The sequence below is a fragment of the Pituophis catenifer genome, unplaced genomic scaffold (genome assembly GCF_029215685.1).
Source record: "Pituophis catenifer annectens isolate HBS135680 unplaced genomic scaffold, rPitCat1.0.hap2 SCAF_9, whole genome shotgun sequence".
In the NCBI taxonomy this organism is placed as follows: Eukaryota; Metazoa; Chordata; class Lepidosauria; order Squamata; family Colubridae; genus Pituophis; species Pituophis catenifer.
Genome location: NW_027256889.1, coordinates 6546690 through 6616902, shown reverse-complemented (window position 1 = coordinate 6616902; position 70213 = coordinate 6546690). Strand labels below are relative to the sequence as shown.

At 43.5% G+C, this 70213-nt stretch overlaps 4 protein-coding genes across 6 annotated transcripts; all 4 read right to left on the bottom strand.

Moving 5' to 3' along the window:
* Positions 1-522: 522 nt before the first annotated feature.
* On the bottom strand, positions 523-14860 carry LOC139321163 (uncharacterized). 3 transcript variants are annotated; one of them, XM_070949801.1, is made up of 5 exons: positions 14715-14860; positions 11254-11499; positions 7411-7511; positions 2343-2459; positions 523-1211 (listed from the first exon to the last, which is right to left on the bottom strand). In XM_070949801.1, exons 3-5 carry the CDS (start codon positions 7457-7459, stop codon positions 745-747), a joined length of 633 nt encoding a protein of 210 aa, XP_070805902.1. In that variant the 5' UTR covers positions 7460-7511; positions 11254-11499; positions 14715-14860; the 3' UTR covers positions 523-744. The 3 variants fall into 3 exon arrangements, with proteins under 3 accessions (XP_070805902.1, XP_070805904.1, XP_070805903.1); XM_070949803.1 differs by lacking the exon at positions 11254-11499; XM_070949802.1 differs by lacking the exons at positions 11254-11499; positions 14715-14860 and adding an exon at positions 8509-8567.
* Positions 14861-35817: 20957 nt separating this feature from the next.
* On the bottom strand, positions 35818-43149 carry LOC139321237 (phospholipase A2 inhibitor gamma subunit A). Its single transcript, XM_070949894.1, has 5 exons — positions 43023-43149; positions 41976-42095; positions 39690-39842; positions 37808-37948; positions 35818-36132 (listed from the first exon to the last, which is right to left on the bottom strand). The coding sequence occupies exons 1-5, from the start codon at positions 43069-43071 to the stop codon at positions 35987-35989; spliced, it is 609 nt and encodes a 202-aa protein (XP_070805995.1). The 5' UTR covers positions 43072-43149; the 3' UTR covers positions 35818-35986.
* A 5636-nt stretch (positions 43150-48785) lies between these two features.
* LOC139321192 (phospholipase A2 inhibitor gamma subunit B-like) lies at positions 48786-53969 on the bottom strand. The gene is made up of 6 exons (XM_070949843.1): positions 53829-53969; positions 52466-52562; positions 52232-52351; positions 51691-51843; positions 50460-50600; positions 48786-49113 (listed from the first exon to the last, which is right to left on the bottom strand). The coding sequence occupies exons 2-6, from the start codon at positions 52512-52514 to the stop codon at positions 48971-48973; spliced, it is 606 nt and encodes a 201-aa protein (XP_070805944.1). The 5' UTR covers positions 52515-52562; positions 53829-53969; the 3' UTR covers positions 48786-48970.
* A 3899-nt stretch (positions 53970-57868) lies between these two features.
* Positions 57869-66009, bottom strand: LOC139321238 (phospholipase A2 inhibitor gamma subunit A-like). Its single transcript, XM_070949896.1, has 5 exons — positions 65746-66009; positions 63031-63150; positions 61159-61311; positions 59655-59795; positions 57869-58307 (listed from the first exon to the last, which is right to left on the bottom strand). Exons 1-5 carry the CDS (start codon positions 65792-65794, stop codon positions 58162-58164), a joined length of 609 nt encoding a protein of 202 aa, XP_070805997.1. The 5' UTR covers positions 65795-66009; the 3' UTR covers positions 57869-58161.
* Positions 66010-70213: the final 4204 nt, after the last annotated feature.

Sequence of the window (70213 nt, the reverse complement as noted above, 5' to 3'; positions counted from 1 at the left end):
GTTGGAGGGAGAGGGTGGAGGGGGGAGTGGGTGGAGGAGGGAGTGGGGAGGAGGGATGGGGAGAAAAATTGTTGTAATATTTGATAAAACTTTTTAATTAAAAAAATATATATATAAGACAGAGTCTTATTTTTGGGGAAACACGGTAATTCTAATTCTAATTCTAATTCTAATTCTAATTCTAATTCTAATTCTAATTCTAATTCTAATTCTAATTCTAATTCTAATTCTAATTCTAAATCTAATTCTAGTCTAGTCTAGTCTAGTCTAGTCTAGTCTAGTCTAGTCTAGTCTAGTCTACACCAAAGGAAGCTGTGTGAAGGTGCTCTTAGCTATAATGGCCACTCGTGTTTCCTGTTCTCTCCTAATTTTCTATGAAGATAGTCTCAATTTTAGCTATGGGTTTTTATTTTGATTATCTTAGAAATTGTTTCCTGCTTTTCCCCTTTGCTTTGAAATTTAAAGCTAAAGTTAGAAATTATTATTTTTTCTTTCCGCTGGTTACAAATCCAGAAATGGAAGGAGAAGAAAAGCATTCCTTGTTTATTATGATTGACTTATTACTTGCTGTTTAAATGAACACTGTGAGCTTACACACCAAAGACCCATTCCTTGTTTATCCAATCATGCTTGGCCAATAAAGAATTCTATGATCCTCAGAGTAATGGTTCTCTTTAGAAAAGTTTGGGCTGAAATGAGAAATTTGCTTCCACGTGGGCTCAGATCGCGCAAGGGACTGTTGCTTTAAAGAACGATGTTCATTAGCAGAAGGGAAGAGAGAGCCAGGAGAAAGGATGCGACGGTTTGATGGGCATCCCCTGTTGTGGGTTTTGGAGTGGAAGTCTTGGGCTTGTCAGTGGTAGGCTCGGGCTTGTCAGTGGTAGGCTCGGGCTTGTCAGTGGTAGGCTCGGGCTTGTCAGTGGCAGACTCGGGCTTGTCAGTGGCAGACTCGGGCTTGTCAGTGGCAGACTCGGGAGGCTCAGCAGCCCTGGATTTGGGTCGATTGAAGAGTTTAACTAGGAGTTGATTGTCGGGCAATTCATTGCTCCCAGGGACCAGTGCTTTGCCACCTTCACTTTCTATCTTTCCAGCTGGTGAAGAACTGCATTCAATGTTCACATTGACTTTTATAAAGGAATTTCCATTGTTGCTCCCGTGACACTTGGAGGCCTGATAGCAGGATTTTATGATGGTAAAGCTGCTCACTTTTCCTAGATAAAAACATTCAAGAGAAGCAGTCATGGAAATGCTGGCAGAGAGGGATGGTCAACCCCATCTTGGGCAACTTTGAGACTTGTGGATTTCAGCTGTGCAAATGCCTCATTAGGTCTTTATATAGGAGCTGGTTTGGACTTCGGGACTGAATTCATTCATTTTCTAGGTTTTCATTCTCCATTGAGCAAAAAGGGAATTAGTCCTGCCTTAGGCATGAAAGCTAGCTGGGCCAATCACCAGGAGACTGTGAGTTCTAGTCCTGCCTTAGACAGGAAAGCTGGCTCGGTGGCTTTGGGCCAATCACCAGGAGACTGTGAGTTCTAGTCCTGCCTTAGACAGGAAAGCTGGATGGGTGGCTTTGGGCCAATCACTAGGATACGGTGAGTTCTAATTCTGCCTTAGACAGGAAAGCTGTCTGGGTGGCTTTGGGCCAATCACCAGGAGACTGTGAGTTCTAGTCTCGCCTTAGACAGGAAGCTGTCTGAGTGGCTTTGGGCCAATCACTAGGATATGGTGAGTTCTAGTCCCATTTTAGTCATGAAAGCTGGGTGGGTGGCTTAAGGCCAATTACCAGGAGATGGTGAGTTCTAGTCCCGCCTTAGTCAGGAAAGCTGGGTTGGTGGCTTAGGGCCAATCACCAGGAGACTGTGAGTTCTAGTCTTGCCTTAGACAGGAAGCTGGCTGGGTGCCTTTGGGCTAATCACTAGTAGACAGTGAGTTCTAGTCCCACCTTAGGTATGAAAGTCAGCTGGGTGACTTTAAATCAACCAACAGATTTCACAAACGAATGCTAAAATCTTAGGTGATGCTGGCTGGGGAATTCTAGGAGTTGAAGTCCATAAGTCTCAAAGTTGCCCAAGATTGGACATCCCTCTGATTGAAAGCTTGTAATATCTCTGTTATCATCCATAGTCACCAAGGAAAGCTTCACCTCATTAAATTCATCCATCCTTTCTCGGGAAAAGAGTCATAATAACTCCGGAAGAAAACAGATGTTTGGGCCTGGGGTGGGTGGGGGAAGTCTTTTTGCAATTTGGAGCGAAGAAAATTGGTTTATTGATTAAAAACAGATAAAAGGGGGAGGGCAGGTACTTGCTGGCCAAAAAAAAAAAAAAAAAAAACCTCACCTATTATGGTTTCCGTTAGGATGGTAGCACAGGTATCTTGGCCTTCGCTACACAGCTTTAATTTGCCAGTACAGTCTTTCTGCAAGCCAGAACAATGTTCACATTCTAGAGAGGTTCCTAGAAAAAGAAATTGAGGGAGAAAAAAGGTTCATAATCAATTAGGGGGTGTTCAGCAGAATAGATCAAACACGCTAAGGACCCAAAAGTACGGTTCAGATTAAATCTGTGGGCTTTCTGAAACTAGAAAGAGCACTTAAACTTTTTTTTAAAAAAATAAAATTTTTATTCAACATTTTTCGCCTTTAAAATCACACTTGCACTTTTACAGCTTTCCGTTATCGGAATTTTTTCTTAATTTCAACTTATCCTTCGGTTAATTGTGTACATGTACATTCTGATTTCTTAAGTACTTATTTATATAGTATATACAATAAATACATATCTACTGCACACTAAAAATATATTTTTTCATCATATTATCTTCTCTTAACGTTCACTATACATTGATTTTAGACTTCTTTTCCAGCCAGTCATACTACCTATTCCATGTCTCATAGTATACTGTTTCCTCTCTGTCCCTTAATCCCATCATTAATTTGTGCAGAAATGGACAAGAGCACTTAAATTTATATACCGCTTCATAACCTGTTTTCCCAAAAATAGGACCCAACCAGAAAATAAGCCCTAGCATGATTTTTCAGGATGCTCGTAATATAAGACCTATCCCCAAAATAAGCCCTAGTTAACATCGTCAGCAGACGGAGGCGTTTAGTTCTGTATTTCCCCCAAAATAAGACCTAACCAGAAAATAAGCCATAATGCGTCTTTTGGAGCAAAAATTAATATAAGACCTGGTCTTATTTTGGGGGAAACCCGGTAGGTCTTTACAACCCTCTCTAAGCAGTTTGCAGAGTCAGCCTATTGCTCCCAACAATCTGGGTCCTCATTTTACCGACCTTGGAAGGATGGAAAGCTGAGTCAACTTTCAGCCGGTTAGGATCGAACTGCCGAATTCGTGGCAATTGTCAGTCAGCAGAATTAGCCTGCAATACTGCATTCTAACCACTGTGCCATCACCAAACAAAGGAACTCCAAAGAAAATCTTTGTGTGTGTATAGAGGATGTTTTTGGGTCTGTTTCTGATACCTCACAACTGCCTGGTCTGGTCTCTGCAGTGTTTTTTTGGGTGAGATTTTGGCAGTGGTTTGTTATTGATTGAGAGAAAATGATTGTTCCATTATTTTTGCCATTGGTTTTGTGCCTAAGGCAGCACTAGAACTCACGGTCTCCCAGTTTCTAACCAGGGGTTGCCACAAAGAAGAGGTGTCAAGCTATTTTCCAAAGCACCTGAGGGCAGGACAAGAAGCAATGGATGGAAACTAATCAAGGAGAGAAACAACTTAGAACTAAGGAGAAATTTCCTGACAGTTAGAACAATTAATCAGTGGAACAACTTGCCTCCAGAAGTTGTAAATGCTCCAACACTGGAAATTTTTAAGAAGATGTTGGATAACCATTTGTCTGAAGTGGTGTAGGGTTTCCTGCCTGGGCAGGGGGTTGGACTAAAAGACCTCCAAGGTCCCTTCCAACTCTATTATTCTATTTCTAACTTTAAGCCTGGCAGACTTCAACTCCCAGAATTCCCCAGCCTGTTGGAGACCCCTGTTCTAGAATTCCCACTTCTCCAAACTTTTTGCCTCAAACTGAATATATGACGCCTTTCTGAATTGTCTTTCTTTCTAGACAAAGAAGTGTCTGAACCAGGCTTTTTCTATGCCTGTTTATGATTTATTCATTTATTACCTAAATTTTATATAACACGTTTATAGACACCTTAAAGCGAGAATGTGAATATTTGATCAAATCAGATTGCACATCAAACCAATGTGCTCTGCTTCGGTTGAACTCGGTGTCGGGTATTTTTGAAAATATCAAGGCATGCCCCAAATCAAAGCCTTGGTAGTACAGTGGTCTAAGGCACTCTGTTATTAAGCTGGTTATTAAGACCAGCTGCCTGCAATTACTGCAGGTTCGAATCTCGCCAAGGCTCAAGATTGACTCAGCCTTCCATCCTTTCTAAGGTAGGTAAAATGAGGACCCAGTTTGTGGGGGCAATAAGCTGACTTTGTATAAAAATATACAAAAGGATGAAGGCTATTGCTGAGCACATTGTAAGCTGCCCTGAGTCTCCGGAGAAGGGCGGCATATAAATCAAATTAAAAAAAAAAAAAAGCAATTTTTACTATTAAAAGTGTACAAATGCATACCATTTCTCAGGGAAATAGTTTCCCTGTTTTAGATAGATTGTTGCCTAGACATCAGGAAACAAAAGACAATCAATTCCAAGGGTCCTTTATGCTTAATCTAATAGCTGATTAAGAAAAAATTACAAAGGCCAATAAACCATTAATATCTATTTAATCAAAACTTAGAAGGCAAGAGTTTAAAGACTGGGTTTTGTTTGAGCCCTATCTCAGCTGTGGACCATTAGTGAGATATAAAAAAGTGCTTATTTCACCTTTTGATAAATCACTCACGCAAACAATGCACACACCTCCCAGAGTTTAGATTAGCCTGACGCTGCTGGCTTTCCATAAATCCTAAAGATATGGTCATGTCACTGGCTTGAGGATCCAGAGGTTTGGCTGACCTCTGCAACGGTTTGGATGGATGATCTGTTGCTGACTATTCAGTTTCATACATATAAACCAGTTAAAGCTGCCTGCAATTTCTGCTGGTTCGAATCTCTCCAAGGCTCAAGGTTGACTCAGCCTTCCATCCTTTCTAAGGTAGGTGAAATGAGGACCCAGTTTGTGGGGGCAATAAGCTGACTTTGTATAAATATACAAAAGTATGAAGGCTATTACTTAACGCATTGTAAGCCGCCCTGAGTCTTCGGAGAAGGGTGGCATATAAATCAAATTTAAAAAAAAAAAAAAGTTAGAAATGTGGGACGGTTGGAGTGGGTAAATGGAATCATAAATAAATAAAACACGCAGCCTTGAGTTTGTTCTTCAGGATATCAATGAATATCCAGGGCGATGGTTTATTAGTGGCTCAATATTAGCCAAGAAGAAGCCTTTTGCATCTTGAAAACAGGAAGAAAACAGAAGGCCCCTCCGAAAAGGCATGGAACCTTCTCTCACTTCTGGGTTCCAAGAAGCAACTCACTAGGAAGTTTTCCTAGTGAGCAGACTTTGCAAAAGGCTCACATCTGGCCCGTATCATCAGGCAGAATCAGGAGGCTCTGGGTCCCATTCATTAAGCCAGGGGTGTCAAACTCAATTTCATTGAGGGTGGCACCAGGGTTGTGTTTGACTTCAGGGGGGCAAGGATTGTGGTTTATTGGTTCAATTTTATATGCCGCCCTTTCTCCGGAGACTCAGGGTGGCTTACAATGCGTTAAGCAATAGCTTTCATACTTTTGTATATACCTGCTTAGTAGGGCTTTCGCCCCCCCCCAAGCGGTGTTCTTTTTTATACAAAGTCAGCTTATTGCCCCCACAATCCGGGTCCTCATTTTACCTACCTCGGAAGGATGGAAGGCTGAGTCAACCTTGATCCTGGTGAGATTTGAACTTGCAGGCAGCTGGTGCTACTTAACAGCACTTTTGTTTGCTGTGCCACCAAGGCTGGGCATAGCTAGCTCAATGTCACTCATGTTGGCGGTGCTTGTGGTAGCCTGAGCAGTCTGCCAGCAAAAATGGACTCCCGAGCACTGTTTTCGGCTGTGATTGCCTCCTGCAACCCTCTGCCAGTGAAAACAGAGTTCGGGGATCCACCTGCAGCCCTCGCGAGCTCTATTTCTGGTGGTGACGGCCTCCTGCAACCCCCTACCAGTGAAAATGGAGCTCTATTTTCACTGGCAGAAGCACTGCGGGCCAGTCCTTTGCTGTTACCAGGGCGACCCCATGGGTCAAATCTAAGCACCCTGCGGGTTGGATCTAGCCCCTTGAGTTTGACACCCCTGCATTAAGCAGGGTCACCTGATGGGACCTAGAAAGCAGCTAGGATCTTCTTTGTTGCAGATCCTGCTTTCTGGAACACCCCTTCTTTTGATATATACAAATAATACAAAAGTGCCAAATGCAATCTAAACAACTGGCCGACTGTGCGCGTGTCCATAATATAACAACACCAACAACAGCGAAGAGGTGGAGGGGAAGGGGAAGGGGAAGGGGAAGGGGAAGGGGAAGGGAAGGGGAGGGAAGGGGAGGAAGGAAGGAAGGAAGGAAGGAAGGAAGGAAGGAAGGAAGGAAGGAAGGAAGGAGGGAGGGAGGGAGGGAGGGAGGGAGAGAGGGAGAGGGGAAGGAAGGAAGGAAGGAAGGAAGGAAGGAAGGAAGGAAGGAAGGAAGGAAGGAAGAAAGAAAAAGAAAAAGAAAGGGAGGGAGGAAGGAAGGAAGACAGAAAGAAAGAAAGTAAGAAAGAAAGAGAAAGAAAGAAAGAAAGAAAGAAAGAAAGAAGAAAGAAAGAAAGAAAGAAAGAAAGAAAGAAAGAAAGAAAGAAAGAAAGAAAGAAAGAAAGAAAGAGCTGCCATTCCTGTTTTTGACCCCAACTCTAAAAAACTGGGTCTTTCTCCAGGCATTAGATTAATTTGGGCAGTAGGTCTAACAAGCTGATCATCTTTTATTTGATGTTTTCCTTCCAGCATTTCAGTGAGTTTTTCAAATGAGATTATTGTTTTTATTCTATGCTACTCAGAATCCTTATGAAGTTGGACAGCCTTATAAATTTCTAAAATAAATAACTCAGTTCCTATCTGAATGGGTTGGATGGTGCCACTCAACACTTAATGCCTTTTTTTTTTCTTGGAGTAAAACCATCGATAGAAGCCCAATATTGGGGGATGATGATTGGCAGAATAGACCTATTATTTCATTAATAAACACCCAAACCTGAATCCCTTCTAGTTCGAGCTTTCTTTCTGCATCCACCTGCCTGGTTTTCACCTTAGGGCACTTATAGCTTTTTCCCACCAAAAAGGCAGGCAATTACAATGTGGCTTCATCCCATTCATTTCAATGGAACCAACCTTTCTACATGGGCATCCATGCACATCTGTTCTTACCTGTAGCAAGAACCAACGCGAAACAGAAGAGTCCCACGAGAGCCTGCATACTGATGGAGTTGCCTAGTCCCCCAGCTGAAAAAATGTTCTAGCAGAAACTTCTGCAAAGAAAAATTTAAAAAAATAAATAAAACGTGTATGAATAAGTATAAGGTAGGTGATTTTTTCACAGCTGCATTTTTTTTTAAGGACGGGAGGCAGGAGATGGGAGGTACTGGAGGTCCCAATCGCTAGATTCTTCTTCCCATTTCCATTACTTTATTTATTTATTTATTTATTTATTTATTTATTTATTTATTTATTTATTTATTTATTATTCAAATTTCTATACCGCCCTTCTCCTTTCGGACTCAGGGCGGTGAACAGCCAAGATAAAAACATCTATACATAACATCACAGTTAAAAATAAAGTTAAAATAATTTATAAATTTGCCCCATAATTTAAAACTAGTCAATTAAAATCAATATTAAAATTTTAAAACTAACCCTAAAATCAAGACAGACCGGCTAACTGAAAAAAATAAGTTTTTAGGGCCCGACGAAAAATCCAGAGGTCGGAGATCACTCGTATCTCTGGGGGTAGATTGTTCCATAGGGTAGGTGCCACCACAGAGAAGGCTCTCCTCCTCAACTTTGTTGAGAATCAAGAGATAACCTTTGGAAAAGGAGAACAGTTAGTCCTCAACGTACGACTGCTCATTTAGTGACCATTTTAAGTGATGGCAGACCTGCCCAGGGGTGTGGGTTGACAAGGAGTACTTATGACTTAGTTCTGAAGTTCTGAGGGCTGCCCTTCCCCCCACCCCACCCCACCCCCGGGACACATGATCACATTTCAGTCTCTTGACTACTGGCCTTCATTTATGACCAAGATAGGCAAGCTCTATTACAATCATAAGTCAAGGACGACCTATACAGCAGTTACCAAAATATGATTTCAACCTGGGGAAAGAAGAGAATATTATAAAGAAACTCAAACTGGTTCCACCCTAACTCAGCCTTCCAAAAAATTGTCAATTTTTTTTGTCAAAAATTTGATTGTCAAAATCAATAAAATTCTGGTATTTCTTGTGGAGTCTACTTCCTGACCTGGCCTACCTTGAAAGATTGATATATTGGGGGAGATTTAGGCGGGTTTTAAATAGTAAAGTAGGTGTGTTGAGCCTCTTAAAGATTTGAGACATCTATTTTCTAACGCTGGAGGAAACAGATGGCAAAAAAGGCGTTCACCTGTAAAAAAAAAAAACCCCATGAAAGTCGCCATTTTGCAGATCAAGAATTGTGGAATTAACAGGAAGATTTTTCAAACCCTCAGCATAGAGTAAGAGTCAATCCTTCAAATATTCTGGAATTATCTTTCATTTATCAAGATTTTGGAAGCAACTCATTGCATCTACAAAAGCTGAAGCCCCCCCCTGGCCAAAAAGAAAGGTAGTTTTTTTCCTCCTTCTTTTTTAAAGGAAAGAATCTCAAGCAGATGCTACCTGCCTTCCATGTTTATGTACAGTAGTGGCCAAAATGGTGGGAACCTTTTGCGAAAAGTATATTTTCTAAAACTAGCGAATAACACCACTTTTTTTTTGGAGCAGTACCATACAATTATATATCAATGGAAAGATAAGTTAATCAAGAATGTAATGCAATAAGTTTTATGAAGGATTTGCTATTTTTAAAAAGAAACTAGGCAGCCACTTGTCTGAGATGGTGTAGGTTTTCCTGTTTGAGCAGGGGGTTGGATTAGAAGATCTCCAAAGTCCCTTCCAGCTCTATTCTGATAGATTGATTGATTATCTTGATTCAATATCTTCCTTCAGGTCATTTGGAGGAGGAGAATGGTCACGGAGGATCCCGGATCTGCGCACCTTCCGTCGCGTGCTTAAGACTTTTTTATTTCATCAACCTGGCCTGGCCTAAACCTTCTCCCCTTTTTAAATGTAAATTTTAATTTGTTTTTAAATTATGGGGTATTTTAAATTTGTTCAGCCAAATTATTTAATTCATTTTTAATTTATTTTAAATTTTTGTATTTATGTGTTTTATCTTGTGGCTGTTCACCTCCCTGAGTCCTTCGGGAGAAGGGCGGTATAGAAATTTAATAAAATAAAATAAACAAAATAAATAAATAAAATTTCTCTTAACCCGATGGATCTGTTCTTGCACAGTTGGAGAGGTTGATTCAGTTATCATGGAGGATTCTGGCTACCTGTTTTGTTTTCCCAGGGCTCTTATCATCCATCTGCTAAAAAGATGCTCAGCTAAGGCCATTAATCATTCTCTCTGTTGTTTGACTGGTGCTGTAAAGTGATAAGGAATTACAAGGTTCTCCTTCCCTGAGCTACCAGGCTACATCACAAATGATTAAAAATATCATAAAACTCTGTGTTGACGGATAAAGCTAGGGCTTTCGAGGGGACGTTCCAATTATTATTTTTTTTCCCCTTCTCTTTTTCTAATATGAACAATTTTGAGCCAGAGCAGTGCGGCAATTAAGAGAATCGACTACAGAGATCTGGTTTATCTCCAGCCAAAAAAGAACACTAGATGACTTTGAGCTGGTCACTCCCCCACCTCACCTCCATCCCCCAAACTAACATATTTCACAGAGTTATAATCATGGAGAAAAAAAATAAGGAAGGCATGTCACCTCACACTCCAGAAGAAAAAGTATGTAACGACAAACCAAAAAACGCATTCTACATTTTTAGCTGGAAAATGTTTAGATTTCAATAGTTGCAAAAGGGCAAAGAGCAGAATAACAGAGTTGGAAGAGAACTTGGAGGTTTTTTAGTCCAACTCCTTGCTCAGGCAGGAAACCCTATAATAGCATTTCAGACAAATGCTTGTCCAAACTCTTCTTAAAAGCTTCCAGTGGTGGAGCATTCACAACTTCTGAAGGCAAGTCGTTCCACTGATTAATTGTTCTAACAGTCAGGAAATTTCTCCTTCATTCAAGGTTGCTTCTCTCCTTGATTAATTTCCATCCATTGCTTCTTGTCCTACCCGCAGGTGCTTTGGAGAATAGGTTGACTCTTTCTTCTTTGTAGCAGCCCCTGAGATATTGGAGCACTGCTATCATGTCATCCCTAGTCTTCCTTTCCATTAACTAGACATAACCAATCCCTGCAACCGATCTCTGTTTTATCCTCCAGTCCCCTAATCATCTTTGTTGATTTTCTATGTCCTCTTTCTAGAATCTCAACATCTTTTGGTGGTGACCAAAACTGGATGCAATATTCCAAGCGTGATCTAACCAAGGCAAAGAATAATGTCCTTTTGATTTATGTACAGGATTGCAAGCTGCTTTTCAGAATGAGATGGATGGCATATAAATATAAATAATATAAATAATCTCTTCTTTCGGATTAAAATAGAAACCAATCCAGGCTCTGAACCCTTCTAGTTTAAAACAGCACGTACCCTGATCCATATTTGCAGCTGAGGTTTGAAACTGACCTTCTACAGGTGATCCAATTTTAAGTGAACCTTCCTTGTCCTAAAAGTCAGAATGCGAAACTCCATTAGGGGTTCTGCTTTTATTCTATTTAAACTTGACCGTGTGAATATTTCGTGCCAAAATATCCAGGATTGTATGTTGTCGGATGCAAATTGAAAACAATTTTTTTGTATTTAAAATACAGATCAATTTAAAAACGAGAGAGGGAGGATTAGTGAAGAAAATGGAAGGTAGAATTGGGGTGTTCCATCCGTTCCTAATCAAAATACCGTAGATAATGAACTCAAAATACGCAACGATGCTATAGAACGACTAATGCAATGGATGAAAGCAGGAACAAGGTCAAAAAAAGGAGGTTCAGGATTCCTGATTGCAATGGGACCACTTACTTTGAATTTTCCAAGGTAGCCTTCGGATGCTCCTGAGTTCCGTAGAAGACTCCTCAGGGGATTGGGAGGTTGCTCTATTTCACTCTGCTTTATAGATGTGGGGAAAGCTTTATCATAACCGGAAGCACTTTTGTTTATTCCCTTCCTCACCTATGCCACAGTAGGTATTACAAGCTGGGTATATTCCTTGAGGAACAAAGGACAGAAACTCGGACACGGAAATGGAGCTTTCACGAGGCAGGAGATCTATAAAGCATAACAGGGAACAGCAAATATATAGCAAGGTCGGCCATATAATTCTTGATTGTCTTCCAACTCAGTCAGAAATAGTTTATTCCGCCTTTCAGGTTGAAGTTCCAGATAGCAGGCAACCTTGAATATATCATGGAAAAAGGGTGAAGCCTACCAAGGGAGATTGGAAAGGTTGAGGACACGTGATGTGACTTGCAAAGAATACAGAAGACTGCAAATGATGCAGACTATAGATATTCCTCCACTTGCAGATGAAGATTAACAGAGTTGGAAGGGACCTTGTAGGTCATCTAGTCCAACCCCACCCACCCCACCCCGCCCAAGCAGACCCTACACCATTTTTGACAGATGGCAGTCCAGTCTCTTCTTGAAAGCTTCAACATCTGAGGGGGGGGAAGTGTTGTTTGTTTTATTAAATTTATATACTGCCCTACTCCCGAAGGACTCAGGGCAGTGAACAGGCACAGAATAAAATACATAAATACAAAAGTTAGAAACATAATTAAAACCAAATTAAATAATTTAGCCCAAGACAATTAAAAATCCCAATAATTTAAAACAAATTAAAATTTCAATTTAAAAATTTAAAAGAAAGGGGAGAAAATTAGGCCAGGCCGGCTTGCTGGAACAGGAGGGTCTTAAGAGCATGGCGGAAAGTGTGCAGATCCGGGATCCTCCCTATCTCCGGGGGGAGCTCATTCCAGATAGTGGATGCCCCCACAGAGAAGGCCGTCCCCCGGGGGCCGCCAGTCGACACTGCTTGGCTGACGGCACCCGGAGGAGCCCCTCTCTATGGGAGCGTACCGGTTGGTGGGAGGCTATTGGTGGTAGTAGGCGGTCCCGTAAATAACCAGGTCCTAAGCCATGGAGTGCTCTAAAGGTGGTAACTAAAACCTTGAAGCGCACCCGGAAGACCACCGGGAGCCAGTGAAGCTCGCGCAGAAGAGGTGTCACACGGGAGCGCCATGTTGCTCCCATAACCACCCGCGCAGCCGCACTCTGCACCAGTTGGAGCCTCTGGGTGCTCCTCAATGGGAGCCCCATGTAGAGAGCGTTACAATAGTCCAGGCGGGAGGTGACAAGGGCATGAGTGACTCTGTGTAGGGAGTCCCAATCCAAGTGTCTTATGTCCATTTTTCACACTTGCGATTGTTGCAGTATCTCCCCAGTCACATAATCAAAATCCAGACGCTTGTCAACTGACGCACAATTATGACCGTTGCGACCTCCCCATGGTCACGTGATCAACATTCAAACAACTGGCAACTGACTCTTATTTATGATGGTTGCAGTGTCCTGGGCTTATGTGATCACCCTTTGAGACTTCTTGACAAGCAAGGGAAGCCAGAATCACTTAACAACCGTGTTTCTAACTTAACGGCTGCAGTGATTCACTTAACAACTTTGGCAAGAAAGGTCATAAAATGGGGCAAAACTCACTTCACAAATGTCTTGCTTATCAACTTAAATTTTGGGCTCAGTTGAGTTCTATTGTGGTCATAAGTCAAGGACTATCTGTACTTCATGTAGTTACCGGATCTACAGGTTGTCCTTGATTAATTGATTAATGAGGACCCGGCTTGTGGGGGCAATAAGCTGACTTTGTATAAAAAAGAACACCACTTAGGGGGGACCCGAAAGCCCTACTAAGCAGGTATATACAAAAGTATGAAGGCTATTGCTTAACGCATTGTAAGCCGCCCTGAGTCTCCGGAAAAGGGCGGCATATAAATCAAACCAATAAATAAATAAATAAATTTACAACAGTTCATTTAGTGACTGTTTGAAGTTATAATGGCATTGAGAAAAGTGATCCAAAAAGAAGATGTCTAATAGGAATAGATACTAGTTATAAACCCTTGATGGGAGAATTTCATTCTCTGCTTTATAGCATCCTTTTGGAATGAAAAAGAAAATAATAACCTTGAGGCCAAGTTGTAAATTCCTTTTAATAACATCCTTAATAGAATATAATTCTTTATTGGCCAAGTGTGATTGGACACACAAGGAATTTATCTTCAGTGCATAAGCTCTCAGTGTATATAAAAAATACATTCATCATGAATAATAACTTAGTGGTAGTTATAGGATACTAAATAAACAATCAAAATCATACTAGGAAACTAAATAAAAGAATATAAATCATAAAGATACAAGCAACAAGGTTATAGTCATAAGTAGAAGGAGATAGGTAATAGGAAGGATGAGAAGAATAATAGTAATACAGTTTTAGTAAATAGTTTGACAGTGTTGTGGGAATCAAAATGTCAAACTTGTTTCAAAGAAGGAATCTTGGAGGGATCTTGGAGTCCTAATGGTCAATCATTTAAATATAAGCCAGCAATGTGCAGCAGCTGCCAAAAAAGCCAACACTGTTCTGGACTGCATAAACAGAGGGATAGAATCAAGATCATGTGAAGTGTTAATACCAATTTATAAGGCCTTGGTAAGGCCACACTTGGAATATTGCATTCAGTTTTGGTCGCCACGATGTAAAAAAGATGTGGAGACTCTAGAAAGAGTGCAGAGAAGAGCAACAAAGAAGATTAGGGGACTGGAGGCTAAAACATATGAAGAACGGTTGCTGGAACTGGGTATGTCTAGTTTAATGAAAAGAAGGATCAGGGGATACATGTTAGCAGTGTTTTAATATCTCAAGGGCTGCCACAAAGAAGAGGGAGTCCAGCTCTTCTCCAAAGCACCTGAAGGCAGCACAAGAACCGATGGGTGGAAACTAATCAAGGAGAGAAGCAACTTAGAACTGAGGAGAAATTTTCTGACAGTTAGAACAATTAATCAATGGAACAACTTGCCTCCAGAAGTTGTGAATGCTCCAACACTGGAAGTTTTTAAAGAAGAGATTAGATAACAATTTGTCTGAAGTGGTGTAGGGTTTCCTACCTAAGCAGGGGGTTGGACTAGAAGACCTCCAAGGTCCCTTCCAACTCTGTTATTCTATTTCTATTCTATTCATACAAATGTGCCCTTCAATTTCTATACATAGATGATAGACGATATTGTCCTGAAAAAAAAGGAAGGTAATAATCTTGCATGTGTCATTTTGAATTAATCATTAATCTCTAAACTATGTCCTATCACTGGAAGGGGAAGCAGAAAAAGAAATAATGGAAAAAAAATTCCCCTTCGTGTGCGATTTTTATTTGCTTCATTTTCCCTCAGCTACAAAAAATCTCAAAATGACCTCTTACCATTACGAGGAAGGAAGGAAATGTGGAATTTGTAAGGTGGCTTCTATTCCCAAACCTTGCCTTGTCTGCTTTCTCTCCTGGAAGAAAGAGAAAGAAAGAAAGAAAGAAAGAAAGAAAGAAAGAAAGAAAGAAAGAAAGAAAGAAAGAAAGAAAGAAAGAAAGAGGAGGGAGGGAGGGAGGGAGGGAGGGAGGGAGGGAGGGAGGGAGGGAGGGAGAGAGGGAGGGAGAGGGGGCTGCAGGGAGGCATAAAATAAAAACAGGAAGGATGGATGAAGGAAAGAAAGAAAGAAAAGAAAGAGAAAAGAAGGAAAGGAAGGAAGGAGAAGAGAGAAAGGGATAGAAGGAGAGAGGAGGAGATGGATGGAAGGAAGGAAGAAAGGGAGGGAGGAATGTAAGGAGGAAGGAAAGAAGGAAAGAAAAGAAAAAGAAAAAGGGAGAGACGGAGGAAGGAAGAAGAAGAGAGAAAGGGATAGAAGGAGGGAGGGGGAGATGGATGGATGAAAGAGAGGGAGGGAGGAATGGAAGGAAGGGGTTTTCAATCCCTCTAAACATGCACAGCACATATCATATTGATTTTATACAACATGAGTTCAACTTTTGAGCTTTGAGCTGGAGAAAATGATGGTGCAACCCTTATTTTGCCAACAGGCTGAATTTTTATCTGCTGCTTGGCAAGATACTCGGACTTCTCTAAGGGCAATAAACAATCTAGGACATGCTCGGTGGACACACACTTCTCTACTTCCTGATACAAGTCAGAAGCCAGAGCCTTTCTGTTCTTGCTAGCTTCTCATCATCCATCAGGGGTGTATGCAGGATATGGCCCACAAAGTCAAGACGGTGCTGATTAAGACATAATGCAAACTCCACCTGTCGTTTTAATGGATAGACCTAAACACCAGAAAAGGCTTTGCCAAAGAGGGAAGAAATGGGCCCTTTCTTTCAGACGTTCCTTCACATTTTGAAGAGCTTTTTGGAACATCTCCAGGGCTATGATCTCTCCATGCCTCGTACCAAGTATAAGATTCCAGATTAAATCATAGTTCACGTTTCCAGGCAGAACATTTTTTTAAAGCTACATTGACTTTCAAAATCCTATTTCTTGTGTCTGCAGGGAGTGATATTTTTAGCTGCTTTATGGCCTCTCTTGTTTACAAAACCCCACCCTGATGTAGGACAGAATCAAAAGTCCTCTTAATTGCACAATGTTTATAGCTTGTTTGACTCTTCTTTGGTCAATGCCAGAAATACAGAAATGTGTTTCGCTTACCTGTTTAAACTGTAAGCTGCCTCCCTATCTATAAATCGACTTTATAGGCAGAATAATTGCTTTCTACCATAAATGCTCTCAGTTGCAATCTGAGAAAAATGGTAAACCTTCCACAGTTAATCTTCTGTCTTCTATCTTCTGTTACTACTGCTTGGATTAGCAGAGAAGGCTTGTAGAAATAGACAGAAAGTGTGCTAATTAATGGCTAAAAACAAAGCTGGATTTGATCAGAAATGAATTGGGTTGGGAGGGTAACACCCATGAAAGTAGACGCATTCTGGAGAACTGTAACCCTGGTTCCAATGCAAGAATAAATATTTTGGCCCCGCATTCTTTTTTAATTCAGGAGAAAAACTCCTTGCCCCTTTAATACTGACTGTGAGGAAGGCAGAAGGCTCCTTTTCTCTGAAGGGCCATAAAAACCCAGGCCAATGCCCAGGAAGAAATGGCATTAGATGAAGATATAAAACAACTTTACTTTGCAATTTCTCAAGGTTTTCTCCTTCTGTTAAACACCTAACACAACCGTCACGAGCAATGGTGGGATTCAAAAGTTTTTACTACTGGTTCTATGGGCGTGGCTTGGTGGGCGTGGCATGGCTTGGTGGGCGTGGCAGGGAAAGGTTACTGCAAAATCCCCATTCCCTCCCAATCAGCTGAGACTTGGGAGGCAGAGAATAGATGGGGCGGGCCCAGTCAGAGGTGGTATTTACCAGTTCTCTAAATTACTCAAAATTTCCGCTACCGGTTCTCCAGAACTGGTCAGAACCTGCTGCATACCGCCTCTGGTTGCGGGTGGTTGATAATGTATTTTTCCTTTCTTTTATCAGGTCCTGCTAGAAATATGATTTTCTGTTACATATCTTCTCCCCCTGAAGCCTCACAAGCTACCTTCCCAATTTGAAGAAAGGAGCCATTACTTTACAACTGGGGTGTCCAACTTTGGCCACTCTAAGACCTGTGGACTTCAACTCCCAGAATTCCCCAGCCACTTGAAGTCCACAAGTCTTAAACTCGTCAAGGTTGGATACCTTTTTTTTTTTAGTATGTCTTCTGTTGAGATAAAAAGAAAATGAGGGGAACTATTGTAGAAACAGTTGTACAATGGGTTCTTTTCATATAATCATGCCCCTTGGACCCCTCCGTCCATCCATGAGAATTTCTGAGAAATTCTTGACCTTTAGCATAAGAAAATATTTAAGTATAAATTTCCTGCAGGGCACAATTTTTACAACGGGCAGGGCATCTCAGCAAGGTTCTCTGCCACCTGTTCTGGGTTGAACTTGACTCAACTACGCATTGGGAAGTATGGTACTAAACAGTAACCAAATAAAATTATGTTTATGATGATTGAAGTATAATTCCAAGAAGGTATGTTTGAACAGTATATTCCTATATGATGAAAAGTCCAGCCCCTGGAAAAAGAAACATTTATATGCCTTACCTGATCCCTTGTGTATTAATAATGCTATTTTTTTTCAAAACATATAAATAAAAATTGGAAGGAAGGAAGGAAGGAAAGAATGAATGAATGAATGAAAAATTAAAAGGAAGGAAGGAAGGAAGGAAGGAGAGAGAGAGAAAGAAAGAAAGAAAGAAAGAAAGAAAGAAAGAAAGAAAGAAAGAGGGAGGGAGGGAGGGAGGGAGGAGGGAGGCAGGGGGAAGGGGAGGCAGGGAGGCATAAAATAAAATAAAAACTGGAAGAAAGGAAGGAAAGAAAGAGAGAGAAAGGAAGGAAGGAAGGAAGGAAGGAAGAAGGGAGACAGAGAGACAGGGAGAGGGGAAGTCAGGGACGCATAAAATAAAATAAAAACAGGAAGGAAGGAGGTAGGGAAGAAGGGAAGAAGGAAGGAAGGAAAGGAAGAAAGAAGGAGAGGAGAGGAGAGGAGAGTGCAGAAAGATATAAAAAAAGGAAAGAAAAATATATACCCTAGAATGACTTTTGATTTCATCTTCCAAGGATATAAAAACATACTCCACTCTTAATTTAATACCATAATATAGAGTTCCCCACACACAGAACAAACATCAATTCCATGTCATAATTTGACTTTTCTGTTCCTATATCCTGCAAAAAAAAAAGTCCTAGAAAGTCTCCCAGTTTAGATGAACTTCTTCAGTGACTTTTCTCTCAAAGAGCCCTTCATTTAGCCATCATTGTCAGTTCGCTCACCTTCATGAACCATTCTTCTATTTTAGGTATCTCAGAGTCTTTCCAAGACTGAGCCTTCAAAGGTCATGTCACTGTTGTCACCCAGAAAAATAAAATAACATGTGATATTTTTTTTCCTCAGAATTTAATCCATAAACCCTGTTTTCCTATTCCAAGGTATCAAGTCTGTTGGGTGTGGCTGATGAGATTGGACTCTAATAATAAGCAGACTCTTTCTAATGTCCAGACCTATAAACAGCATCTGGACAGATTTTAACTTCCTTCAACTGCCTCTGATAAACAATTTATAGCATTTTCAAGGACACATAGATGACCTCTTGATCTCATTCATCAACCTTATCTGTGGACTTATCTTTTTCCTTGGTTCATTCTCCATTTGTGTCCCAAAAGCAAAACGACAACAATAACAGCAACATAAGTTTCTACTTGCTGGTCCACAATTTAAGAAACTCATACAGGTAGGCCTCAACTTACAAACCATTTGTTTAGTTCGAAGTTAATATAACGGTACTGAAAAAGGTGACTTATGACCGTTTTCAACACAACCGTGGCAGCATCCTCGTGTTCATGATGTGACCAAAATTTGGACGCTTAGCAACTGGTTCATATTTATGACGGCCCTGGTGTCAAGTTAATCCCCTTTGGCGACCTTCTGACAAGCAAAGTCAAGGGGGAAGCTGGATTCACTTCATAACCGTGTTACTAGTTTTAACAGCTGCCACAATTCACTTAACAACCGTGGCAAGAAAGGTCGTAAAATGAGGCATAACTTACTTAACACCTGTACTGTAACAACAACAGAAATTTCGGGCTCAATTTCTTCCATTTCTTGCCTTAGACTTACAGTAGTAGCAAAAATTGTGGAAACCTTTTGGGAAAAGTGCATTTTTGAGGTTTGATGGCTAATAACACCACTTTTTTTTTTTTTTTTTGAATTTCAAGATAATCCTATTCCACTGCTGGAATGGCCTGGGAATAGCCCAGACCTTCACCCAACTGAAAATCTATGGAGCTGACTAAAGAAACTGGTTAGTCAGAAGCAACCCAGCAATAAAACCCAGTTAATAGAAGCCATCATTCAATCTTGGTTTCACATTATAACAGCTGCAGAACTCAAAGACTGGGTTCACTCCATGGGAAGACGTTGTAAGGTCGTAATTCATGCTAAAAGTTACCCAACTGAGTATTAACTGACATGGTGATAATTTTTCTATATCTTGTTTTTTCTATGGTGATAATTTTATATATCTGTTTTTTTCTGTGTTTCACTTTTCTTCTTTATACTTTATATATGAATAATTCATAGAAGAATTATGCTCTTCTAATAGCAAATCCTTCATAAAAGTTATTGCATTACATTCTTGATTAAATTATCTTTCCATTGATACATGATTTTATTGTATGACTGGAAAGAAAAAAGTAATGTTATTAGCTAGTTTTAGAAAATACACTTTTCCCAAAAGGTTTCCACAATTTTGGCCACCACGGTAAGCTTAGAATAACTTTATTGTCACTTTGAACGTACGCTATTCGGCATACATTAAAATGAAATTTCGTTGACCCAAACAGCCTCTCAAAGGGTCACCACCTCCAATCTACGCTACACAAACCATGACACACACACAAACACACACACACACACACACATATATAAATAATGCATATACCCACATATATTATATTACCCGGAGAAACAACACAACTTCCTGCTTAGGGTGCCTCCCTTCTAGATACGGGCTCTCTACTCCCTCGTTTACATCTTTATTTATTTCTGGCTCCACTTTTAGTTACGCCTTAGGGACCCAATTACAAACCCAAAGGAATAAAAAGAAGCCTGAACTAAGATAAATACCCTCCTGTCATTCTTATGAGATTAGGGAAGAGGGCTGTCTATATATAACTGTCTTTATACAACAGGCCTTATCCTATTCTATTCCGTTCCGTTCTAAACTGCCTCTTATCTAGGCAGTTAGAAATCAGGAGGCTGTCTTCATAGGCCACAGTTAAACTCTTGTTACTTCTGTTGCCTTCAACCCTCCAGGTAACTCTTTAAACCCTGATAACCTGTTACTGATTCAGAGATTGTGACGTGAAGCCATATTATTTGGTTAGTTTCTGATTCAATTTGTTGTGAAATTTGAACGAGTTAAATCAGTACTGTCCCCAGATAGGGTGTCCTGTTTTGAAACCTCCTTTATTATTGCTTATAAATCACTCAAGGCGGTAAACAAACCTAACCATCCTTCCTCCTCCTATTTTCCCCAGAACAACAACCCTGTGAGGTAGGTTGGGCTGAGAGAGAGAGAGAGAGAGAGAGAGAGAGAAAGAGGAGGACTGGCCCAAAGTCAACCAGCTGGGGTTTTTTTTTCCCCCCCATGCATTTATGAATACAGGTAGTCTTCGAATTGTGACCAAAATTGCTGTTGCTAAGTGAGAAAGTTGTTTAGTGAAATATTCCCCCCATTTTACGACCCTTCTTGCCACAGTTGCTAAGTGAATCACTGCAGTTGTTAAATTAGTAACAAGGTTGTTCTGTGGTTCTGGCTTCCACATTGACTTTGCTTATCAGAAGGTCACAAAATGGGGATCACATGACCCCGGGACGCTGCAACTGTCATAAATGTGAGTCAGTTGCCAAGCATCCAAATTTTGATCACGTGACCATGGGGATGCGGCAACGGTCGTAAGTGTGAAACGCTGTCAAATGTCACTTTTTTCAGTGCCTTTGTTAGGTCGAACCGTCACTAAATGAACTGCTGTCATTCGAGAACTACCTGTACAGTAGTGTGTTAATCTCTTGTCCTCACAACATTGCTACTTAGGGAAGAGAAATAGGTGAACAACTAATAAGAACAACTAATCGGATTCCCTAACTTTATGATTCCTACACCGTTTCTCTCTTAATCTCTACAGAAAGATCAAAATGGGCTCCTCCCTTTTCCTCGTGAGGCCTTTGTGGAACAATATGTTTATCTAAAATTAATTTAATCATAGTTTAATCAATTAATCCACCTTGGCTTATCCATGCCACCTTCCCAGCTCGCTTCCGACAAGCAAATTCATGGGGAAAGTTGGATTCACTTAATGACCTCCTGATTCAGTTAGCAACCGCAGGGATTCCCTTAAATGTGGCAGAAAACGTCATAAAATTGTCTGGGATTCTGAAAGCCAAATCCTACCCTAGGTTCTGCCTCAGTTTACCTTCCCAATAAGCAACTGAGTCGGAAGATCATTTAAAAGCAGTTTATTTGGATACCCTGATAAAGTGGGATCTCTCTATGAAAAAAGAGAGAGAGAACCTTGAGACCCATCTTACATTCCTTTTTATAGTTAACGCAACAAAGAAAATGCAAGAGGAAAGTTGATTGGACAGAATAAAAGTAACCTCGCCTTTGCATGGGAAATCAGTTACATGTAGTCAAACATGTTACATATTTGGATCCCATAATACCACACATGTTCATTAAAATGAGGCCTGACGTCAAAAGGAGCGTAATTATGCGGAAAAAGTTTCTTTAGAGTTCACGAAAGAGATAAGTTATACCCCAATTTGACCTAACAAACTTTTTCTTATCTGGAGCTAGTCTCCAGCTTGTTTATCAGTTTAGGAATGTTAAAAGCTAATAAACCGGGACATCATTTTAAAACAGAGAAAATAAATCAAATTAAAATGCAAAGTAACTAGGTTACTTAACAAATTAACAAATTACAAAACCCATGTCATTAATTCTCACGTAGCAACCACCTGGCTTAAGCAACAAAAACCTGGTTACCAATTGTGACTGTAAAGTTAAGGACTCGGACCGGTACCTGCAAAGCGATTGTACTCCGTGCTGCAAATTGGCCATGCACAACTAAAGCAACTAAAACAACTAAATCAACTAAAAACTTCAGGTGAGGATTACCTATGTTTCTTCTCCGCCTTGCTAGGACTTTATCAGGGCTGTGCCTTCAAAGGGACCATATGGACCGCAATGCACATTGTCCTTGATCAGGTGCCATGGTGTCCTCCAATTAACTAATTAACTCTTGAAACTTCTCACCAGTCCAACCTACCTCCAATAACAACCCATCTGTACTTCTTGCAAGAGTTAGGATTTCCCCCTTCTCTTCCTTCCCTCAACCTTGCTTTCTAGAGTTGCATTATCATGTCTGGTGCATCTTACTCAACTCCAAACAGAATCTCATTCGTATTGTCTTTCTTTTCTTTGGAGGAGAGAAATAGTCAATTTTACCGTGTCTGGCAGTCCAGGGATTGACCACCCAAAAAAAAGTCTTCTCTGCCCAAAGATCAAAGCCGGTGGAATCGCCCATCTCCAATGCCTTCTCTTACCTTGGGCTGCTGCATTGTTGGAGCGCTGCTGTACCTCACAGATAAAAGTAAGGGAAAATCCTGAAACATCCTTCTAAGTCAATGGTTCTCGATCTTGACAACTTTAAGATGGGTGGACTTCAACACCCAGAATTCCTCAGCCAGCATCACCTAAGATTTTGGCATTCTTTCCTGAAATCTGTTGGTTGGTTCAAAGTTACCCAGCTGACTTTCATGCCTAAAATGGGACTAGGATTTACTGTCTCCTGGTGATTGGCCCAAAGCCAACCAGCCAGCTTTCCTGCCTAAGGTGGGACTAGAACTCACAGACGCCTCATGATTGGCCCAAAGCCACCCAGCTAGCTTTCATGCCTAAAGCGGGACTAGAACTCACAGTCTCCTCATGATTGGCCCAAAGCCACCCAGCTAGCTTTCATGCCTAAGGCGGGACTAATACTTACCATCTCCTGCTTTTCTAGCCAGGTGACTTAACCACTAGACCCAATTCCCTTTTTGCTCAACGGAGAATGAAAACCTAGAAAATGAATTAATTCAATCCCAAATCAGCTCCCATAAAGATCTAACAAGGCATTTGCACAGCCTGCTAAAGTAACTTAATCTTAACCTTTGCTGAGGGCGATTTGTGCAGATGTGTGGATGTGGTTTTGCGTGTGTGCATTGCCTGTATTGCTTAATGGCCCGTGCAAATCTTGTAATCAGGATAAGTATATTGTGGGAATCTAGAGCCATGGTGGCACAGTGGTTAGAATGCAGTATTGCAGGCAAATTCTGCCCACAGCCAAGAATTCGATCCTGACCTGCTCAAGGTTGACTCAACCTTTCATCCTTCCGAGGTCAGTAAAATGAGGACCCAGATTATTGAGGGCCATATGCTGACATTTGTAAACCACTTAGAGAGGGCTGTAAAACACTGTGAAGCGGTATATAAGTCTAAATGCTAGTGCTATTGCTAGCTTCCAACACTCATATTTCACGTGTGTTTCCTGGGGCAATAGTCCTTGGTCCTTGCATTACCTAGCATGCATTCATGGGTGTTTGGATGAAAAAAAAGGCAGCAACCCTAATTTTAACGCTGTCCAATAAACACACACGCACACACACACACAATGAAATCCGTCAAATGAATCACTCAACTCTTGCTCCCTCCTTTGTTTTTAGGTTGGTCTTTAACCTGTGAAGTTTGTAGAAAAACTAAGGACAATTGTCACGGAGTAAGACAAAATTGCTATTCTTTCTTAGATCAGTGTGCTACTTTCCAATCAATAAACCACAAAAGTAAGCAGAAAAGGTTTGGCCCTACAAAACCGTCCCCGTTTCTCATGTGGCCCCCTTGGGGAAATGATTTGCCCACCCCTGATGTAAAGTGCCTCTAGTTCAGTGGTGAAATCCAAATTTTTTTTACTACCGGTTCTGTGGGCATGGCTTGGTGGGCGTGGTGTGGCTTGGTGGGCGTGGCTTGGTGGGCATGGCAGGGGAAGGATACTGCAAAATCCCCATTCCCACCCCAGTCCAGGGGAAGGATACTGCAACATCCCCAATTCCTCCCCACTCCTGGGGGAAGGATATTGCAAAATCTCCATTCCTACCGCACTCTGGGGCCAGCCAGAGGTGGTATTTGCCGGTTCTCCGAACTGCTCAAATTTTCCACTACTGGTTCTCCAGAACTTGTCAGAACCTGCTGGATTTCACCCCTGCTCTAGTTGGCCAACCCAGGACCACCATTTAGGTTAGAAACATTTCTCTCTCCTTCATCATCTCAGGTGGAAAATCTGTCACAAGAAAAGCCTGTGTTCAAGCCAACAGCTGCTATGAAAACATCACCAGTGTGGACCTGGGGGAAAAAGGGATTATCTCATCCAAGATTACCTGTTGTCGTGGCCCTGAATGCAATAGAAATTTGCTCCCTTGTACGTATGCCGTTCTCTACTGAACTGCTGAAAGGACTTGTATTGTAAGCAAGAGATATGCCAGAGTTTGTTGCAGCACACACAATCGAGACGCCATTAAATGAACTTCAGCAGGATTCAAATTACATAAGAAACTTCTTTACATACAATATCATATAGGAGAATTCAGCATACAGTATCAGGAACACAGAAGCAATATTCATAGAAGCAAGTCATTATAGTGTAGAGCAGTGTTTCTCAACCTTGGAAGCTTGAAGATGGGTGGACTTCAACTCCCAGAATCCCCCAGCCAGTGCTGCTGGCTGGGGGATTCTGGGAGTTGAAGTCCACCCATCTTCAAGCTACCAAGGTTGAGAAACTCTGGTGTAGATAGATACAGAGCAGTGGTTGTATACAGCCAGTTCTATCCGGTTTGAGCGAATTGGTAGCGGTTCTATCCGGTTCGAGTCCCGTTTTTGACGCTCTGCGCGTGCACGGAATGTTCTCCGCATGCGTGCTCATATTTGCGAACCAGTAGTGAAGGTAATTCAATACCACCCCTGAGACAGAGGCTAATATATTGTACAGAAGCACCAAAGTTACAGAGGCCAAACCAACTCTTATATACAGTTCAGCAAGTCTAAGCCACGCCCAGACTCCAAACTGTCTCTTCTGGTCCCATGCAAACAAGTACTATGTTTCAGTTTCCAAACAGTCCCCATTGGTTGACCTGTTAACCATGTCTATTCCAGCTATGAATATTCATACTCTGACAAGATAGGTGCTTCCTCAAGAGTCCCCATCACGGACAGTGCAGGTAGTCCTCGACTTATGACCACAATTGAGCCCTACATTTCTGTTACTAAGACAGCGAGACAGGCGGTTTAGTGAGTTTTGCCCCGTTTTACAGCCTTTCTTGCCACAGCTGTTAAGTGAATGGCTGCAGTTTTTAAGCTAGTCACCCGGCTGTTAAGTGAATCGGGCTTCCTCCATTGGCTTTGCTTGTCAGAAGGTCGCAAAAGGGGATCACCGTCATAAATATGAGCCAGTTGCCAAGCGGCTGAATTTTGATGATAGTGACCATGGGGATGTTACAATGGCCGTAAATATGAAAAATGGCCATAAATCATTTTTTTTTCAGTGCCATTGTAACTTTGAAGGTCACTAAATGAGCTGTTGTAAGTTGAGGACTTCCTCTATTCTTTTTTTTTTTTTTAAAGAAAAGAATTCAAGACAGAGGAATTGTAGTTCACAAATGGAGTTTAGGTTTCCCAGGCAGGTAAGCAAATGTATTAGCACTGTTCAGGAGATGCTGAGGGCATACATAAACTTCCAAGTGGCCCCAACGATTCTCAGAAAGAGCACTAATGACCAGATGACTGCAAGGAATATAAATCTTTCCATTTGCCACCATTCACTCAGCACTGATGAAGCTTCTTGGATGAGAAGCAAAAGGTCTTCAAGGACAAACAAACAAAGTCCAGTTGCCTCATTAGACACACCCATTATTAAGATACATGAGACAAATTCCTTGTGTATCTAGTCACACTGGGCCAGATAAAGTATTCCATTCGATTCCATTCGATTGTTCATGGTTGAAAATCCCCTTTGCAGTTCGTGGCCCCGCATTGCCCTTCCAAAGAAGATTTTAGGCCAAAATAAGGTATGAACCAGTGGTGAAATTCTAATTTTTTTACTACTGGTTTTGTGGGCGTGGCTTGGTGGGCATGGTGTGGCTTGGTGGGTGCGGTGTGGCTTGCTGGGTGCGGCAGGGGAAGGATACTGCAAAATCTCCATTCTCACCCCACTCCAGGGGAAGGATATTGCAAAATTACAGCCAGCAACGATATCCCATCGCCCGGTTCGCGCCCATAGAGAGGGCCTACTCAGGGTGCCGTCGGCTAGACAGTGGCGGCTGGCGGCCCCCAGGGGTAGAGCCTTCTCAGTCGATGCGCCCACCCTCTGGAATCAACTCCCCTTGGAGCTCCGATTAGCACCTGACCTTCGCACCTTCCGCCGTGAATTAAAAACTTGGCTTTTCAAATCCCTCAACCTGGACTGATGATGGGGTTTTAAGGGTTTTAAGGGTTAATTTTAAATTTTTTAGATTTTTAGTCTTTGTTTTATATTGTGGCTTGTGTTTTATTGTTGTGAGCCGCCCTGAGTCCATTGTGAGATAGGGCGGCATATAAGCTGAAATAAATGAATGAATGAATGAATGAATGAATGAATGAATGAATGAATGAATGAATGAAGTAGAACCCACCCCTGAGTCAGAGGTGGCATTTGCCGGTTCTCCAAACTACTCAAAATTTCCGCTACCGGTTCTCTAGAACTTGCTAGATTTCACCCCTAGTATGAACTATTAGGAAAAGTGGATATCGTGTTTCCCAACTGGGGCGACTTTAAGATGGATAGGATTCGCCTCCTCGATTTCCTTGGCCAGCGTAGATTCTGAGCAGTTGAAATCTGTATTGTTAGTTGCTCTGGTTTGGCTCAACACACATGCATGATTTCCCCCTGTGGCTGCAAATCAGGCATGATGATGTCATTTTTTATTTATTTTTTAATGCAGTTCCCGCTGTAAACACAACACCGAACGGGAAGAAATGCAAAACCTGTTTTGCTAAAGAACTTCCCTACTGCCTTTGGGAAGAGAAGATTTCATGCAAAGGAGATCACACTTACTGCCTTGATCTAGCCGGAGAATCTGACTGGGGTGGATATGGCACTTTGGAAACGCATGGTAACGAATCTCTTTTCTTTTTCTTTTTTCTTTTTCCTGACTTTCCCTTTCTTTCTCTCTCTCTCTCTCTCTCTCTCTCCCACAGACCTACCTAGCCAATGCAGGATGAGCCAACTCGCCGAGGCCAACTCACCACGGGACAATTTAATTTTTTTTTAACATAAATAAAACATTATTTTAACTTTTGTCATGCACATTTCATTCTGTCCCTCCTCTATTCCACTTTCTTTAATATTAGCGTAACTCTCGTGAGTTGTCCTGTGGCAAGTTTGGCTCTGGAGGTTGGCTGTGAGCAGGGGTGGGCTTCAAAAATTTTAGCAAGGGGTTCTCTGCCCAGTTGCTGGGTGGGCGTGGCCATGGTGGGCGTGGCCTAGTTGGCCTCCTGCACCACAGCAGTGGGGGGGGGGCATTTTTGCCCTCCCCGGGCTCTGGAAGCTTTACTCAAGCCTCCAGGAGGGCGAAAACAGCCTCCCCAGGTTCTGGAGGACAGAAACAGGCCCATTTCTGGCCTTTCTGAACTTCCAGTAGGCCCGTTTTTCACCCTCCCGAGCCTCCGCATCTAAAATGGGCCCCGTGGGGATTCCTGGGAAGGGCAGGGCAGAGTGGGTGAGGCCAGCCAGGAGTGGTATGTGGGAGTTCTCTGAACTGCACAGAATCTTAGCTAGAGGTTCTCTTGAACCCCTGCGAACCTCCAGCAGCCCACCCCTGGCTGTGGCAAATTGTCATAGCTAATGCCATATTTTTGCAAGATCAGGGGACACCTGTGCGATCCCAGACAAATATGGGGTTGGGTCAAGGAGTGGCCAACAGATGCCATGGGCACACTTCCCTATGCCTGAAAGTACACTTTGTGCCTCTGAAGGCAGCCACAGCATTCTCAAGTCTTTGAATGATCAAAAGTTAATTATTTGGGGTGATAGGTAGTCCCCTACCTATGACTGGTCACTTAGCGAACTTTGGAAAGTACTGTTCTGTCCCCGTACCACACACCTCCCCCCACAGACGGCCTGGAGTTAATAAGCCACACGACAAAACTCTTTGAAGATAAAGCTGGCAGCAACCCAGTGGCTAGCTGCCAATTCAGACTTTACTCACACAAAACAAAGATTAGATTGCAAGCATTCCGATCAAACAGGCAGAGTTTCAACAATACAAGGATTAATCCAAATGCAGTCCGAAAAAGCAGGCAAAGTCCAGTAACGCAGAGATCATGGATTATTTCCAGTTTTTGCTCGTCACAAACTGAACCGGCCACCACATCCACATTTATACCCTGTGGGGTGTGGTCCAGTGACTCAGCTAATCTCTGGCACGCCTTCCCCTCGGCTGCGCACGCTTCTCCCTGCGCCTCTGCCGAGGGTCCAGCCAGCACTTATCTTCTTTGTCGTTGTCCACCTGTGGCTGCGGGGACGTGCTTGGCTCTGAGCCTATCTTTTGGCCTTCGGTGTCCTCCGGAGGCATTGCCAGAGAGGAGGGTCCTGGAGAGGGAGGCCTTTCCAACTCCTCTCCCTCACTCTCAGAGTCTGCATCTGTCGATAGCCCAGGCTCAGGCAACGGAGCCACAACAAGTACAATGGACTTCTTACACCCAGGTTCCTATATTCTGGCAGCTGCTCTCCATCCCCCCCCATGGTCATGTGACCACATGTTGAGCACTCGGCAACCAGCTTGCATTTACAGCTGTTTGCACCATCCTGCAGTCCCGTGACCACATTTTACGACGTTTTGGCTGAAAACCAACATTTATATCCAGACTGCGGGATGCTGCAGAACCGAAGAAGCTTCATTGAATGAGAAGCAAAACCTCTTCAAGAAACAAACAACCAAACAGAAGAAAATCCAGTTGCCTTTTGAAAAGCAGCTTTGGGACTACAAATCTGGATGACTGAGAATCACCATAGACGTCACTCACAGTCTCCCACTCTGCAGCCTGGTGCCTTAGCCAGTAGATCAAACTGGCTCTCAATAATAATAATAGTAATAATAATAATAATAATAATAATAATAATAATACAGCAAAAATAAATAAATAAATGCAGCAAAATTTCACAAACTGACTACCTACAACGCCATGACCGTGTTGCTAAAATCATTCACTGGAAATTGTGCCAGAAGTTTGGATTTGAGTACAGCAAAAACCACTGGGAACATCAGGTTGAGAAAGTTTTAGAGAATGAGAAACTCAAGATCTTGTGGGACTTTAGGATTCAGACTGACAGGCACTTGGTCCACAACACACCTGACATAACAATAGTTGAAAAGAAAAAAGTATGGTTCATTGACATTGCAATACCTGGTGATGCACGAATTGAAGATAAGCAGCAAGAAAAAATCACAAAGTACCGGGACTTACAAATTGAAGTTGAGCGACTGTGGAAAAAGAAATCGTGTGTTGTCCCGATTGTAATTGGAGCCCTCGGAGCAATACCCAAAGGGCTACCCCGCTATTTAGAAATTCTAAATTTGCCGGACTTGAACATTTTGACTCTACAAAAAACCACCTTACTCGGAACAGCTTACATCCTCCGACGATACCTTAACAGTTCCTAGGTCCTTGGTTAGGACTCGAGCTGCTGAGCTATTAACCAGCCTCAAAGGCTGTGAATCTCACTAAAGATTAACCAATAAATAATAATAATAATAATAATAATAATAATAATAATAATAATAACAACAACAACAACAACAACAACAACAGCAGCAGCAGCAGCAGCAGCAACAACTACTGGCGCACCACTTGAACACCAAAGGCATTGACAAATTTGCCATCAGTCAACTGCAGAAGGCGGCTTTACATGGAACAGTTGCCATCCTGCGACGATATCTGTAACACCGTCAAGCATCCAGATTTCCTATCCCAGGTCCTTGGTAAAGATCTGATAGGTAGACAAAAATGCCAAACCCAGTCTGAACATCTGACTGAGTGTGTGGTTAATAATGATGATGATGATGATGACTGTGATGATGACCCCCTGACTGTGGAGAGGGCTATGGAAAATTGGAGGTCGGTCCATAGCTGCATCCCTTCGGCTAAGGGGGCTGGACACCAGTTGGCCACCGTGAGAGGGTGGCCTGGTGTTGGGGCCTCCTGAGGGCTGAATCGGGATGTATTCACACATAAGCACTTTACCAGCGGTGGGGACCCGACCATCGGACCAACTGCCGTGAGAGGGCGGTTTTTTGGACCTGATCCCTGGACACTGGATGTACTGACTCTATTGCTGCCACTTCACCACAAATGGGGGCGGACCAGCTGACCTAATCACCGTGAGAGGGTGGTTGGATCGATTTTCCCCCTTGGATTGCGGTCGTTGTGGATTGTGACTGTGTCCTCTGTTGTGAGGGGACAGTGGACTTGGTCCTGTGAATTATGTGTGAGATTCCCCATTTCCCTACCTTCTTCCCTGTCCTTTTAGGACCCTTAGGATATGGTCATGGCGAGCCACTGACCAAACTGTACTCAGCAGCGGAGCTTCTTGGTCTGCGAGACTCCCCCCTCTCGCAGGCTTGGCCCTCCACTCTATCGAGGGCCTACCTCGATGACGGGCTTTGGAACCCCGAGAGGTGGCATGTCGCAAAGAGGGGGTTGCGGGGTTTTTTAAAATTGTCTATGTCTAACCTTTTAAGGGGTTTGGGGAGGGGGGAGGGGGGGTGGTATTGGAATTAGGGGCGTGGGTTTGGGGGATAACCCACCAAGGGGAGGGTCGGGCCCGGCCACGACGCGCGGCGGGGCGGGTGGGGGACCCGGGGGCAATGGAGGGGGTCGAGCTTGTTCGGACTGTGTTTTTACCATCAGTACTGTGAGTGGGAGGGGTAGATATGGCGGGAGCAGGGGGCCATATCATGTTAAGGGAGCACGCACCCGCTGTCTCCAAGCGGTAGGGTGCTCCGGCCCCCAAGGCTCTACCCGTTTGCCAGGTTGCATAGATCCTCACGGCCCGGGCCTTCGTCTGATGTTGTGCAACGCCAGGTCCGTAGTAAATAAAGCCCCCCTCATCTGTGATCTTGTTCAGGAGGGGGGAGCGGACCTGGCGGGTATTACGGAGACCTGGTTGGGCCCGGAGGGAGGGGTCCCTCTGGTAGAAATGTGCCCACCAGGCTTCCGCGCATTCCATCAGCCGAGGTCACAAGGGAGGGGCGGGGGAGTAGCGGTTATTATTAGAGAAGGCCTTAGGCCCAGGGAGACCACTGTACCTCAGACAGCTGGTTGTGAGTCCCTCCTTGTGAAGTGGGGCCATGGGGTTCAGATGGGCTTGCTGATCACGTACCTGGCTCCCTGCCGCGTGGCAGCAACCCTGCCTGAGCTACTCAACGTTATTGCTGCGGTGGCGGTTGATACCCCCAGACTTATGGTCATGGGGGATTTCAACCTGCCGTCCGTGGGCGAGACGTCTGAGGTGGCTCGGGAGTTCATGGCTTCCATGACGGCCATGGATCTGACCCAACTAATTCATGGCCCTACGCACACTGGGGGAAACACACTGGACTTGCTTTTTGTCTCTGGACAGTGGTTGAGTGATCTTGAGATAGGGGATGTAGTCATCGAGCCCTTGTCATGGTCGGATCACTCTCTCCTTCGCCTTGACCTTCGTACCGTGGCACCCCGCTGCAGGGAGGCGGAACCGATAAGATGGTACCGCCCCAGGCGCCTGATGGAACCCGATAGGTTCCAGACGGAGCTTGGGCCAATTCCTGAGGTTCTGGCTCACGCCTCGACTAGAGACCTAGTGGCCGCCTGGGATAGGGCGGCCGCTGGGGCCCTGGATCGAGTCGTGCCTTTGCGGCCTCTGACCCGGCGCGGATCTCGCCTTGCTCCTTGGTTTACCGAGGAGCTGAGGGAGATGAAGCGCCGGAAAAGACGCCTAGAGAGTAGTTGGAGAGCTAGTCTTTCTGAATCGGACCGGACACTGGTTAGATCCCATATTAGGACTTACCTAGTGGCGATAAAAGCAGCAAAATGTACGCATTTTGCTGCTCTTATTGCGTCATCAGATAATCGCCCGGCCGCCCTGTTTAGGGTGACCCGCTCCCTGCTCCACCAGGAAGCGCGGGAGGACCCCTTGGAGGGAAGAGCCGAGGACTTTGTTCAGTATCTGTATGACAAAATCACTCAGATTCGGGAAGGTCTGGACTCTGACTGGGTAGATCCAGCGAGAGTGACGGAGGCAGGTCTTGAGACTGTTATCTGGGATGAGTTTGATCCTGTGACCCCAGATGACGTGGACAGGATTCTGGGTAGATTGAACGCGACCACATGTTTGTTGGACCCGTGTCCCTCCTGGTTAGTACTGGCTTCCCGGGAGGTGACGCGAGGCTGGCTCCAGGGGATTATAAATGCTTCATTGGGTGAGGGTGTCTTCCCCGCCGCCCTTAAGGAGGCGGTGGTGAGGCCCCTCCTCAAGAAGCCTTCCCTGGACCCGGCAATATTGGCTAATTATCGTCCAGTCTCCAACCTTCGTTTTGTGGCGAAGGTTGTTGAGAGTGTGGTTGCGGGACAGCTTCCCCAGTACCTGGATGAAGCGTCGTATCTGGATCCGTTCCAGTCGGGTTTCAGGCCTGGATACAGCACGGAAACGGCATTGGTCGCGTTGGTTGATGATCTCTGGAGGGCTCGGGACAGGGGCTGCTCCTCTGTCCTGGTCCTGTTAGATCTCTCAGCGGCTTTTGATACCATCGACCATGGTATCATGCTGCACCGGTTGGAAGAGTTGGGGGTGGGAGGCACCGTACTAAGGTGGTTCTCCTCCTTTCTCTCCGACCGGTCGCAGTCTGTGTTGACAGGGGGGCAGAGGTCGACCCCGAGGCCCCTCATATGTGGGGTGCCGCAGGGATCGGTCCTCTCGCCCCTTTTGTTCAACATTTATGTAAAGCCGCTGGGCGAGATCATCCGCGGTTTTGGGGTGGAGTACCATCAGTACGCTGACGACACCCAGCTGTACATCTCCACCCCGGATCACCCCAACGATGCCCTTGAAGTGATGTCCCAGTGCCTGGAGGCCGTACGGATCTGGATGGGGAGGAACAGGCTCAGGCTCAACCCATCCAAGACCGAGTGGCTGTGGTTTCCGACGTCCCGATATAGTCAGCTAATGCCATCGCTGACTATTGGGGGCGAATCATTGGCCCCCACGGATAGGGCTCGCAACTTGGGTGTCCTCCTGGATTCACGGCTGTCGTTAGAAGAGCATGTGACGGCCGTGTCCGGGAGGATTTTTCATCAGGTTCGCCTGATCCGCCAGTTGCGTCCCTATCTAGATCGGGACTCCCTACACACAGTCACTCATGCCCTCGTTACTTCTCGTCTGGATTACTGCAACGCTCTCTACATGGGGCTCCCCTTGAGGTGCACTCGGAGGCTCCAACTGGCGCAGAGTGCGGCCGCGCGGGTGGTGATGGGAGCGACTTGGAGTTCCCATGTGACACCTCTCCTGCGCGAGCTGCACTGGCTCCCGGTGGTCTTCCGAGTGCGCTTCAAGGTTCTGGTTATCACCTTTAAAGCGCTCCATGGCTTAGGACCTGGTTATTTACGGGACCGCCTGCTACCACCAATAGCCTCCCACCGGCCAGTACGCTCCCATAGAGAGGGGCTCCTCCGGGTGCCGTCGGCCAAACAATGTCGGCTGTCGGCCCCTAGGGGGAGAGCCTTCTCTGTGGGGGCACCTACGATTTGGAACGAGCTCCCCCCGGAGATACGTAGGATCCCGGATCTGCGCACCTTCCGCCGCGCGCTTAAGACTTTTCTATTTTATCAAGCTGGCCTGGCCTAAATCTCCCCCCTTTTTAAATGTGGAAATTTTAAATTTTTAAATTTTAAATTCGTCTTTTTATAGGGGTATAGGTAAGGCATTTTAAATTGGGGAGCCATTTTAGATTTAATTCTGTTTTAAACGTATTTTAATTGTTTATATTGTATGTTTTTAACTTTGGCTGTGCACCGCCCCGAGTCCTTCGGGAGAGGGGGCGGTATAAAAATCTAATAAATAAATAAATAAATATGATGATGATGATGTAAAGGTCACTTTTGAAGGTCACTTTTTGCAATTGTCTCCACAGATAATGTCTTCAGCTTGGTAGACTTTGCCATGAAGGGCTGCGTCAATCCCGCCTTCTGTGAGCAGTTTCATGAGGGATCTGTCTACTTTGCCACACTCTTTCTAATGGGTGAAGGAAGCTGCAAGCCAGCCACTGAAAAAGCCACGATTGTCACAGCAGCATCCCACAGAGTTGGCTTCTTCTTCCAAGTGTTTGCTGGATTCTTACTTGTGGAGATCTATGCTTGATGACTTGCCTTTGGCACCTGAATACTACCTGAGACTTTTCTCCTGGACAGCCTCTTCATCAGCCCTTTAGGCCTTAGGCAGGTCGTAGCCTTGACAGAATATGAAGAACCCAGATCATCTCAATTATATAAGGGGTGGTTACTTTTGCATCTTGGTGGCCTTCCAGAAGGAGCAAAGCAAGGCCCTTGAAGGCTACTATACTGTAAAGCATTGATTAAGGGAAATGGACGTTGACACATGATGGATGAAGGGAGTAGGCTGCATGGTGTAGAGCAGTATTTTTCAATCTTACCAATTTTAAGATAGGCAGATTTCAACTTCTAGAATTCGCCAGCCAACATGGCTGGCTGAGGAATTCTGGGAGTTGAAGTCCATCCATCTTAAAATGGCTAAGGTTGAGAAATACAAGCTCAGAAAGTTAGGTAGATACTGTGTTGGCCTGTTCTCAGAAAATGGTGGTTCTGAAGAATGGAGGGACTTGAACATGGTTTCATGCTAAAGAATGGGGTCCCGGGTGTATGACAGAACCTGTTTCCTAGTTATGTTGATGGCTGTTTTTATTATTTTTCTTTTGGCTTGTTGTATTCTGTGGTTTACTTGTCTATCTTTATGTACATTTTACTTATTTTAATGTTATGGGTTCCCTAGGTCATATAGGCTATATAAATGAATAAATCTTTGGAAAAAATCAACATCCTCTCTGGGTCGTTGGGAGCTGGGAGATCCTGTTTCATCACTGCTGGAAGTGTGAGTGTACAGGTATGGTGACCAAGTTGATGGGTGTCTTTTATTGTATAAAGATTAATGGTTTCCTCCAGACATTGCTGGAGTTGGAGAGCAGCCATCCCAACTGAGAGGAGGGATCAAATGAGGAATTAGCCTGGACTCATTACATAAACACAAGAGGCAAGGTGTCCTCTTTTGTTGACTCTTTTTGAGCCTTATCTAGTCTTTCCCAGGTAAATCTGCCAGTCTGGGAAGATTCCTGTACAATAGGCATAGAACAATAAAGTAGCTAGTTTGAAATCTACACATGGGAGTCTTTATATTCATACCTGAGACCAAGTTCTTCATTGAGTGGTGTGATATGGATGGCTGTAACATTTTTTCGCTTGTTGGGGAATTCTGGGAGTTGAAGTTCGTCCAGCTTCAACTAGTCAACTTTGAGAAACACTGTTTTAACAGGATTCTGGGAATTGAAATCTATATATCTTCAAGTAGCCAAGGTTCAGAAACACTGGTCTACAGGTAAGGAGGCTATAAATCCATCAAATAAATAAAATAATTAAAATTAATGGGCTTTTTTTATATCAAAGATTAGCTTTCATATAACCATTCCAACCACACCACTTTCTCTGGGAAGAAAGCCAAAACTAAAACTAAAACAAAATAAAAAAATAAAGACAAATGGGCAATTCCAACTCAGCCTCTTGGCTTCTTTTATTTTATTTTACTTTTTTAATTTCTTAGAATTAGTTGGCAGGAAGAATCAGAAGTTAAAAATGTAAGTTTTCCATTCAGAGCCATTCCCATGGTTCTATTGGATGAAACTGCTGATCTTCAGATTCCAAAATGGTGGCGGTATTATTCAGAAGGTGTAATTTTGGCGGCGTCTCTACATTCAACTTTTATCAGATCATTTCTACGTTCTTCGTGCGTTCTATTGCTCAATCTCAGTTCTGGACAGGAAGAAACGCATCCTTTGATATTATAAGCGATGTCTCCAGGAACTGCAGAAATAACCAACAAGATACAGGTCAGAAAAACAGAACAACAGAGTCGGAAGGGACCTTGGAGGTCTTCTAGCCGAACCCCCTGCTCAAGAAGGAGATCCTATTACCATTTCATACAAAATGGTTGTCCAATCTCTTCTTAAAAAACTCCAGTGAAGGCAAGCTGTTCCACTAATTAATTGTTCTAACCGTCAAGAAGTCTCTTCTTATTTCTAGGTTCTCAACCAGTGGTGGGATTAAAATAATTTAACAACTGGTTCTCTGCCCTAATGACCGGCTCGTGGGCGTGGCCAGGGGTGTGTGACAGGCAGCATTCAGCCTCCTGCACCCCCCTGGGTGCAAAAATGGGCTGAGGGGGGCTGTGCCACGCCCCCTTTTGAACCTAGGAGGCCTCCCTGAAGCCTCCGGGGAACAAAAACAGGCCGCGAGGGGGGGAATGCTGCTGCACCCCCATGCCCCATTTTGTGCCTAGTAGGCCTCCCTGCACTTACCTGGGAGCCAAAATGGGGCACGTGGGGACTCCTGGAAGGGTCGGGGAGGAGTGGGGAGGGGCCAGCCAGCAATTTGACTACTGGTTCGCCCGAACCGGCCCGAACCAGCTAAATCCCACCATTTTTCTCAGCCTTGGTAACTTGACAACTCAGAATTCCTCAGCCAGCCATGTTGGCTGGGGAATTCTAGGAGTTAAAATCCAGACATTTTCAAGCTGTGAAGTTTGAGAAAGATTGACTTAGGACAGAGGTCTGAGGAATTCTGGGAGTTGACTAGTCTTAAAGTTGCCAAGCTTGGAGACGTGTGACTTAGGGAGTTACATCAGCATCCTTCACTTCGTTCAAGATATTATGCCACCTCGGCCCTCCTCCCTGCCCATTTATCACATTAAACATATTATGTGAACACAAGTTCCCACCTTGGCTTCATACTTTTATAGCCATCTTGTAAAGAGACAAAATCATTACACAAATATATAACACCCAGTGATGGAATTTTAGACTTTGGACCCAGCAAGTGTTGTCTTTGCACCTTAGAAAAGTATCTTTGCACTTGTTAAGATATTGACAGGACAGTTTCAATCTTCAATCCACCTATCTAACAGCACTATTATTTCTCTTGCTACCAAAGATTGCAAAATGAACTGGGCCAGTGGTGAAATCTAAAATTTGTTACTACCGGTTCTGTGGGCGTGGCTTGGTGGGGGGGGGTGGTAATGTGACTGGGGGGGGCATGGCCACTTTTTTTTTTTACTTTTAAAATCATTTTTTACATGTAAAACCATGTAAAAAAATGCTTTCAAAAGGCTCTGACGATCCCAGCTGAGTTGCCTGAGATCATCAGAGCTTGGATCGTCAGAGCTTGGCTCGTCAGAGGCGTTTAAAAGAAAAAAAGCCTCTGATGATCGCCCAGCTCAGCTGGGCATGGGGGGCGGGGGCAGGGATTTTTGCTACTGGTTCTCCGAACTGCCCGCCGTCATCGCTACCTACTCACCCGAGCCGGTCCAAACTGGGAGCATTTCACCCCTGAACTGGGCTCTATTTGGGAGCCCATTTCTATTTTGCAGTGTAGTGGGGGAGGCTCTGAGTTTCTCCCTGTATGTACCCCTCCACAGTTGGCATCATCCCTTGCCTGACTGCTGCAGCAGACAGTAATATATATATATATGTATAAGAATTACATCTTTCTTTTCTGTATCCCACAATGTTAATGCATTTGGTTTCATCTCCTTTGCAAGCAGCTTCAGATTCACTGCTGTCCTCTGAGAACAGACCAAGAACGCCAGGACAGACATATCCATTTGGATGGGAGAGGGGCAGTCCTGCAAAATAAAACATCAACATCAACAACAACAACAAAAAGGAAGTGAAAGATTAGCAAAAAGATCATCCATGCCAAAAGTCTATGAATTTTGTGGAGTCTACTGCCTCCTTTTTCAAAATTGCATGCATTTACGGTGCTTTGTAAACTTTAAAATGATATTACCAAAACATTAACGAAATACAATTTCCACCCCCTTCACCTTCCTGCTCGTGTCTTAAAGGTGCTTTTATTTATTTATTTATTTATTTATTTATTTATTTATTTATTTATTTATTTATTTATTTATTTATTTATTCATTCATTCATTCATTCATTCATTCATTCATTTATTCATTCATTCAATTTGTATGCCGCCCCTCTCCGAAGACTCAGGGCAGCTTTTTTCAAAAGGCAACTGGGCTTTCTTTGTTCTTCCTTGAAGACGTTTCCCTTCTCATCCAAGAAGCTTCTTTGGTTCTGAAAAAAGAACTGAAGAAGCTTCTTGGATGAGAAGTGAAACGTCTTCAAGGAAAAACAAAGTCCAGTTGCCTTTTGAAAAAAGCACTTTTGGGATAACCATGACCTGGATGACTGAGAATCTCCATAGACATGCCTGCTAATGGTCGTCTGGACCTTAGCACTCTTTCTGATATTTGTTGAGGCCACTTGGAGGTTTATCTGTGCCCTCAGAGTTACCTGAATAGTGCAAATGAGTGTGGAACTTTCTTAGAACTGTCGTGGACTACGTTGCAAACAGGAGATAGGTGGTTTCACACTCATTTGCACTATTCAGATGATCCTGAGGGCATATATAAACTTCCAAGTGGCCTCTGAGACTCTCAGAGAGAGCACTAACGACCAGATGACTGCAAGAAATATAAACCATTCACTCAGAACTGAAGAAGCTTCTTGGATAAGAAGCGAAACGTCTTCAAGGAAAAACAAAGGAAGTCCAGTTGCCTTTTGAAAAAAGCATCTTTGGGACAACCATGACCCTAGATGACCGAGAATCTCCATAGACATTTCTGCTCGTGGATTAGCAAGAAAAAGACAGTATTATACCTGCCTACCAGGAATGGCTGGAGTTGGGACTTGGGAAGAGCTGAATTACTTAGTTCAGTCCTATCCAGTACACATAACCAGGCTCAAATTATCTTATTTCAGACACATTTTGTGAAGACTCACAAAAATTTTTGGAGAAGGCTGTAATGCTGGGAAAGGTGGAAGGAAAGAGAAGATGGCCAGCAGCCAGACTAAGCTACAGTAGCAATGGGTTCCCCATTGGAACAGCTGAAGGATCAGATGTGGGACAGATCTTTGAGGAGAAAATCTGTGAGGTCACACTAGGAGTCAGGAAGGATATAATGTCACGTAATTAATCCATCAAATGTTGAACCTCCCAGGAAGAAGTGCAAACTTGTGCAAACAAAAGATTTAAAATGAACTGGAAATGACCTTATCAAACTCAAGGAAGGAAATCTTTTGGGCTGCCTCAACTTTGCTCCAGTATTTTTAGTTCCTAAAAGTGGGTGGGGGGGAGGGAGTTTACATCTCTGCCCTCCCACTCAAATTGGATTTAAAAAAAAATACCCGTAAAAGATTATCAGCAAGGACTAAATCAGCAGTCTATTGTTGGATGGGGAGGGGAGGAAGTTTGACTGGGCAGGAAGAAAAATCCGGTCACACACACACACACAAACCCCGTATGACCCTTTGAAACAAGAAGAGTGTTGGGTCCTAGACCTTCTGAGCAAACATACCAGGAAATTGGCGGCCTTCACACTTTTCTTCATCACAACAATGGATTCTTCCTCTCAGATAGGTGTCATGTCCAACATTGACATCGAAGTGCTGAAGTTTGCAGAGGCTGGATGAGAAGCAGTTCTTATGAACAGATCGGATAGAAAGTGGTGCTGTGCGGAGGAGGAAAAACAAGGGAGAAGAAGTTAACTTGGTGGATTTGTGGAGTTTTGGAAACCTCCCGCCCAAGGCTGTGATCACTTGAACCATGATAGTGGATAAAAGCTTTAAGGAGGGGCAATTCTGAAACATCCCGAACAACCTGTGTGAGGGCCTTGTGTACATTGTGTTCCTTGCCTCCCCCTTCTGTTCTCCAGCAGACACCTGTCTTTACAGGCAGTCCTCGCCTTACAACAGTTCGCTTAGTGAGTGGGATCCTCTTTTGCGACCTTCTGACAAGCCAAGTCTACGGGGAAACTAGATTCACGGAACAACTGTGTTACTAATTTGAGAACTGCAAGGATTCTCGTAACAAATGTGGCAAGAAAAGTCATAAAACGGGGCAAAACTCACTTATCAAATTTCTCACTTAGCAACATACTTTTGGGGCTCCATTGTGGTCGTAAGTTGTGGGCTGCTCCTGATGTTCTTCCAGATGTTGATCCTGCCCATCCCTTCTCCGTGAGGTCCTTCTCTGTCCTGTAGTTCACCTTCCACCTCCATTGCTCTCTCTGTTTCAACTTTCTTGGCCAATCTTTCAGAAGGGCGCTAGAATTCTCAGCCGCCCATCTAGCTCAGTAGCCCACAGAGCGACTCTAGCTTAGCAGACTTTCCTAGTTCAGCCATGTTAGTTTGTGTAATACACAAGTATAAAGTAGCAGCTCTGTTTCGCCTTCTCTGCAACAAGTGAGAAGCACTTGTTAAGCCTGCTTGGCTCATGGTTGCCCGGAATGTGTGAACTGAGAAAAGCAGGGGGTTGGACTAGAAAAAGTCCAAGATCCCTTCCAGCTCTATTCTGATCTTAAGATCTTAAGACTACCTGTATATCAGAGGTGGGTTTCAGCAGCTTCTGACCAGTTCTGGAGAACCGGTAGTGGAAATTTTGAGTAGTTCGGAGAACCAGTAGTAAAAATTCTGACTGGCCCCACCCCCATCTATTCTCTGCCTCCCAAGTCCCAGCTGATCGGGAGGAATGGGGATTTTGCAATAACCTTCCCCTGGAGTGGGGTGGGAATGGAGATTTTACAGTATCTTTCCCCTGCCATGCCCACCAAGCCACGCCCACCAAGCCATGCCACATCCACAAAGCCACACCCACAGAACCGGTAGTAAAAAAATTGGAAACCCACCACTGCTGTATATGGCAGGCAAGACCTATTGTCTTATGAATCAATGTTATGAATCAATACAGGTAGTCCTGGACTTACAACGCTCCCTTTAGTGACTGCTCAAAGTTCAAACAACACTGAATAAAATGACTTGTTGTTATAGAAACCGCTAGTTTATACTACTATGTAAAAGTAAAGGTTGAGGTTTGATGTTATTATTTTATTCTACTGCACCAAACGAAGTCGGAAGCCAACATCTTTTCTTTCTTTTTCCTCTTTTTCCCCACACTTTTCCCTTCCCTATCTTTCCTACTATTTTCTGTGGTTTTTTTGGTATTTTTGTACCCTATACAGGTAGACCTGACTTACGACCAGTTTAGAATAGAAAATAAAATAAAACATTCACAATGCAGGCTAAAGGAAAACTGTTCTATGTTGTACCGAAGAAGCCTCTACAGAATAAGAGAGTTGGAAGGGACCTTGGAGGTCTTCTAGTCCAACCCCCTACTCAAGCAGGAAACCCTACACCACTTCAGACAAAGGGTTGTCCAATCTCTTCTTAAAAACCTCCAATGTTGGAGCATTTACAACTTCTGGAGGCAACTCATTCCACTGATTAATTGTTCTAGCTGTCAGGAAATTTTCTCCTTAGTTCTGGGTTGCTTCTCTCCTTGATTAGTTATCATCCATTGCTTCTTGTCCTGCCTTCTGGTGCTTTGGAGCATAGGTTGACCCCCTCTTTGGGGCAGCCCCTCAAATATCAGAAGGCTGCTATCTTATCACCCCTAGCCCTTCTTTTCATTAGATTAGACATACCCAATTCTAGCAACTATTCTTTATATGCATGGATGAGGACTGTGCATGTTATCTCCAGCTCAGACCATATGTTGAGAAAATTATTCCTCCAAGAAAGGAGACCTTAGAAAAGATTCTCCTTTGATTGGAAGGAAACGAGGGGAGCGGTCACTGTGGTTTTACCTAACGAAATCTCCAGCAACACCTTGCCGCATTGATCTTCTGGAGAGTGACACTCCTCTACGTGACCATAGCCACAATCAGTTCCCACGTTGTGACAAATTTCACATGAGCGAAAGCTTCCTGAAAAGGAGAAAAGAAAGAAAAGAGCGTGCCTGATTAATTCTATTATCTTAGTTATGCCTTCCCCCGAGTGCTTCCTTATTTTGAAATGTCAGGGTTGAGGAATCCAATTCCTGAAGAGTCAGGAATTTGGTGGAGGGAAAGGAAAGTCATTCAGCAAAGCAAGAAATGCTCGAAAGAGCAGGGAGAAGGGCTGGGCATTTCAGGAGAGTTGATATGGGGACAAGGGCTGCGTTGCACAAGGGCAGTAAGGTGACTGCTTTCCATTCAGAAGATCGCAGGTTCAGCAATATCTTTGCAGGTGGTGGTGGTAGGAGAGACCCTTATAGAATGGGGGTCACCCAGAGAAGAGAAGAGAAGAGAAGAGAAGAGAAGAGAAGAGAAGAGAAGAGAAGAGAAGAGAAGAGAAGAGAAGAGAAGAGAAGAGAAGAGAAGAGAAGAGAGGAGTTGGAAGGGATCTTGGAGGTCTTCTAGCCCAACCCCCTGCTTAGGCAGGAAACCCTACACCACTTCAGACAAATGATTACACAATCTCTTCTTAAAAACTTCCAGTGTTGGAGCATTTACAACTTCTGGAGGCAAGTTGTTCCACTGATTAATTGTTCTAACTGTCAGGAAATTTCTCCTTAGTTCTAAGTTGTTTCTCTCCTTGATTAGTTTCCACCCATTGCTTCTTGCCATGCTCTCAGGCGCTTTGGAGAATACCTTGACTCCCTTTTCTTTGGGGCAGCCCCTGAGATATTGGAACCCTGCTATTATGTCACCCCCGGGTCCTTCTTTTTACTAGACTACAGATACCCAGTTCCAGCAACCGTTCTTTATAAGTTTTAGCCTCCAGTTCCCCTAATCATCTTCGTTGCTCTCCTCTGCAAAAGAGACCTTAAGTCTGCTAAAAGTCATGATGACGTCACATGATGATCTCCTTACCTCTGGCTACAAAAATGAAAAGAAGACAGATGATCTGGAGAGATTTCATGGCTCAAGATGAAGATCAGAGCTGGATAGGATATGTTGACCTCAGTGAAGTTCTGGACTCTGCTGAAACCAGAGACTCTTTGCAACATGAAGTAGACACAAGTTTAAAAATGGGAAACCCCTCCCATAATTTAGGGCCAGCCCGCTAATCCAAAAGCAAACACAACGTTGGCTTGATCCAAAAACCATTTCAACTTAGGTGACCATCTAGAAAATTTGCAATGCTGAGAACATAGCCTTGAAAACACTTCTATTCTTTACTGTCATTGGCTCAGGCCATGGGATTTTACCTTTTATCCCCACTCTAAGCAAAGTCCAATAACAGCCATCAAGTCAAACTATCAAGTAGCTGCTCTGGCCTGGAACCAGATAAAGATAACCAGTTAAAGATAAACCAGGTTGAGGTCAGTAACCAAAAAGGCACCAGACTTGGAGGGATGAATCACCCCCAGGCTCAGGACCTAGACAAGGATAACCTTGATTTTATTTATTCATTTACCAAATTTCTACACTGCCCATTTCACTCTGTGTTTTTTTCCCAAACAACATCATGAAAAGCAAATTGAAGACAGCATTGAAAACAAGATTCAAATTTACAAATTACAAGTAAAAAGAAAAAAAAATCAGAGTTAACAAAGATAAATGTTTAGCAAGTTATAGGGACTGGCCTCAAACCATCAGCCATCCCCAGGGTGGAATGGGACAACTCTCCACGAGTTGGAGAGAACCAACCTAGAACTAAGGAGACATTTCCTAACAATTAGAACAATTAATCAGTGGGATGGCTTTTATTTATTTATTTATTAGTCCAATTTATATGCCGCCCTTCTCCGTAGACTCAGGGCGGCTTACAATGCATTATAGCAACAGCCTGCATACTTTTTTGTATATACCTGCTTATTAGAGCTTTCGGGGGCCCCCCCAAGCCCTAAGGAGCCTGGAATAGCTCAACAGACAGAGCTCTGTAATTTAACACTAGCTGTCTGCAATTAAAGTAAGATCGAATCCCGCCAGGCTCAAGGTTGACTCAGCCTTCCATCCTTTCTAAGGTAGGTAAAATGAGGACCCAGATTATGGGGGCAATAAGCTGACTTTGTATAAATATACAAAAGTATGAAGGCTATTGCTTAACGCATTGTAAGCCGCCCTGAGTCTCCGGAGAAGGGCGGCATATAAATCAAATTTAAAAAAAAAAAAGCGGTGTTGTTCTATACAAAGTTGGCTTATTGCCCCCAAAATCCGGGTCCTCAATTTACCTACCTCGAAAGGATGGAAGGTTGAGTCAATCTTGAGCCTGGTGAGATTCGAACTTGCACTAATCGCAGGCAGCTGACAGCTAAGTGCTAGCATTTAACAGCACTTTAATCTGCTGCACCACCATCAGTTTTCCTTCCGAAGTTGTGGGGGCTCTAACACTGGAGGTTTTTAAGAAGAGATTGTACAGCCATTTGTCTGAAATGGAAGAGGGTCTCCTGCATGAGAAGGAAGTTGGATTAGAAGACCTCCAAAGTCCCTTCCAACTCTGTTATTCTGTTATCCTATCCAGAGTACTTAAGTGTAGCAAAAAAAAAGGTTGTAACTTTGAGTATTTTATTTATTTTATATCAAATTTATATACCGCCCTTCTCCCTAAGGACTCAGGGTGGTGTACAGCCAAAGTAAAAACATAAACTACAAACATTAAAATACAATTAAAAAGATATATGTAAATTTGGCCCCATAATTAAAAGCAATGACAAAACAATTAAAAACATTTTTTTAAAAAAAGTGTTAAGCCAGCCCGGCTTGCTGAAAAAAGAAAGTTTTAAGGGCACCGAGGTCTTGGATTCTCCTTATCTCTGGGGGCAGCTGGTTCCAGAGGGTAGGTGCCCCCACAGAGAAGGCCCTCCCCCTGGGGGTCACCAGCCTACATTGTTTGCCTGATGGCACCCCAAGGAGGCCCTCTCTGTGGGAGCGCACAGGTCGATGGGAGGCCATCGGTAGCAGCAGGCGGTCTCAAAGATATCTAGGTCCTATGCCATGGAGCGCTTTAAAGGTGATAACCAATACCTTGAAGCGCACCCGGAAGACCACTGGGAGCCAGTGCAGCTCACGCAGGAGAGGTGTTGTATGGGAGCGCCAGGCAGCTCCCGTAACTACCCGCGTGGCCGCATTCTGGACCAGTTGGAGCCTCCGGGTGCCCCTCAAGGGGAGCCCCATGTAGAGAGCGTTGCAGTAGTCCAGTCAAGAGGTGACGAGGGCATGAGTGACTGTGCACAGGGAATCCCGATCAAGAAAGGGCCGCAACTGGCGGATGAGGCGGATGACTCACTTAACAAGCACCTTGCTTAGCAATGGGAATTCTGGTCCCAATTGTGGTCATATGTTGAAGACTACCCATGATGCTTGCTTGTAACAGCCAATGTCAGAAGATGGGTTAGTTTGGTAAGGAGGATTCTAGGCATCCTTACATGGACTCTCCAGCCTCTCCGTAAGCTATTCCATGTGGCTTCCATTGCAACATGGGCTCTGAGTCCACTCTTGAACTTCACTAATAATTGACAAGTTGTATCTATATTAAGAGTCAATTATCTATGTGGTAGCAGACTTCCCAGTATCATGATGTTCTATTATGAAGGTTTTATTTGTTTCGGAAGAGTGTGGTGTAATACATGGTCTTGCACCCATGTCCCCATCTTCCAAAGTTAATATTAGTACAGTGAGAGTGCTAGCAAAGCATGTATCTGTTGGCTCCATATTTGGCTACTGTAAAAAAACATACACATCTAAATGGACATCACAGAACTCTGTGTTCCATGCAATGTGAATAAAGTTTTATAGGTACATGTTTCACCTGTTCTATACCTGTGCATTTTTTTCACCTGTTCTATACCTGTGCATTTTTCTTACCTGAATGTAAGACCTTGCTTTTCTCTGCATTGAATTTCATTTTCTTAGATAGGACACATTGTTCAAGTCTATCAAGGTCCGTCAAGTCTGTGAAGGTCCATCAAGGTCCATCTGAGAAGGTCCATCTGAGAAGGTCCATCTGAGAAAATCCATCTGAGAAGGTCCATCTGAGAAGGTCCATCTGAGAAGATCCATCTGAGAAGGTCCATCTGAGAAGGTCCATCTGAGAAGGTCCTTCTGGGGGGTTGGCAATTCTTGCCAACTTGGTGTTGTCCACAGATTTGATGAATTCTCCTTCTATTCCCTCATCAAAATCATTTATGAAGAATACAGGGCCTAAAACAGGAACTTTGGTGTACCCCACAACTTCCTTCTTTCCATGTAGGTGTGATTCCATTACGGACTACACTTTGAGTGTGGTTTGTCAGCCAGTTAGAAATCCATCTGGTGGTGATGTTGTCTATCTCACGTTTTTCACCTTTTGTTTTTGCCACAGTTGTTAAATAAAATCACTGCGGATGTTAAGTGAATCCAGCATCCCCCATTGAGAATAGAATAGAATAGAATAGAATAGAATAGAATAGAATAGAATAGAATAGAATAGAATAGAATAGAATAGAATAGAATAGAATAGAATAGAATAGAGCTGGAAGGGACCTTGGAGGTCTTCTAGTCCAGCCCCCTGCTTAGGCAGGAAACCTTACACTATTTCAGATAAGTGGCTGCCTAGTTTCTTCTTAAAAATCTCCAGTGATGGAGAGCTCACGATTTCCAGAGGCAAACTGTTCCACTAGTTAATTATCCTCACTATTAGGAAGTTTCTCCTTAATTCCAGGTTGCTTCTCTTTTTGATCTCAATTTCAAAGCAAGATGGGTGGCATATCCATTAAATTAAAATAGAATAAAATAAATGGAAAACTCGAGGCAAGACTTTTGTCAATTCCACACTTAAATCCAACAGAGAAACAAAAAGGTGAGGCCCCTCTTTTAAAAGTTGTCTTCTAAACCAGGAGGTCTTACAGAATTCTTACAGCTTAACAGGGTTGGAAGGGACCTTGTAGGTCATCTAGTCCAACCTTCCCCCCCACCCCCCACCCCATGCAAGGTTCGCCTGGTGCACCAATTGCGACCCTACTTGGATCGGGAGGCTCTCCTCACAGTCACTCATGCCCTTGTCACCTCATGGTTAGATTATTGCAACGCGCTCTACATGGGGCTACCCTTGAAAAGTGTTCGGAGACTACAGTTGGTCCAGAACGCAGCTTCATGAGCTGTCGTGGGTGCACCTAGGTACACCCACATTATACCAATTCTCCGTGAGCTGCACTGGTTCCCTATTGGTCTCCGGTCACAATTCCGGTCACAATGTTGGTTATTACCTTTAAAGCCCTACATGGCTTAGGGCCAGGTTATCTTCGAGACCGCCTTCTACCGCATAACTCCCAGCGACTGGTAAGATCCCACAGAGTTGGTCTCCTCCGGGTCCCGTCAGCTAAACAATGTCGACTGGCGGGCCCACAGGGGAGGGCCTTCTCTATGGCTGCCCCAGCTCTCTGGAACCAGTTACCTCCTGAGGTCCAGACCATCCCCACCCTATTGGCCTTCCGGAAAGTGATGAAATCCTGACTTTTCCAGCAGGCCTGGGGCCGTTGATCTCACTCTTGTGATCTGGCGAGATCCGGCCATGAATGTCGTGAATTAGTTTTTAATGTTTTTAATGTTTTTAATTTTTAAATGTTTTTTTATAATGATTTTTTAAAATGTATTTTTTTTTTAATTTGATTTATATGCCGTCCTTCTCCGGAGACTCAGGGCGGCTTACAATGCGTTAAGCAATAGCCTTCATACTTTTGTATATTTTATACAAAGTCAGCTTATTGACTCCACAAACTGGGTCCTCATTTCACCTACCTTAGAAAGGATGGAAGGCTGAGTCAACCTTGAGCCTTGGAGAGATTCGAACCAGCAGAAATTGCAGGCAGCTGTGTTAATAACAGGGTGCGTAGACCACTGTACTATCAAGGCTCTGTTATTGTGAGCAGCCCTGAGTCTTCGGAGAGGGGCGGCATATAAATTTAATTAATTAAATTAAATTAAATTAAATGCAAGCAGGAGACCGTACACCATTTCTGACAGATGGCAGTCTGTCTCTTCTTGAAAGCTTCCAGGGATGAAGCTCCCACAACTTCTGAAGGCAACTTCTGTTCCATGGGTTGACTGCTTTCACTGTCAGACAATTTCTCCTTATTCCCAGGTCTTCAGAGTGTGGTTAAAAGAAAGTCAAGATGGCATCATAGTGGGATCAAAAACTCTGCCTGATTTTTGAGTCCATTGTTCTGACTTCTTTGACCCCACCTTATGGACATCTCTGCCTGAATGTGTTTAAAAATATCACTACCGGGCTTCCAGAAGGACATGGCCATTGAAGGCAGAGAGTGAGGGCATTGGGGAAGCCTCATGTCCATCAACACACCCACTAGCCAATTGGAATGGAGGCATTTGGGTAAGACTGAAGGAAACAACACAGGTGGATTTGACTGTTCTGGTTGTACCAGCAGAAGGGGAAACACACTATTTCTGACGCACAACATGGGAACCAGGGTGGAACAGGTCATCTCCTGAGTGGGCAAGGGGTATTCTGAGGAGGTCATCAGCCATTCCTGCCCTTCTGAAACAAAAAGTGTCCTGATTTGCCAGTCCAGAAGTGCAAATCAGCACCACACTGAGTGGTGTCATGGCAGGACAAGTGGTGGTAGTGAACCTGACACCACAAACCTGGTTCTACCACAGTCATTCACTCAAATTAAACTCTGACCCAGAATGGAATTCTTTTTAAAGTTACTGCTTTATTGATTGGACCATGGCTCAGTTAATTTTCACATGAATCGTGGGAAACTTTGACACATCCAGAAGAACGAGAATTCTGTTGAAAGCTGACTAAAACAGAATGAGCCACATTGGCTCCTAAATTCTAGTAAGGTGGAGCGATGGCTTTGACGTGCAGTTATACATCACTGGGAAGTCTTCGGGACAGCTGGGGTGCATTTTACGTCTACTTCGGACTCCTTTAAAAATCTCCAGAACTTCTTCTCAAATAAAGTGCACAGACTCTCAGAAGCGCATCCTTTGAAAGACATCTCCCTGAAGAGGAACTCTGAAAAAAATTAACCAACATGGTAGTCAGTAACATCTCTACAGTACCCCATCCTTCAAAAATGGGGAAGGAGAAAGTATTGAAAATTCTGGTTGGGAAACTAAATGTGGCAAAAGGAATTGATTGCTTTTGCAAAATGTTTCAGGAAAGACCATGGGTGCAACTTAAACGGGAAGAAATATGGGGGGTGGGGAGGAGGAGGAGGAGGAGGAGGAGGTGGGGAAGGGGAAGGGGATGGAGGAGAAGGAGATGGAGGAGGAGGAGGAGAAAGTAGACTGTGACTGTTATATAGTTTAACTGCTTATCTAGTTGAGCATTTATTATTTGCCCTACCTTGAACTGTAAATTAGAAACAGTGAAGACTTAAAGCTCACAAGATTTTTAAAAAGTTATGTGCCGGCATCTTACTTTCTTCTATTACTGTTTTGAAACTTTGATAAGCCTTTAATCATAGTGAGATGGGCACAGTGCTGTCTAATTTAGCTGTTTAATTGGGATGCTGCTACAAAGGTATCCCTGTTTATCATCACAGGTACCGTCTAGGATCAGCTGCATTTTGAATCCCTTCTACTCCTTCTGTTCAAGAAGGCTCCGAATAACTGCTCCAAAATCCTGATTTCTCAAGACTGGCCTCCCACTGTTGTTGCAAACAGATGTTATTGAGTTGGCTCTGCTTGATGTGGTCTGCCAGCAGCCTGGGAAGCTGGCAGTAGAGTCGCACAGTGAGGAAGCTAGGGAGAAACATTGGCCAGTCCTGGAGTCTGGGGAAGGCTTGGATGAGGACTCTGCATCAGAAGCAGAGAGGGGGCCAGGGCCATCTGGAAGTTATGTGCTTCCTCCGGAGCCTCCAGAGTCTGACGTCAGCGAGGCAGAGGAACAGTAGGAGCCTTTTCCCAGTGCACGCATGTGCAGAGCTGCCAGAAGGCAAGAACAGCTAAGACAAAAGGGGCGACTCGGGAGTAAGGCCAGGAGATGATTGGCCCCTTCCATAAGGCATAACGGAGGAGCAAAGGCGCATGAGCCTTTGCAGGAAGCAACTTTGTTCGTGCTGGTCAGTTAAAATTCGGAAGCTCTGTTTTGACTCTGTGCTCTGGGTGGCCTTGCAAAGCTAATTGCCAATTAGGTTTTTGGCAGCGTGTCAAGGGAGATAAAGGTGGGTGCTTATTAGCCTTATCCTGAAGGACTGTGGCAGACTTCTGTTGGACTCTTTACAAACTATTTGTGACTCTTCATGGGCTGGGAATGAACAGAATTCACAGCCGTTGAAATGGAATTCCATTGTCTCAGGAAGCCTAGGTGAGAACACCCACTCTCAAATCACAATTCTAAAGGGAGCCTGTCCTTACCACGGTTCTTTCCAGTTATAGTCATACACTGGTTTTCAGTTCCCTGGCAGGAAACCAGGTATTCATTGCATTCAGTTGAGGTGAGTCCAATGCATCCAGGACACTGAAGTCCATTGGGTCGGTGGACTTGGGGTTCAAGCACTGCCAAGAACAAGAGTGAGAAAATGATTTGTATGACTCTCCTCTCCCTGCTGCCTGCTTTATCAGACTGGGTAAGGCTAGGCTAGGTTGTTGCACATCCTTTCTCTTAAGAAAGGTCTTTTTGTGGGACCTAGGAAGCTTACTATGGCAGCCCCTGCCCCAGGGAAGACCTTTCCCCTGGAGTTCCAGAAGCCACCCTATTTTTTAAAGCTCCCATAAAGCATGGGAGAACAGGTTGATCCCTCAAACTATATTTCCCTGGAGATCCAGGGAGTCTTCCTGGATTTTAAGCTCCCAGAAAGCATGGGAGGGCTGGCTGATCCCTTAAGTTAGATTCATCCTATTTGGGAATCTCCAGCTGTAGGTAGACAGATGGTATTGCATGGGATTCAAACCCTCATTTGGAAATTCAACTTTGTGTAATGCCTGAATTCTAGTCGTAATTGATACATCAAGCAGGATATTCCCTGGGAAAAAAATAGGAACTTCTCTCCCATCTGTGTAAAAAGTAAAACCCTTCCCACAGGGGCATGACACCCATCTCTCTCTGCCCTGAGAGCTTCTGGAAACAAATTCCTTGTGTATCTAATCATACTTGGCGAATAATTCTGTTCTGTTCTGTTCTGTTCTGTTCTGTTCTGTTCTGTTCTGTTCTACCCTACCCTACCCTACCCTACCCTACCCTACCCTACCCTACCCTACCCTACTCTACTCTATTCTACTCTCTTCCATTCCACTCTACTCCACTCCATTCCAGGAAGGTGAACTCAAGACAGATTTTCAGACTCTGTTCATGGGATCTGCTCTGCCTAAACAAAACCTATTATCCTCTATTACGGTGGGTTTTTTTTTCAACCTTGGCAATTTTAGGATGAGAGGACTTCAATTCCCAGAATTCTTCACCCAAGAAACGATCGAGTTTCTTTCACTCCTTAGTGAGAGAAGTTTTAAATACAGGGTTAAGGTTTAACCCTTTGCTCTGACAAAGTTGCAATCAGAAATGGGCAGCCCTGCAGAGATTAGAGTTCGCCGCACAGGGTCCTTCAATATTGTCCATTGGGGCTGAGATGGGCTTCCTAGAGCTACATACCAGGAGGTGGCAGAGTTTGACATTCATCCCCCATACAGCAGGCTCGTTTGGCCCTCACTGTTAGTTCATTATGTAGATTTGTCTCCACGTAGTCAAGATGGCAAGTGTCAGAGGTGCCACAGGCTGTTGCAGTGAAAGTGATGGACAGAGGGACTGCACAGGTGCAAAACAAAGAAGAGAAAGGCATTTTATTTGAGATTCAAGGATTCCTTGGTAGGTTAAAACACTGAATGACCACTAGATGGAAATAGCAGGTAGTCCTCGATTTACGACCACAATTGAGCCCCCAAATTGATAAACGAGACCGTTGTTACGTGTGACCATCATCAATACACACCAAGTGTGGCCAAGTGTCCAAATTCTGATCACCTGACCACGGGGATGTTGCAACGGTCATAAGTGTAAAAAAACAGCCACTGAAACAGCATTCAGTGCCGTGGCAACTTTGAACGGTCCCTGAATGAATGGTTTAGGACCACCTGTATCGAGGGCTACCTGAATCTGTCTAACTGTCTATCCCACGACTCTTAATATTTCATACCTCCTATCACTTCAGTTTGATACATAACACAAGTATCTTCCTTAGCATCACAGGTTTTTGTCCAGTAGTCGGTACAATTCTGGCCATACTCCATACAAATCTTGCATTCAAGAGACATGCCTAGAGGAAGAAGATACAACATTGTTTCTGGATGCTTTCTGTGGACACCCGAGACCTGCCTGGAGTCCTGCTATCCGAGGCAAGGTTCTTGAATTGCTCCCAATGTCTTCTCACCTGTAGCTAAGAAAGTGCCAAAGAGGCAACAGAATAAGAAGGACTTCATGGTGGAGAACACGATGATTGATGCCCAGGGCAATCTGGATAGAAATACCTGGAAGGGAAGGAAGAAAGAAACAGGACTTGGAACACAATGTCGGTATAAATTTCTCATAGTGCCAGTTTTCAAATAACAATAACAAACCACTTTCAAGAATCTTTCCTCCCTTTTAATAGCTTTTTTAAAAATAGGAAGAATGGAAAAAAGACAAATCTAGAAACAAACATCACTCTCAGAAGGGATTATGTTAGCTCCTGGTAATAACTGCATTTTTCTCCGTTGCCGGTTTGGCCACTGAAGTCAATGGCTTAGTTATTACCAAGATGTATGAAAGTTACTTCATTAAAAAAAAATCATTATTGGGATCTATAGGACTTGCTTTGGTTGACATGGGTTATTTCGGTAGACATTAAGTGTGTCTAGTTTAATGAAAAAAAGGACTGGGTTGGTAACACCACACTTGGAATACTGCAACCAGTTTTGGTCACCACAATATAAAAAAGATGTGGAGACTCTAGAAAGGGTGCAGAGAAGAGCAACAAAGATGATTAGGGGACTGAAGACTAAAACATACGAAGAACGGTTGCTGGAACTGGGTATGTCTAGTTTAATGGAAAGAAGGACTAGGGGTGACAGGATAGCAGTGTTCCGATATTTGATGGGCTGCCAGAAAGAAGAGGGCGTCAACCTATTCTCCAAAGCCACCTGAAGGCTGGAAGAGAAGTAGTAGATGGAAAATAATCAAAGAGAGAAGCAACCTAGAACTAAGAAGAAATTTCCTGACAGTTAGAACAATTAATGAGTAGAACAACTTGCCTTCAGAAGTTATGGGTGCTCCATCATTCAAGGTTTTTAAGAGAAGAGATTGGACAATGATAGAGTTTTCTGCTTAAGCAGAAAGCAGGTTGGACTAGAAGCCCTCCAAAGCCCCTTCTAACTCTTTTATTCTGTTTTTCTGCCTTCCGTTGAGCTCCCAGATCATTTGAAACACTGGATGGGGACCCACCATCATCTCCATCTCACACATACACCCATACACAAATTTCCCTGGCTTTCAAGATAAGTTTCAGAGAAAACTTAAGTTGGAAGTAGAGTAAACTCCATTCTTACTATCTACACAACAAACAAAGGCTCCCTGTGTCCTTCAACCAAGGTCAGCATCTGCCCACCTTGAAGTAAGATAAAAAGGGAAGGGTAAATCATGTGGACCTTCACAGAGGAAAGCCAGAATACAAATATGCATAGGATATTGTCCCCTGAAAGGAAACCAAGTCTTGGTTAGAAAGATCCTCAACCCTTAAGAAGGAAGAAGGAACTTACGTAGAGCTTCAAGAAGCTGCAGCCAGTAATTTTTCTCAGAGACTATCAGATGCTACCAGTCAATGGGCACAGCTCCTTCTCCCCTTTGTGTTTCCTTTTTGTAGGAGAGCTAGAATGTTTTTGGAAACACCTTTCAGCTGCCGTTATCCCTCTGGGATATATTTACTTTCCACCCAGATAGAGAATTTTTTAAAAAGGTAAATCTTTGGCCCGTCCACTGTCCTTGATTGCCTCAAAGATAACCTGAGGCAATCGCCCAGAGGGGCTTGACCTCTTCTGCTCTTGGAGCCAATTCTCTGTAACCTGCTGGATCAGCCTGTGAACATGATAGTATTATTTGGGATTAAAAATTCACCAGGTGGTCAATATAGATTTCAACAGTGGGAGAGGGAAATGGCTAAACTATTCTGGAGCAGTTGGAAGTCAGCTATTCACAAACTGTCTCTGTGTGCCATAAATGGGGACAGCAAGTGGGAAAGTTAGGTGATCAAGTCTTATAAATTCTGATTGTAAATGGGAAGTTTGGAGTTGGATCTCATGGTCTTGATTGCATAACCAGTAAAATCTTAAATCTGTATGGGATCTTGAGTCTTCCATTGAGGGCCAAGCCCGACAGAGATAACCTGGGTATTCCAAGATAATCTGAGACTTCCCTTGAAGAACGAAGGGGAAAGGATTTTCCAGTCAAATCTCCATTTTTCTTAAACAGATCTACTGTCAGGTTCCAAAAAGGCAGGAAAGACTCCAAATGCAAACTTGGTTTGTTAATTCTTGTTTACTCCCCTTCTGGCACAAACTGACAATCACAGGAAACAAACTCAATGAACTTCTTGTTAGGGTTACTTGCCCGTGCTCCCCACCACCTTTTAACTACTCAGCACTGCCCCACCCATTCATGTGTGCTGCTCTCTCCCACATGACCCAGAACTGCAAAGAGGCAGGCATCAGCCTGCCATCTGGCCCAGCCGCTATAATCTCATGACTCCAGTTTGCTTAGCAGCCATGTCTCTGCCCCAACGTCTGCTTTCAGGCTGGTCCAGCCACTGCCCTTTGTCAGAGGTGGGCGGAGATTGACGGGCTGCTTCCTGGCTGCCACTGCCATTCCACGGCTCACCCCGATGACATTATCACAGAGCAACCGCCTCTCAGCTGTTTGGCAGTAATGTGTGCTGCGCTGGGCAAGTTCCTGGCCCACAGGCCCATCCCAGCCATCTTCTGCAATGCTGCCGCTTCTTTGCCACCTGGGGAGGTGAATGCTGGCTTGGCAGCTTGGCGGGCAGCTCTTGGGTGGTGGTGCAGCATGCCCCGACCAAATGGCAGCTCCAGGCCAGGTGGTGCACCGGAGTTGACATGTGGTCCCCCTACCATGAAGACAGCATCTAGAAAACAGCACGGTGAGTGGAGGGAGGCAGAGGACCATTCCCTGCCGGCTTCCCAGGATGTTTCTGATGAAACCTAGTGACTAGCCGAGGGGCTCGTACATCAGTATTGGGTACCCATGATGCTTCGGAGAGGGGATACCCCTTCCATAGAATGAGGTACTGCTACTGACCCCCTATGCCTCTGGGCATCTAGTACCTCTTTCACCTCATAGTGTTGCTCACCGTCTACTGTTATTGGTAGGGGTGGCTGGGGGGAAGGTCCCCTGATGTGGGAGGAGTGGGCCGGACAGAGCAGACTGCAGTGGAAAACAGGGTGTGTTTTCCCCAGCAGCCGAGGTAGTTGGAGCTGAACCGTAACGGTGTTAATCACCTTCACTACGAAGAATGGCCCAATGAATTTCGGGCCTAATATCTTACATGGGACTTTTAACTTCAAATATTTGGTGGAAAGATACACCCACTGACCCACCTAGAAAGCTGCCTGTGGCCTCCGTTTTTTATCACCTTGCAGTTTATACTCTGTGGCTGTGTGCTGCAATGCATCTTTGACCATCTTCCAGACCTGTTGTGTCTGAGCCACCCACTCCTGTAGGTCTGGGGTTTCCTGGGGACATTCAGCTATTGGCACAAACTCCCTCCCAGTAGCCACTTGAAACAGGTGAAGCCAGAAGTTGACCGGAAGACTCGTGGCGAGACAGTTGGGGAATTAGCAGGCTCCGATGAGCCTGCTAAAACCCGGACTGACAAACAGCTGCCAAGGGGTCTTCGGACTGGAACAGTCCTGTAGGGATGGGGAAGAAGGAGAGGCATCTTGGAAGACCAAGAGGAACAGGCAAGTTCCTTGAAGGTCAGAGGAAATTCTCTCTGATTCGGCAGCGGGGGCGCAGCCATTGCAGCTGTCAAAAAGCTGGGGCAACCGGGCTAAGTATAGAGCAGGAGCAGTGACTGGAACGGAGTTTTTGAAGCTGGGTGAGTGACAGCCAACCCACAGGCAAAATAACAAAAAAAAAAAAAAAACCTTTTAAACTTGAAAAAAACCCAACGTAAAAATAGTGGCTAATGGGCATGGGGGGAAGAAAAGAGGATGTATGAAGCAGAATTTAAAGGGACAAAAAGCCAAAAAGAAAATTGACTCTTGAATAAAATTACCTGGAAAACTTTAAAAACTAGAAGAAGTAACCCCAAAACTGGCTAAGGATTGGAAAGAAAATAAATAGATCATTTTTTTTGAATATTAAGGAAAATAAAAGAGAATTGGACAATAAGCCCTGCAACAGAAGTGCTGTATAACTAAAAGATAAATAAAAGATAAAAAGAGGGGGAAAGTATTGTTTAATTTGGACTAGACTACAAAATTGATTTGGTATTTTCAAAGTTAAAAAGAAGAAAAAAGAAGCTAGTGAAGATTGTTAATGTGGAATGAAACAAAATGGATACTTTGTCAGACAACTAAGAGGAAGAAGAGGAGGATATCTTCTGTTATGGGCTGGAGATGATTGGAGACATGGTGGACATGTGGGTGAGGTCTTGAAATTTCTTTTGAGCGGGGAAAACATGGAAGCTCTCAGATTTGGGTTTTCCCAGATGTGCCAATATGACACCTTTAATAAAAGTTAGCTTCGAGGAATTTCAAGCCTTGGAGTTTGATTTCATTGAGGGTGTTACTTGGAACCCTGACACGGAGGCAGAGAGGGGGCCAAGGCCCACTGATAGTTCTTTGCTGCCTCCAGAGTCTCAGGAGTCTGACATCAGTGAGGCAGAAGAACAGTGTGAGCCTGTTCCCAGTGTGCGCATGCGCAGAGCTGCCAGAAGACAGGAACAATTAAGAAAATGGGGTCGACTTGGGAGTAAGGCTTGGAGATGATTGGCCCCTCCCATAAGACATAAAAGAGAAGCAACAGGACGTGAGCTTTTGCAGGAAGCAATTAGTTCATCTGGTCAGTAAAAGCTCTGGAAAAGCTCTGTTTGACTCTGTGCTAAGTTTGACCTTGCCCTGCATTTGGCAATTAGTTCTCTGGCAGTATTCCAAGGGAGATAAGGTGAGTGTTTGTAAACACTCCCCTGATAGACTGTTTGAGAAGCCTTTCAGACTGTGAATGACAATAATTCACAGCCATTTGAATTAAAGAGGTTTGCCAGGACTAAGTTTGTGCTGTTTACTTTCTAAGGAAGCCTAGGTCAGAACAGAGACCTTGTAGGTCATCTAGTCCAACCCCTTACCCAAGCAGGAGACCCTACACCATTTCTGACAAATGGCAATCCAATCTCTTCTTGAAGGCCATTCCGAAGGCAAGCCATTCCATTGGTTGATTGTTCTCACTGTCAGAAAAATTCTCTTTATTTCTAGGTTGAATCCAGTCATATTTCTAAAATGATACTCTTGCAGATAGAAGAGCCCTTTTAAACATATTTTGGGCGGAAGGAAGCGCAAAGTTAACCCCATGGTACTACTTTAAAGAACATGAGCAATGTTTTTGGATATCTCCTCTCTCTCTTTTTCTTTTCCCTCCCATGCTGGCTGGGGAATTCTGGGAGTTGAAGTTCATCCAACTAGTCAACTTTGAGAAACAGTTTTAACAGGATTCTGGGAATTGAAATCTACAGTATATATCTATATATCTTCAAGTAGGCTAAAAATCCATCAAATAAATAAAACAATTTAAATTAATGTGTTTTATTATATCAAAGATTAGATTTCATATAATCAAACCACACCACTTTCTCTGGAAAGAAAGCCAAAACTAAAACTAAAACAAAATAAAAAAATAAAGACAAATGGGCAATTCCAACTCAGCCTCTTGGCTTCTTTTATTTTATTTTATTTTTTAATTTCTGAGAATTAGTTGGCAGGAAGAATCAGAAGTTAAAAATGTAAGTTTTCCATTCAGAGCCATTCCCATGGTTCTATTGGATGAAACTGCTGACCTTCAGATTCCAAAATGGTGATGGAATTATTCAGAAGGTGTAATTTTGACGGCGTCTCTACATTCAACTTTTATCAGACCATTTCTATGTTCTTCGTGCGTTCTATTGCTCAATCTCAGTTCTGGACAGGAAGAAACGCATCCTTTGATATTATAAGCGATTTCTACAGGAACTGCAGAAATAACCAACAAGATACCGGTCAGAAAAACAGAACAGCAGAGTTGGAAGGGGCCTTGGAGGTCTTCTAGCCTAACCCCCTGCTCAAGTAGGAGATCCTATACAATTTCATACAAAATGGTTGTCCAATCTCTTCTTAAAAAACTCCAGTGAAGGCAAGCTGTTCCACTAATTAATTGTTCTCGCCATCAAGAAATCTCTTCTTATTTCTAGGTTGATTCTGAACCAGGGGTAGGATTTAGCCGGTTCGGACCAGTTTGGGTGAACCAGATATTAATTTTAATCTGGTTTGCTGCTCTTCCCAGGAGTCTCCATGTGGCCCATTTTGGATGTAAGATAAGTGCAGGACCCACACGGAGGTTCTGGGAGGGCGAAAAATGGGCCAACCAGAAGTACCAGCAATCCAGAAACAGGCTCATTTCCAACTTCTGGAGGCCTTTGGAGCCTGGGAAGGGTGAAAAATAGGCCTACCGGAAGTACCGGAAATCCGGAAATGGGCTCATTTCTGGCCTCCGGAGGGTCTCCGGAGCCCGGGGGTGGCCGTTTTCGCCCTCCTGGAGGCTCAAGGAAAACCTCTGGAGCTTGGGGAAGGCGAAAACACACACATCCCTGCCATAGTGCCGAAAGCCGACTTGGCCACGCCGCCACAGCCACAGCCATCCATCAATCAGGCAGAGAACTGGTTACTAAAATTTTTCAATCCCACCCCATTCTCAACCTTGGTAACATATGAACTATAACATGTAGAATTCCTGAGCCAGCCATGTTGGCTGGGGAATTCTAGGAGTTAAAGTCCATACTGTCAGGTTTCGATATCGTCTCAAATAAAATAAATTGCATTTCCAAACAGATAGTCTTTGAAGAAATCTTTCATTTTATTAAGCACGACAATCTGCCCCCGATCGTGGCGTAGCCAGCTCTGACTTCCTGACCCCAAACCCTCCCTTTCCGTTCCCCAAATCTCTGCCTCTCATTGGCCTTCTTCCAATCACTCTCCCCATATCTACTACCTAAGCTCCCAGGAATGTCCCCCCTCCCTCTCATCTCCTAGGGGATATTATCTTCAAGGAAAATAAGTAGGTGAAATGTCAAGCGTCCTCTTGCCAGCTGCCCCCTCTTCTTCTTATGTCAGCACTAAAGTAAATGCAGGTTTACGTGCTGACACATACATTTTCAAGCTGTGAAGCTTGAGAAACATTGACATTGGTTTTGCTGTATAGTGGGGGAGGCTCTGAGCATCCCCTTGTATGAACCCCCCACGGATGGCATCATCCCTTGCCTGACTGCTGCAGCAGACAGTAATATAAATATAAATATAGATATATAGATATAAAAGAATTACATCTTTCTTTTCTGTATCCCACAAAATTAATGCATTTGGTTTCGTCTCCTTTGCAAGAAGCTTCATATTCAGTGCTGTCCTCTGAGAATAGACCAAGAATGCCAGGACAGACGTATCCATTTGGATGGGAGAGGGGCAGTCCTGCAAAATAAAATATCATCATCAACAACAACAAAAGGAAGTGAAAGATTAGCAAAAAAGATCATCCATGCCAAAAGTCTGTGAATTTTCCACCCCCTTCACCTTCCTGCTCGTGTCTTAAGGTGCTTTTTGCAAAAGGCAACTGGACTGTCTTTGTTCTTCCTTGAAGACAAAGAGGTTGCAGGAAAAAAATGCTTTTAAAAGCCTCTGACAATCAGACAACTCAGCTGGGATTGTCAGAGGCTTTTAAAAGCATTTTTTTTTTTCCTACAATCTCTTCAGCTGAAGAGGTTGTAGAAAAAATGCTTTTAAAAGCCTCTGGCAATCAAACAACTCAGCTGGGATTGTCAGAGGCTTTTAAAAGTGTTTTTTTCTACAATCTCTTCAGCCGAAGAGGTTGTAGAAAAAAATGCTTTTAAAAGCTTCTGACGATCCCAGCTGAGCCGCACAATCATCAGAGGCTTTTTTTTTTCCTTTTAAAAGCATTTTTTCATTGGAAGAGGTTGTAGAAAAAATGTTTTTAAAAGTAAAAATAAAAGCCTCTCATGATCGCGCGGCTCAGCTGTGCATGGGGTGGGCGCAGGGGTTTTCGCTACCGGCAAACCACCTGCCACCATCGCTACCAGATCGGGCGATCCAGTCCGAACCGGGAGTATTTCACCCCTGACCTCACCCCATTCCTAAGAGGTCTGTAAGGGGTATGTATAAACGCACCAACGTCCCTGCCCTGCTGTCGCCTTTTATTCATATCCATTTCATGTATTCATAATCATGTTTATACTTATATCTGTTATCTTCCGTCTTTGACAAATAACAAATAATAATAAAATTATATATATATATATATATATATTTGCTTTAATTTATATGCCGCCCTTCTCCGGAGACTCAGGGCGGCTTACAATGCGTTAAGCAATAGCCTTCATACTTTTGTGTATTTATTCAAAGTCAGCTTATTGCCCCCACAATCTGGGTCCTCATTTCACCTACCTTTGAAAGGATGGAAGGCTGAGTCAACCTTGATAATATTATTATATATTATTATTATTATTAATAATAATAATAATAATAATAATAATAATAATAATAATAATAATAATAAAAATTTTAACCTGAGACCCATGTGGGAAGCTGAACCAGTAAATCAATGTCAATAGATTGACAAATTGGATTTTTTAAAAAAAAAAATACCCGTAAAAGATTATCAGCAAGGACTAAATCAGCAGTCTATTGTTGGATGGGGAGGGGAGGAAGTTTGACTGGGCAGGAAGAAAAATCCGGTCACTCACACACACACACAAACCCCGTATGACCCTCTGAAACAAGGAGAGTGTTGGGTCCTAGACCTTCTGAGCAAACATACCAGGAAATGGGCGGCCTTCACACTTTTCTTCATCACAACAATGGATTCTTCCTCTCACATAGGTCTCATGTCCAATATTGACATCGAAGTGCTGAAGTTTGCAGAGGCTGGATGAGAAGCAGTTCTTATGAACGGCTCGCAAGGAAAGTGGTGCTGTGCGGAGGAGGAAAAACAAGGGAGAAGAAGTTAATTTGGTGGATTTGTGGAGTTTTGGAAACCTCCCGCCCAAGGCCGTGATCACTTGAACCATGATAGTGGATAAAAGCTTTAAGGAGGGGCAATTCTGAAACATCCCGAACAACCTGTGTGAGGGCCTTGTGTACATTGTGTTCCTTGCCTCCCCCTTCTGTTCTCCAGCAGACACCTGTCTTTACAGGCAGTCCTCGCCTTACAACAGTTCACTTAGTGACTGGGATCCTCTTTTGCGACCTTCTGACAAGCCAAGTCCATGGGGAAACTAGATTCATGGAACAACCGTGTTACTAATTTGAGAACTGCAAGGATTCTCGTAACAAATGTGGCAAGAAAAGTCGTAAAACAGGGTAAAATCCGCATAACAAATTTCTCACTTTTTTTTTTTTTTTAATTTGATTTATATGCCGCCCTTCTCCGGAGAATGGAGAATGGAATTATAATTGATTAGTATTTAAGATTTGTAACGGGTTTTGGGGGATAATGGCATAGTTAAATAGATAAAATTGAGGGAAATAACTGAGTAAAAATATTAAGTTGTGTTAATCGAAAATTAAGATTTGTTAGTGATTTGTATTAATTTGTGACCGGATCAAAAGCTTTGTTTTGAAAAAAATATGTTTTAAGTTTATGTTTTTAAAAAAATATTTAAAAACTTTTTAATAAAAAAAAAAGAATAGAAAATAAAACAAAACATTCACAATATTTAATAATTTTTAAGGGATTTTTTAAATATTTGTATTATCTGTATTTTATCTTGGCTGTTCACCGCCCTGAGTCCTTCGGGAGTAGGGCAGTATAGAAATTTGATTAATAAATAATAAATAATAATAAATACAATGCAGGCTAAAGGAAAACTGCTCTGTGTTGTACCAAAGAAGCCTCTACACTGTAGAGTCTACAGAATAGTAGAGGTGGAAGGGACCTTAAAGGTCTTTTAGTCCATCCCCTTACTCAAGTAGGAAACCCTATACCAGCGATGGCGAACCTTTTTTCCCTCGGGTGCTGAAAGTGCGTGCGTGCGTGCGTGAGCATAACACCGCACACACACGTGTGTGTGTGTGTGTGTCCCTCCGCAAGGACTTGGAGGCAGACACCGCACCTCTGAGGAAAAGAGGAGGCCGAGAAGCCCTGGCTGTCACCCAGGAGAGAACTGCGGAGGGACACATCACATGCCCGTCGCCCTAGCCGCTTACAATTTTGTATTGTAAGCATTGTAAACTGCCTCTTTTCCTCAGAGGCGTGGTGTCCGCCTCCAACTCCTTGAGGAGGGACACACACAAGCCCCTGTCGCCCCTATTTTCCAGTCCGGGCTGCTCGGCAGGCAGGCTTTTATTTTGTCAGCCCAAGGGTCGGGGGAGGTACGTAGCAAATCGCCTTGTCTCTGCAGCATCGGTCATGTGACTGAGTGGGTGTTGCCAACTTGATGTCACTCACAGCAAGCTGCCGCCCCACCTTGCCATGAGTGACTTCGGTTTGGCCACACCCACTCAGTCACATGACCATCAAGCCACACCCACCAAATAAGCCATGCCCACAGAACCAGTAGTAAAAAAAATTTGGAATCCACCCCTGGCTCAGACGATATGTTGAGAAAATTATTCCTCCAGGAAAGGAGACCTTAGAAAAGATTCTCCTTTGATTGGAAGGAAACGAGGGGAGCGGTCACTGTGGTTTTACCTGATGAAATCTCCAGCAACACCTTGCCGCATTGATCTTCTGGAGAGTGACATTCCTCTACGTGACCATGGCCACAATCATTTCCCACGTTGTAACACATTTCACATGAGTGACAGCTTCCTGAAAAGGAGAAAAGAAAGAAAAGAGCGTGCCTGATTAATTCTATTATCTTAGTTATGCCTTCCCCCGAGTGCTTCCTTATTTTGAAATGTCAGGGTTGAGGAATCCAATTCCTGAAGAGTCAGGAATTTGGTGGAGGGAAAGGAAAGTCATTCAGCAAACCAAGAAATGCTCAAAAGAGCAGGGAGAAGGGCTGGGCATTTCAGGAGAGTTGATATGGGGACAAGGGCTGCGTTGCACAAGGGCAGTAAGGTGACTGCTTTCCATTCAGAAGATCGCAGGTTCAGCAATATCTCTGCAGGTGGTGGTGGTAGGAGAGACCCTTATAGAATGGGGGTCACCCAGAGAAGGGAAGGGAAGGGAAGGGAAGGGAAGGGAAGAGAAGAGAAGAGAAGAGAAGAGAAGAGAAGAGAAGAGAAGAGAAGAGAAGAGAAGAGAAGAGAAGAGAAGAGAAGAGAAGAGAAGAGATGGAAGCGACCTTGGAGGTCTTCTAGTCCAACCTCCTGCTTAGGCAGGAAACCCTACACCACTTCAGACAAAGGGTTGTCCAATCTCTTCTTAAACACTTCCAGTGTTGGAGCATTCACAACTTCTGGAGGCAAGTTGTTCCATCTGTTAATTGTTCTAACCGTCAGGAAATTTCTCCTTAGTTCTAAGTTGCTTCTCTCCTTGATTAGCTTCTTGTAGTGCCTTCAGGGTGCTTTGGAGAATAGTTTGACTCCCTCTTCTTTGTGGCAGCCCCTGAGATACTGGAAGACTACTTCATGTCTCCCCTAGTCCTTCTTTTCATTAAACTAGACATGCCCAGTTCCTGCAGCCGTTCTTTTTACGTTTTAGCTGCCAGTCCCCTAATCATCTTGGTTGCTCTTCTCTGCAAAAGAGACCTTGAACCTGCTAAAAGTTATGATGAAGCCACATGCATCGGGACATCACTGCAGTAATCCAATCATGCAATGACCTCACTGAGTTAGGGAACATCTGTGTCATTAGCAAGACAACACAGTGGACGTGACATCACTTGCTCCAGTGGTGTGTTCCTCCCGGTTCGGTCCGGTTCGGCCGAGCTGGTAGCGGTGACGATATGATGTCACCGAACCGGTTCTCCCCCCCCGCCCTCCCACCCCCCCAAGTTATTCTTACCTTTTATTTGGTCCCACCCCCAATCTATTGCTACCTCCTGAGTCCCAGCTGATGACTAGAGGGAAAAAAACTGTTTAAACTCTTGCCACGGGGCTTCAAAGGGCCGCCCTATAGCTGATCAGTGTTAAAAACAAACAAATGAGTCGGGTCGTAAGTGTGAGGACTGGTCGTAAATGTGAGGACCTTCCAGAAATGACTCTGACCAGCTAGCCACGCCCACCTAGTCACATGACCTCCAAGCCACACCCACAAAATAAGCCACACCCACAGAACCGGTAGTAAAAAAATTTAGAACCCACCCCTGACTTGCTCCCATTCAGAAGTACTTGAATAAGACAAATGAAGCAATGTCCCAATGGTGCTTTTTCAAGAGGCAACTGGATTTTCTTTGAAGATATTTCCCTTCTCATCCAAGAAGCTTCTTGGATGAGAAGGTGAATTGAAGAAACATCTTGGGTGAGAAGCTAAACGTCTTCAAAGAAATCAAAGTCTTCAAAGAACGCAAAAAAAGTCCAGTTGCCTCTTGAAAAAGCACCTTTGGGACAACCATGCCCTGGATGACTGCTAATCCTCATGGACAAATAAATCAGGGGCATCAAACAAGTTGTGATGTTCTTCAGCTCTTTCTAAAGCTTTGCAAGGTGATAGTACAAGTTACACTGGGCTGAGAATTGGAAGAGTAACCAGTGGAACAGTTAACGTCATCCAATGTATCCAGAGGAACTGGTCACAGCCACAGACAATATTCTACCTTTATCCTTTTCCAACCGGTTCCTTGTTAAATACCTGTTTCCCCAAAAATAAGACCCAGCTGGAAAATAAGTCCTAGCATGATTTTTTAGGATGCTGGTAATATAAGCCCTATCCCCCAAAATAAGCCCCAGTTAAGACTGTCAGCCAGATGGATGCATTCAGTACCGTATTTCCCCAAAAATAAGACCTAACCAGAAAATAAGCCCTAATGCATCTTTTGGAGCAAAAATTAATATAAGACCCGGTCTTATGTTCAGGGAAATATGGTTATACATGTAACCTCCAAGCTAATTTATATCCAATACAATTCAAGTAAGTGGAAAATATTTGTAAATAGTTATCGGTCATTAAGCTGCCATCAAGTCTTGAAAGGTAAAACTTGCTTTGGTATTAAGCCTGAACTGGACAAGATAACAGGAGTAGGAAGGTACATATTACTCATAAGGATGTCTACATAAAACTCAGCTTCTCAAAGTTTCCAACTTTTCAAGACTGAGTGGCAAGAACTATGGGGAACTGAGGTTTGCTTAAGTGCAGATTGAAGCCTGCACAACATTTGCATGCCTACTTCCAGATGATTTCATAAAATCCTGCTTGCCTCCAAACAGCTGGCATGATGTTGAAGATGGAGAAATTGATAACATTGAGAACAAGACTCAGAATCCATTTGCCTCAGGACATTCTGCAATATCATCTCCTTACCTCTGGCTACAAAAATGAAAAGAAGACAGATGATCTGTAGAGATTTCATGGTTCAAGATGAAGATCAGAGCTGGATAGGATATGTTGACCTCAGTAAAGTTCTGGACTCTGCTGAAACCAGAGACTCTTCGCTACATGAAACAGACACAGGTTTAAAAATGGGAAACCCCTCCCATATTTTAGGGTCAGCCTGCTAATCCAAAAGCAAACACAACGTTGGTTTGATCCAAAAAGCATTTCAACTTAGGTGACCATCTAGAAAATTTGCAATGCTGAGAACATAGCCTTGAAAACACTTCTATTCTTTTTTTTATTATTGAAAAGTTTTACAAAAGAAAAGAATTTCCCCCCCCCAATATTCCCCCCACCCTTTCCCTCCCCTCTCCCCCGAGACTTCCCAGAGCAAAATACAGGGTACTTCAATTAACAATCATAAGCTAAATTAATCTATCTATCCTCAGACTACTAAATCCCCCCCCTGAAACCTTAACTCCACTATAGATAACATAATACTTCTAATACTTAACGTTCATTCATAAGCTATTTGATATTTTCTTGTCTGGTACTTATTTTGAATATAATCAATCCATCTTCTCCATTCCGATACGTATCTTTCTTGTGTATAGTCCTTCAAATACGCTGAGATTTTCGCCATTTCTGCTAAGTTCGTTACTTTCAGTATCCACTCTTCAATAGTAGGCAAAAAGTCCTTCTTCCAGTATTGCGCTACCAACAGCCTTGCTGCTGATATTAAGTTCAAAATCAATTTAGTCTCTAATACTGTGCAATCCATCATTATACCCAGTAAAAACAATTGAGGAGTAAATTTCAATCTTTTTTTCAGAATGTTCTGCATCACCCACCAAATTTTTATCCAAAATGCCTTAATTTTCTGGCAGGTCCACCAACACTTCTATTCTTTACAGTCATTGGCTCAAGCCATGGGATTTTACCTTTTCATCCCCACTCTAAGCAAAGTCCAATAACAGCCATCAAGTCAAACTATCAAGTAGCTGCTCTGGCCTGGAACCAACTAAAGATAAACCAGGTTGAGGTCAGTAACCAAAGAGGCACCATCATTAGTCAAACAGTCCCAGCCTCAAGACAACATTAGCAAGGACTCAGAGGGATGAATCACCCCCAGGCTCAGGACCTAGACAAGGATTGATTTTATTTATTCATTTACCAAATTTCTACATCTCACTTAAATGATTCTCAGTTTTTTTTCCCCCAAACAACATCATGAAATCATATTAAAAGCTAACTGAAGACAGCATTGAAAGCAAGATTAAAATTTACAAATTACAAGTTAAAAAAAGAAAAAAAAATCAAAGTTAACAAGGCTAAACGTTTAGCAAGTTACAGGGATTGGCCTCAAACCATCAGCCATCCCCAGGGTGGAATGGGAAAACTCTCCACGAGTTGGAGAGAACCAACCATGGGTGAAATTCAAATTTTTTTCCCTACTGGTTTTGTAGGCATGGCTTGGTGGGCATGGCAGGGGAAGGATACTACAAAATCTCCATTCCCACCCCACTCCTGGGGGAGGGATATTGCAAAATCTCCATTCCCACCCCACTCTGGGGCCAGCCGGAGCTGGTATTTGCCGGTTCTCCGAACTACTCAAAATTTCCACTACTGGTTCTCCAGATATAAAATCTCCCGTTTGAGCAGGTGGTTAGACCAGAAGACCTCTGAGGTCCCTTCCAAAACTGTTATTCTGTTATCCTATCTAGAGTACTTAACTGTGGCAAAAAAAAAAAAAAAAAGATTGCAACATCAGGTATGACTCACTTAACAAGCACTTTACTTAGCAATGGGAATTTTGGTCCCAATTGTGGTCATAGACTGAGGACTACCTGCATGCTTGTTTGTAACAGCCAATGTCAGAAAATGGGTTAGTTTGGTAAGGAGGATTCTAGCCTTCCTTACATGGACTCTCCAGCCTCTGCAAACTATTCCATGTGGCTTCCATTGCAACATGGGCTCTGAGTCCACTCTTGAACTTCACTAATAATTTACAAGTTGTATCTATATTGAAAGTCAGTTATCTATGTGGTATCAGACTTCCCAGAATCATGATGTTCTATTATGAAGGTTTCACTTGTTTTGGGCAAGTGTGGTGTAATTGGTAGTCTTGCACTCATGTCCCCATCTTCCAAAGTTAATATTAGCACAGTGAGAGAGCTGGCAAACCAAGTTGGATAAAGGTTTATAGGTAAGTACAGGTAGACCTCGACTTATGAACACCGTTGGGATCAGAATTTCCACTGCTAAGCAAGAGAGTTGAGTCATGCCCAATGTTGGCATGTCATGCAATGATGCCCAGTGTCATCATTTTCATTTTAATTTTAATGCTGAGCAATTTTAATGTGGAATTTCAATGTGGAGAAAAGCAAAGGTTTACATTTAGGCAGGAAAAATCGAAGGTATAAGTACAGATTAGGCAAGACCAAAAGTAAGACGCCAGCATATAATAACTCAAAAACAATAAATCTGACAAGGACAGTGGTGGGTTCCTCCCAGTTCGGTCCAGTTCGGCCGAGCCAGTAGCGGTGACGATATGACGTCACCGAACCAGTTCTCCCCCCCCCCCGCCCTCCCTCCCACCCACATTATTCTTACCTTTTATTTGGCCCCACCCTCAATCTATTGCTGCCTCCTGAGTCCCAGCTGATGACTAGAGGGAAAAAAACTGTTTAAACTCTTGCCGCGGGGCTTCAAAGGGCCGCCCCACAGCTGATCAGTGTTAAAAGCAAACAAATGAGTCGGGTTGTAAGTGCGAGGACTGGTCGTAAGCGTGAGGACCTTCCAGAAATCACTGACCAGCTAGCCATGCCCACCTAGACACATGACCTCCAAGCCACACCCACAAAATAAACCCCGCCCACAGAACCGGTAGTAAAAAAATTTAGAACCCACCCCTGAACAGGGACCTTGGAATCCTAGTGGACGATCACTTGAATATGAGCCTGCGGTGTGCAGCAGCAGCCTAAAAAGCTAATACAATCCTAGGTTGTGTTACAGAGGCATAGAATCAAGATCACGTGAAATATTAGTGCTGCTTTATAAAGCCCTAGTAAAACCACATCTGGAATATGGCAATCAATTTTGGTCACCATACTACAGAAAAGATGTTGAGACTTTGGGAAAAGTTCAAAGAAGGGCAACTAAGATGATCAAAGGCCTGGAGACTAAAACGTATGAAGAACGGCTACAGGATGTGGGTTTGGCTAGTCTACAGAAAAGAATAATTAGGGAAGTTAGGGTAACAGTATTCCAATATTTGAGGGGCTGCTACACAGAGGAAGGGGTTAACTTATTCTCCAAAGCACCAGAGGGCAGGACAAGAAACAATGGTTGGAACTAACCAAAAAAAGAAGCAACCTGGAATTAAGGAGAAACTTCCAAACAGTGAGGACAATTAACCAGTGGAACAGCTTGCCACTGGAAATCGTAGGCTCTCCATCACTGGAGGTTTTTAAGAAGAGATTGGAAAGTCATTTGTCTGAGAACAGAATAGAATAGAATAGAATAGAATAGAATAGAATAGAATAGAATAGAGTAGAGTAGAGTAGAGTAGAGTAGAGTAGAGTAGAGTAGAGTAGAGTAGAGTAGAGTGTAGAGTAGAGTAGAGTAGAGTAGAGTAGAGTAGACTAGACTAGAATAGAATAGAATAGAATAGAATAGAATAGAATAGAATAGAATAGAATAGAATAGAATAGAATAGAATAGAGCTGGAAGGGACCTTGGAGGTCTTCTAGTCCAACCCTCTGCTCTGGCAGGAGAACTTACACTATTTCAGATAAGTGACTGTCTAGTCTCTTCTTAAAAGCCTCCAGTGATGGAGTGTCCATGATTTCTGAAGGCAAGCTATTCAAGGACTATCTGTATGTTGGTGTTTGTGTGGACTAAAACAGTGTTTCTCAACCTCAGGAAGTTTAAGACGGGTGAACCTCAGTTCCCACCAGTCCTTTGGACTCAGTTTCAAAGCCAGATGGGTGGCATATCCATTAAATTAAAATAGAATAAAATTAAAGGAAAACTCAGGGCAAGACTTTTGTCAATTCCACAGTTAAATCAAACAGAGAAACTAAAAGGTGAGGACTCTCTTTTAAAAGTTGTCTTCTAAACCAGGAGGACTTACCGAGTTCTTACAGATTAACAGGGTTGGAAGGGACCTTGTAGGTCATCTAGTCCAATCCCCCATGCAAGCAGGAGACCCTACACCATTTCTGACAGATGGCAGTCCAGTCTCTTCTTGAAAGCCTCTAGTGATGAAGCTCCCACAACTTCTTAAGGCAACTTCTGTTCCATGGGTTGATTGCTCTCACTGTCAGAAAATGTCTCCTTATTTCCAGGTCCTCAGAGTGTGGTTAAAAGAAAGTCAAAATTGCATCATGGTGGGATCAAAAACTCTGCCTGATTTTTGAGTCCCTTGTTCTGGTTGTCATCTTGACTTCTTTGA

Coding starts and splice junctions, on each gene's coding strand:
- LOC139321163 (XM_070949801.1), bottom strand. CDS start 7,459: ATGCAGGCTCTCGTGGGACTCTTCTGTTTCGCGTTGGTTCTTGCTACA. Junction 2,460..7,410: donor CGCGTTGGTTCTTGCTACAG/GTAAGAACAGAT, acceptor TTCTTTTTCTAG/GAACCTCTCTAGAATGTGAA. Junction 1,212..2,342: donor CCTAACGGAAACCATAATAG/GTGAGGTTTTTT, acceptor GTTTTTATCTAG/GAAAAGTGAGCAGCTTTACC.
- LOC139321237 (XM_070949894.1), bottom strand. CDS start 43,071: ATGAAATCTCTCCAGATCATCTGTCTTCTTTTCATTTTTGTAGCCAGA. Junction 42,096..43,022: donor TTTCATTTTTGTAGCCAGAG/GTAAGGAGATCA, acceptor TCTCCTTTTCAG/GAAGCTTTCGCTCATGTGAA. Junction 37,949..39,689: donor TGAAGGCCGCCAATTTCCTG/GTATGTTTGCTC, acceptor TTTATTTTGCAG/GACTGCCCCTCTCCCATCCA.
- LOC139321192 (XM_070949843.1), bottom strand. CDS start 52,514: ATGAAGTCCTTCTTATTCTGTTGCCTCTTTGGCACTTTCTTAGCTACA. Junction 52,352..52,465: donor TGGCACTTTCTTAGCTACAG/GTGAGAAGACAT, acceptor TTCTTCCTCTAG/GCATGTCTCTTGAATGCAAG. Junction 51,844..52,231: donor TCAAACTGAAGTGATAGGAG/GTATGAAATATT, acceptor GCACCTGTGCAG/TCCCTCTGTCCATCACTTTC.
- LOC139321238 (XM_070949896.1), bottom strand. CDS start 65,794: ATGAAATCTCTACAGATCATCTGTCTTCTTTTCATTTTTGTAGCCAGA. Junction 61,312..63,030: donor GTTGCTGGAGATTTCATCAG/GTAAAACCACAG, acceptor TCCTCCGCACAG/CACCACTTTCCTTGCGAGCC. Junction 58,308..59,654: donor GGGATACAGAAAAGAAAGAT/GTAATTCTTTTA, acceptor TTATTTCTGCAG/TTCCTGTAGAAATCGCTTAT.